General features: G+C 43.8%; 3 protein-coding genes and 1 non-coding gene across 7 annotated transcripts; 2 read left to right on the top strand and 2 right to left on the bottom strand.

Moving 5' to 3' along the window:
• Positions 1-26,323: 26,323 nt before the first annotated feature.
• On the bottom strand, positions 26,324-29,500 carry LOC124707628 (PWWP domain-containing protein 2-like). The gene is made up of 3 exons (XM_047239300.1): positions 29,068-29,500; positions 26,962-28,461; positions 26,324-26,874 (listed from the first exon to the last, which is right to left on the bottom strand). The coding sequence occupies exons 1-3, from the start codon at positions 29,456-29,458 to the stop codon at positions 26,768-26,770; spliced, it is 1,998 nt and encodes a 665-aa protein (XP_047095256.1). The 5' UTR covers positions 29,459-29,500; the 3' UTR covers positions 26,324-26,767.
• An 806-nt stretch (positions 29,501-30,306) lies between these two features.
• On the top strand, positions 30,307-32,611 carry LOC124705833 (protein IQ-DOMAIN 3-like). Its single transcript, XM_047237526.1, has 5 exons — positions 30,307-30,415; positions 30,530-30,877; positions 31,056-31,271; positions 31,338-31,457; positions 31,546-32,611. The coding sequence occupies exons 1-5, from the start codon at positions 30,329-30,331 to the stop codon at positions 32,353-32,355; spliced, it is 1,581 nt and encodes a 526-aa protein (XP_047093482.1). The 5' UTR covers positions 30,307-30,328; the 3' UTR covers positions 32,356-32,611.
• A 3,442-nt stretch (positions 32,612-36,053) lies between these two features.
• LOC124707627 lies at positions 36,054-47,790 on the bottom strand. 4 transcript variants are annotated; one of them, XR_007004942.1, is made up of 5 exons: positions 47,615-47,790; positions 46,934-47,075; positions 45,308-45,826; positions 44,252-44,341; positions 36,054-36,409 (listed from the first exon to the last, which is right to left on the bottom strand). XR_007004942.1 is itself a non-coding variant. In XM_047239298.1 (3 exons), the coding sequence occupies exons 1-3, from the start codon at positions 47,772-47,774 to the stop codon at positions 45,799-45,801; spliced, it is 330 nt and encodes a 109-aa protein (XP_047095254.1). In that variant the 5' UTR covers positions 47,775-47,790; the 3' UTR covers positions 45,023-45,798. The 4 variants fall into 4 exon arrangements, 2 of the variants coding, with proteins under 2 accessions (XP_047095254.1, XP_047095255.1); XR_007004941.1 differs by lacking the exons at positions 36,054-36,409; positions 44,252-44,341 and having other exon boundaries at positions 45,023-45,497; positions 45,712-45,826; XM_047239298.1 differs by lacking the exons at positions 36,054-36,409; positions 44,252-44,341 and having other exon boundaries at positions 45,023-45,826.
• A 4,191-nt stretch (positions 47,791-51,981) lies between these two features.
• On the top strand, positions 51,982-52,070 carry LOC124650784. Its single transcript, XR_006987198.1, has one exon. It is a non-coding gene; the product is annotated as a small nucleolar RNA U31b (small nucleolar RNA).
• Positions 52,071-72,089: the final 20,019 nt, after the last annotated feature.

The raw sequence follows: 72,089 nt of genomic DNA, 5'->3' as shown, positions 1-72,089 counted from the left end.
CGGTGCCTGGCTGCAGGAGTCGAACTCCGAAGATTTGCCGGAGTGGCATACTTAGCCGCAATGCTTGCTTCTCAAGCTCCGAGCCAACCGCAGGAGTTGGGCTCGGAGGTTTATCGGGGTGGCATACTTAGCTAGCCACGTCTCGCTTCTCAAGATCTGTTCCCGAAGTTCCTCCTCGCTGTTCCGAAGTCCCTCGCTGTTGCGAGTCCGGTTTGTGAGTGCCCGATCCATCGCGGTCCGGCACGTATGTGCACGTATATCCGTGAGGGATCTCCTTAGGCGCCTCATGCAAGAACTGGTAATCACTAGGGTCACCACCGATCTTGTAGACGACGTATGCCGGTGAAATCGGCACTTACGGTGCTCGCCACCGCGAATGGCGGCGGTGGTCGGGACCGGAGTGGCATCTCTCCTTGGTGAGTCCCTAGAGCTGGTCCCGGCGGAGAGTACCGATGCCTCATGATTTCCTGGATCACCCGAAGAGCGACACGCTCCAAAGTGTTCACCAGGCTCTCAGAATGGCGGTGCAGCGAATGAGCTACCATGAAGTTAATCTCTTGACGCAGGGACCTGGTGCGTTCTTCTGACGGGGCGGACAGGTCCACTCCATCGAGCGCGCCTTCAGGTGAGAACCCCTTCCACCTGATGCCGTGTGAGCGGGTTCTCTCGGAAAGAGCCGATGAGGTCGGCTTCGAGGATCGCTTTGACCTCGTCATACTTCTTCTTGAGCTCCTCGGTGAGATCCTCGTACGTGATCGGAGTGCCTTCCGCCATCTCGGATGTAGATGGCGATGCGGTTGATGTCGAAGACTGTCCCACCGGGCGTGCCGAAATGTGTTGTGGTCGGAAACCCACCGGCGAGCAGCGACGGGCAACACAAGAGAGCCGGGAGGCTCCCAGGATCTGCGGCCGGCCCCGGTCCCTCGAGCGATGGCCCGCAAAGACTCCGGCACGCACGTCCGATGCTCGGTGCAAGGGCGTGCCACCCGACCTATACCCGGTCGAAAGGTGTTGGATTTGCCTCGCTTAGTTTCCTCGCATGGCATACACGTAAACATTAAATACGAGCCTCGATCGGCTCTCAGGTTGTCCTGTGAATCGGCTCAAGGAGCCGATCCACCCATGATCCGTACGAGGCGTACGGTCAGATGGTGGTCCTGCTTGATCAAAATAAAGCTAAAACAACCTACTACGATTTAGGGTTTTCACCACATAATCGGAACATCCTACGCGTGATTGAGCCTGGCGGCCACGCACGGTGATCGTAAACCGACCCTAGACAAGGCCTAAAAACCAACATGAGGTTGATCCCGGAACATCTTGCCTAGGGCTAGCAAACTACACCCTACGCGCCACTGGATCCTTCAACCCGTTTGTAAGGCCTAACTATGCAGATATTAAACTAATCCTTGAAGAACAAGGAGCAATCATAACGGATCGGATCTACTAAATAATGATCAAGCGGGGTGTAACAACCCAAAATTTTCAAAACAAACAAAATGAATTTCCCTAGTTCCAAAATTTGGAACCAACAAAAACTTTTATTAAAATAAGATTGATACATATAGATCTGGTTTAAATCTTGTGTTTTGCCATGATGAGTGTTATTATGCTTATGTGCTAAACCCTAAAACCCTAATGTGATCAAGTGAAGGTCACCAACCCAATAAAATAAAAGAGAAAGAAATCAAATAAGAAAAAGGCATATGTGCTTATGGCTATATTTACAAAACCTTACCCTAAGCTCTTCTACTTTGCTTAGAGGTTTGGAAAACCTTCATACACCTTACCTAGTACCTATCAAACCAATTCCAAGTGGTTTCCAAAGAAATTAAAAAGAAACTAAAAATGCCATAGAGGCATATGAGAGTAAAATAGCAAATTTGGGAAATTAAGAATATTGACCCTAGTACTTGTGGTAAATGAATGGATCACTTCTATATACCAATTCAACACTCAAACAACATCAATGGGGTCAAGTCTAGTCAAACTTAAAATCAAATTAAACATATGCATAGGAGCATATGTGCCACATAGCCATTTCACCAAAGCCCTTCTACCTTGACCAAATGATGTGAAACCATCTCCAAACCTAATATAACACTAAATTGACCCTAACCCATGTCCAAGTGAAGCAAGAGGAACAATTTACAAAAATAATAAAATTTGAACCTCACCTCTTATGTGTTATGGCCAATTTTGCAAATCTTTGATCAAGACCTTTTGGAATGGAATCAATGGTTTGAAAATGTTTCTAAACTAATAAGAATCACATTAGAGTCAACAAAAGTCAACTCAAATGGGGAAAAATCAAATAGAGAGAAAATCCCCAAAATTCTCTCACATACACTAAGCCAAATTTGCAAATCTTCACCAAAGGCCACCATTGCTTGATCTATGGTTTGTAAAAATCTTATATATGATAAACAAACACAATTGCATCAAAGAAACCAAAATCAAATCCAAGCAAATCTCAAAATCAACTTACATGTGATAATGGTCATGTGAACCATTTATAAAATCTTACCCACTTTGCACCCCTGGCTTTGACTTTTCCCAAACTAACCTTGACCAACTCTTGTCATGTAATCCAAGTGTCAAGGTGAACAACTTTCATGTTGACCACCATACCTAATGTTGACCAGGTTGACCAGAATGCATTTGACAAGTGGAGACTTTGAAACTATTTGAAGATGACCCCCATTTTGAATCCTTGCAAACCTTCACCAAAATGAGCACCACCACCACCAATCTACTTCAAATATTATATGAATGCAATCCACCAAAGGAATTTCCAAAATTGGAAAATAATTTTCTTTCGGCCATATCAACAAACACCTTGTGGGCAGCATCTAAACTAGAGCCCATGCTGCAATTTTGGTTGGACCAAGTCCAAGCCTGAGCCCTCTCTGCACCCCTGGACCCCCCTCTCACCTCACTACATCTTTTCACCACTTGCCACCACCTCTGTTGCTCGACATTGACCAAAGCTGGCCATGCCGTGGCATGGCAATGCCACCCTCATGCCACCCTCATCTCTGGCCATTTCTGGACTGCTCCACCATGTCTGGCCACTCCCTCTCACCTCCCTGAACCAGCCCGTGCCCTCCCTTGGTCACCACGATGTCTGCACGCGCCAGCATCGACGTGGCCAGACGCGCCCAGACGTGCACACGCACGCGCCAGTGCACGCCCGGCGAGCGCCCGGACACGCCGGAGCGTGACGACGCCCACCGCCTCGCGTCACCTCTGCTCCCTCTCTCACCGCCGGCCGACGCCTCACCTCACCCTCGCATCGCCCGGACACACCCACTAGCCCGCGGGAACGCCGCGGACGACGACCGCGTCCACGCCCTTCCGCCATGACCTGCAAGCTCCCATCAAGCTCACCGCCGCCGTAGTGCATCGTTTTCACCGCCATCACGCGCGTCACCTTCGCCGCAGCACCAAGCAACACGCCGCGCCCATGTCTTGCCCCTTGGCGCCCACGGACCGACGCCGACGTCGACGACTGCCGCTCCGCTCCACGGCCACCTCCCGCTGCTATAAAAGGAGGACGCCTCCACTCAATCCGAGCACACCACTCGCCTCCCCTCATCCTCACAGCTCTCCTCGTCCCCCCAATTTCACCGATTCACCACCACACTGTCCCAATTGCAAGATCATCGCCGCCGCCAGTACACGGAGCCCGCCGGCGAAGGAGGCCGCCCCAGGACGCGACGCTGCTACCAGGCGCATCCTCATCCACTCCAACGTTGCCGCGCACCCCTCCGACGACCGCCGGAGCTCCGACGAGCTCGCCGACCCCCTACCTCCGCCGCGCTCGCCCCTGCTTCTCGCCGTCGACGACGACAACCTCCAGCCGTTAGATCATCGCCTGATCCAACGCTCCTCCCTCCCCGTACCGGTTCGGTGAGTTAATCCCGCTGACGCGTGGCCCCCGCCGCCAGACGGCCTGCTCGCGCTGGACGCGAAGTGGGCCGGCCCAAACCCTTTTTCTCTCTGCAGCCCAGCTAGTTTCCCGCGCGAGCCCACCAGTTTGAATTCAAATTTCCAGAATAGAGATATATTACAAACTGGTGTCAACTTCAAAATTGCATAGTTTCAATTCTACTTGGCCAAATTTTACAAACCTTATCTTTTTGGAAAGCTTAGGATTTTATCTACACAATGCCACTGGATTGAACCCTACATCCATTATAGAATTAAAGTGAGAAAATAAACAAGGCAGGGACTTTTCTGCCTTAGAATAATTATTAAAAATCAACCCTTTTAAATTTTGAAGTGATTCCACCTCTCAAAATTTACATTTCAAATACTCTAATTGATTATGTAAAAATATGATATGGGTACTGTATAGGATCATGGTTAGAATCAAATAATGGCTATGTAGCCATTACTAGCCCATTTAAATTATTTCCAAAAATTAAGATTTTAAATCTATGAGGTGTAGCACCTCATTTAAATCATCTTCTCAAGTTGTATGAAGTAGTGTGATGACCCTGGTTGCTTGGTCTCATTTTTTTGCTCACTTAAGAATATTAAATGTTTGCCATAGTAGCATTTAAATTGTTCCAACAAATTATTAAATCTTATGGGAGTGTTTCTCTCATTTAAATATTGTCATGAACAATTCAAAATGAGGTAGAGACTCTGGTCATTTAGGTCTCACATGAATTGTTGATGGTATTAAATCTTTACCATGTTAAGATTAAAAGGTATGAGGTGTTCCCCTCATTTAAATCATTTTCTCAAATGATAAGTGTGAAGAGGTTGACTTTGGTCAACCTAGGTCACATATTATGCATCAGAGAAATTAAATCTTAATAAGATAATGAGAGGAAATTATTTTCTCTAAGTAATTAAAAGTAACACCTTATTTAGTATGAGAGGAAATTATTTTTCCTAAAATAAGAAAACAACACCTTTACCCACTTAATAGTAATGAGTAATGCTAGTTTACTTGTGTAACTTATATGAGGTGTTTCACTTCATTTAAATCTTGTCCCAAGAACTTTCATATGAAGTTTGAACCCCTGGTCAAATACTCTCACATGAAATACTTGGAGATTTTAAATCATAATAGGCCTTATTAAATGGTATGAGGTATCCCTACCTCATTTAAATCATTTTCTCAAATGATGATGATGAATGGTTGACTTAGGTCAACATAAATTCATGTGTGATGGTTTGAGAAATTAAATCTTAAAGAAGATTCAATGAGAGGAAATTATTCCTCAAGAACTATATGGAAACTATCATTTACATATAAAATGAGAGGAAATTATTCTTCCTCAAAGCAAGACCACCAATGCACCAAATTGTATTAATTGTGTGAATATAATAGTTTGTGTGAATATATGTGATGTTTAGAATAGCCAATGAATTGTTTGGTGATTGTATCCTCGTATTCGTTTATAGACGCTAGTACCGAGGACTATCAAGAGGAGGAGGTTTTCTACCAAGAAGAAGGAGAAGAAGATCACTGTGATCATTTCCCCAACCAAGGCAAGCTAACACCTTTGCAAGCAAATATTGTTGCAAGCAAATATTCTTGCAAAGTGCAAAGCTCTACTAGAGCAAGTCACATTCACCAATTTACTATATGCTTCATTATCCCATCCCAAGTTTTATTCTTACAAGCTTTTACTTTGATTATTATAACTTGCTCTTATAGTTAACTTTGGTCTAGCGATAGAGTACTACAAGAGTATCAAACTTAGCCTAGAAAGCTATAAGCTAGATAGCACCCCTCATGACTAGTGGCTAGTGCTAACAAATAAAATTGACTACTCTAGATGGGAACTTGTGAAATGAAATGACTTTGAAAACCTTGGAATGATGAGTCATTCTATTGAAAGATTTTGAAGGTGAATATGACTTGTGAATGACTTGGTGAATTTTACCAAAACTGATGGTTGGGTTCGGATGCGATACCATTCCAATTTTACAAGTACCCCCACAATACCTGAATCTGGATAAGGCTTAGCCGGAAACTTATGTATTTTAGTATGGGTTCCCTCTGAACAAGCGTCATCGGGGTTAGGCCAAGGGCTGCCTCCAACCAAATATGAAATGATGTGATATGACGTGAATATGAGGTGAATGTCCGGCCCAAGCCTCGTGCAGTTCCCAGGCTGACGGTTTGTCTTCACTCGGGAGGCCAAGCTCATGGGGAGAGGTGCCTATACTAGAGTATGTAAATGAAAGGTTAGGATTGGTAGTTCGCGTACTGCGTACGATAAATCAGGGCCAGTTACCCCTGACGAACTATTGCAATTGTTGTGGCACAAGTGTACGACCTCTGCAGAGTTAAACCTATTCGAATAGCCGCGTCCACGGTTATGGACGGTTGGAAAGGCCATATTGTTCCGTCATCAGACCATTTTCAAAAATGTGACATGTGAAGGGTGACTTGTGACTTGAACTTGAAAGGTGAATGGTGAATTTTGAAATGAATCACAACAGAGTTGTGGGAATGACACTAATGTTCCCACTTGAGTTAGTTAGCAAAATGAAGAGGTTTTTACTAAATGTTTGTGAACTAAAATTGGCTTTATGCAAATAAACTTAGAGCTTAGCACCCCCTTCCTGTAGTTGATAGTGCTTACATTAGTATTAGTTTGCGAGTACCTTAAAGTACTCATGGCTTTGTCCCCGGCTATTCAAATGGCCGAGACTATGAAGAGGAGTACCGGAACCCGGAAGAAGGACAAGCAGGACGTCTACGACAACTAGGATCACTCCGACGTCAACGCTGTTCTGTGGAATAGATGGACTACTACTACGCTACTTTGCTTCCGCTATGTGTTTTGTAATTGATCAATAGATCATCTACTACTCGTAATGAGACCGGATCATGTGATCCTTTGTTGTAAGACAATTACGATGTTGTAATGAATGATGTTCTGTGATATCAATCTATTATGTCTCGCAAAAACAATATTCCTGGGATTGCGATGAATGGCATAATAGGCATCTGGACTTAAAAATCCGGGTGTTGACACGGGGTGCCGCCCTTACACCCAAGATAGGTGTAAGGGCGGCTAGACGTCTAAAGGTTGCACGGACGAAAGCATATGATACGATGAAACAATGCTAACCCCAACACATCTATGATAACTACGTTGCTCGCCATGAACAAGGCTTCAGCACGAGCAACGCATGAACGACGAATAAACGCGTACTACCTAGATCGCAAGATGCGATCTAGGCAGCATGATGCTTACCCGGAAGAAACCCTCGAGACAAGGGAGTTGGCGATGCGCCTAGATTGGTTTGTGGTGAACGTGATTGTTGTTTATTTCATAAACCCTAGATACATATTTATAGTCCGTAGACTTTCTAACGTGGGAATAATCCCAACCGTGCACGAGCCAAATTCTATCTAACCGACACGTATCCTACTATATTACAGATACACGGGCAAACTAGCCCAAACTTTGCATATAAGGCCGATTTATGTATTTCTTCCATGTATATTCTTCAAGCCCATCTCAATCGCGGCCCACCTCTGATCCGGTCAAATTCTGGTGATAACAATAGCTAACTTCATAATCTACAAGAGATCACAATCATAACCTACGCCAAGTACTACATGATGCACACACTGTCCACTTTACATCATGAAGGAGGAATAGACTAGTTTAATAACATCACTAGAGTAGCACATAGTAATAGTGATACAAAGCTCATGATCACATAAAGATCACATGGGAGAGAGAGATGAACCACATAGCTACCGGTACAGCCCTTAGCCTCGGGGAGAACTACTCCCTCCTCATCATAGGAGACACGAGCGTCGATGAAGATGGCGGTGGTGTCGATGGAGATGCCTTCCGGGGGCACTTCCCCGTCCCGGCGGCGTGCCGGAATAGAGACTTTTGTCCCCCGAATCTTGGCTTCGCGATGGCGGCGGCTCTGGAACTTTTCTCGTATCGTGGCTTATGTTTTTAGGGTTTTCGCGACGGAGAGGTTTTATAGGCGGAAGGGCAGCCTCGGAGGGGTCCTGGGGGACCCACACCATAGGGGGGGCGCCCCCCCCTTGGCTGCGCCGCCATGTGGGGTGGGGCCCCCTTGGCTCCCCTCTGGCCCCTCTTCGGTGCTCTGGAACCTTCCGTGAAATATAAGATCGTGGGCTCTTGTTTCGTCCAATTCCGAGAATATTTCCTGTGTAGGATTTCTGAAACCAAAAATAGCAGAAAATAGGAATTGGCGCTTCGGCATCTTGTTAATAGGTTAGTGCCGAAAAATGCATCAAAACGATATAAAGTATGAATAAAACATGTAGGTATTGTCATAAAACTAGCATGAAACATAAGAAATTATAGATACGTTGGAGACGTATCAAGCATCCCCAAGCTTTTTTCCTACTCGCCCTCGAGTAGGTAAACGATAACAAGGATAATTTCTTAAGTGACATGCTACCAACATGATCTTGATCAATACTATTGTAAAGCATATGAGATGAATGAAGTGATTCAAAGCAATGGTAAAGATAATGACTAAACAACTGATCATATAGCAAAGACTTTTCATGAATAGTACTTTCAAGACAAGCATCAATAAGTCTTGCATAAGAGTTAACTCATAAAGCAATAGATTCTTAGTAGAAGGTTTTGAAGCAACACAAAGGATGATTAAGTTTCAGCAATTGCTTTCAACTTGTAACATGTATATCTCATGGATAGTTGTCATCATAAAGCAATATAACAAGTGCAATAGGTAAACATGTAAGAATCAATGCACACAGTTGACACAAGTGTTTGCTTCTAAGATAGAAAGAAATAGGTAAACTGACTCAACATAAAGTAAAAGAATGGGTCCTTCGGAGAGGGAAGCATGGATTACTATTTTTGTGCTAGAGCTTTTCATTTTGGAAACATAGAAACAATTTTGTCAACGGTAGTAATAATTCATATGTGTTATGCATAATACATCCTATAAGTTGCAAGCCTCATGCATAGAATACCAATAGTCCTCGCACCTTGTCCTAATTAGCTTGGATTTACATGGATTATCATTGCATAACATATGTTTCAACCAAGTGTCACAAAGGGGTACCTCTATGTCGCCTGTACAAAGGTCCAAGGAGATAGATCGCATTTGATTTCTCGTTTTTGATAAATCTCAACTTAGGACATCCATACTGGGACAACATAGAAAACAGATAATGGACTCCTCTTTAATGCATAAGCATTCAACAACAGATAATATACTCATAAGGGATTGAGGATTAATGTCCAAATTGAAACTTCCACCATGATTCATGGCTTTAGTTAGCGGCCCAATGTTCTTCTCTAACAATATGCATACTCAAACCATTTGATCATGATAAATCACCCTTACTTCAGACAAGACGAACATGCATAGCAACTCACATGATATTCAACAAAGGTGTAATAGTTGATGGCGTCCCCGTAAACATGGTTACCGCTCAACAAGCAACTTATAAGAAATAAGATACATAAGTAACATATTCAATACCACAATAGTTTTTAAGGTTATTTTCCCATGAGCTATATATTGCAAAGACAAGGAATGAAATTTTAAAGGTAGCACTCAAGTAATTTACTTTGGAATGGTAGAGAAATACCAAATAGTAGGTAGGTATGGTGGACACAAATGGCATAGTTTTTGGCTCAAGGATTTGGATGCATGAGAAGAGTTCCCTCTCAGTACAAGGCTTTGGCTAGCAAGGTTGTTTGAAGCAAACACAAGTATGAACCGGTACAACAAAACTTACATAAGAACATATTGCAAGCATTATAAGACTCTACACCGTCTCCTTGTTGTTCAAACACTTCACCGTAAAATATCTAGACTTTAGAGAGACCAATCATGCAAACCAAATTTCAACAAGCTCTATGGTAGTTCTTCATTAATGGGTACAAAGTACATGATGCAAGAGCTTAAACATGATCTATTTGAGCACAAAAATTGCCAAGTATCAAATTATTCAAGACAATATACCAATTACCACATGAAGCATTTTCTGTTTCCAAGCAAATAACAATGAACGAAGCAAGCTTCAACCTTCGCCATGAACATTAAAAGTAAAGCTAAGAACACCAGTGTTCATATGAAACAACTGGAGCGTGTCTCTCTCCCAAACAAATAATGCTAGGATCCGATTTTTATTCAAACACAAACAAAAATAAAAACATACGGACGCTCCAAGTAAAGCACATAAGATGTGACGGAATAAAAATATAGTTTCACTAGAGGTGACCTGATAAGTTGTTGATGAAGAAGGGGATGCCTTGGGCATCCCCAAGCTTAGATGCTTGAGTTTTCTTGAAATATGCAGGGATGAACCATGGGGGCATCCCCAAGCTTAGACTTTTCACTCTTCTTGATCATATTGTATCATCCTCCTCTCTTGACCCTTGAAAACTTCTTCCACACCAAACTCAAAACAAACTCATTAGAGGGTTAGTGCATAATCAAAAATTCACATATTCAGAGGTGACACAATCATTCTTAACACTTCTGGACATTGCACAAAGCTACTGAAATTTAATGGAACAAAGAAATACATTCAACATAGCAAAAGAGGCAATGCGAGATAAAAGGCAGAATCTGTCAAAACAGAACAGCCCGTAAAGACGAATTTTTTTGAGGCACTTAAGTTGCTCAGATGAAAAAGCTCAAATTGAATGAAAGTTGCGTACATATCTGAGGATCACACACGTAAATTGGCAGATTTTTCTGAGTTACCTACAGAGAGGCCTACTCAAATTCGTGACAGCAAGAAATATGTTTCTACGCAGTAATCCAAATCTAGTATCAACCTTACTATCAAAGACTTTACTTTGCACAACAATGCAATAAAATAAAGATAGGGAGAGGTTGCTACAGTAGTAACAACTTCCAAGACACAACAAAACAGTAGCAAAATAAAAACATGGGTTATCTCCCAAGAAGTGCTTTCTTTATAGCCATTTAAGATGGGCTCAGCAATTTTAATGATGCACTCGCGAGAAATAAGAGTTGAAGCAAAGAGAGCATCAAAAAGCAAGTATGAAACAAATTTAAGCCTAACCCACTTCCTATGAAAAGGAATCTTGTAAATAAACAAGTCATGTAAGCATAATGCAATAAGCGTAGAAAAGCAACACAAGCGCAACTTCAAGATTCTCAACATAAAGAGGGAAAACTTAATATTATTAAGATGCATATAGCCATGTTTCCCTCTCTCATAATAACTTTCAGTGGCATCATGAACAAATACAACAATATAACTATCACATAAAGCATTCTTATTCACATGCATAAAAGTATCATTACTCTCCACATAAGCATAATCAATTTTATTAGTAATAGTGGGAGTTAAACTATCACAACCATCATTGTAATCATCATAAATTGCAGGCATGGTATAATCATAATAAACTTTATCCTCCATAGTAGGTGGCACCAAAATACCACTATCATTATGATCATCATAAATGGGAGGCAAAGTATCATCAAAGAAAATTTTCTCCTCAAAACTTGGGGGACTAAAAATATCACAACCAGCTTCCCCAAGCTTAAATTCTTCCATATAGCATTAGCAATAATAGTGTTCAAAGAGTTCATGCTAATAACATTGCTACAACTATTTTGCAAACAAAGTTCCATGGGTTTTTTAATTCTCTCTTCAAACACATCATGTCCTAATTCAATATAAAGTTCATAAAGATCTCTAATTTTTTGTTGTTTTCAATTAAGCCTAACTAGTGAAAATAAAAACAAGAAACAAAAAGATGCAATTGCAGGATCTAAAGGAAATAGCTTCGAGCACTCACACACCGGCAACAATGCTAGGAAATAGCTTAGTAGTCGGAGGATGTGAATACCTTTTACCTTACCTCCCCGGCAACGGCGCCGTAAAATAGCTTGATGTCTACGCACACTTCTATTCCCGTAGACAGGTGTTGGGCCTCCAAGAGCGAGGTTTGTAGAACAAGCAGCAAGTTTCCCTTAAGTGAATCACCCAAGGTTTATCGAACTCAGGGAGGAAGAGGTCAAAGATATCCCTCTCAAGCAACCCTGCAATTACGATACAAGAAGTCTCTTGTGTCCCCAACACACCTAATACAGTTGTCAGATGTATAGGTACACTAGTTCGGCGAAGAGATAGTAAGATGCAAGTGATATGGATGAATATGAGTGGTAATAGAAATCTGGAATAAAGATGGCAGCAAGTAAACATGCAGTAGAACAGTAAATAAACGGAGTTTCGATATTCGGAAACAAGGCCTAGGGATCATACTTTTACTAGTGGACACTCTCAACATTGATCACATAACTGAATAAATAAATGCTACACTCTCTTGTTGGATAACAAACACCATTCATTGTGTAGGGCTACAAAAGCACACCTCAAGCCGGAGTTAACAAGCTCCACAACTTCATAAAGGAAACACACACGATGCGCACACCGTCACCGTCACACCGTGGAGAGTGAATCCGGAGTTCATATTAAAGTAACCTCTAGAGTGTATAATAGTGCTACTCGGATAACTCTTCTAATGGAATCACTAATCGTGTAGTGGCTACAAAAGCTCCGCTCGCAGTTCATCAAGTACTTGACAAACACCACTCATAGGGATATCCACGTCAAATCATAAATCCAAGATAATATATTTATCATAGTGATAGCTAACTTCATAATCTACAAGAGATCACAATCATAACCTACGCCAAGTACTACATGATGCACACACTATCCACTTTACATCATGAAGGAGGAATAGACTACTTTAATAACATCACTAGAGTATCTCATAGTAATAGTGATACAAAGCTCATGATCACATAAAGATCACATGGGAGAGAGATGAACCACATAGCTACCAGTACATGTAGGATAACGTTGCATGGAAAACAAAAAATTTCCTACCGCGAACACGCAATCCAAGCCAAGATGCAATCTAGAAGATGGTAGCAACGAGGGGGTATCGAGTCTCACCCTTGAAGAGATTCCAAAGCCTACAAGATGAGGCTCTTGTTGCTGCGGTAGACGTTCACTTGCCGCTTGCAAAAGCGCGTAGAAGATCTTGATCACGATCGCTTCCCGCGCCACGAACGGGCAGCACCTCCGTACTCGGTCACACGTTCGGTTGTTGATGAAGACGACGTCCACCTCCCCGTTCCAGCGGGCAGCGGAAGTAGTAGCTCCTCTTGAATCCGACAAGCACGACGGCGTGGTGTCGGTGGTGGTGGAGAAATCCGGCGGAGCTTCGCTTAAGCGTGCGGGATGTGGTGGAGGAGAGAGACCGCTAGGGTTTGGGGAGAGAGGGGGTTGGGCGCCGGCCCTCTAAGGGGTGCGGCCAAGGCTGAGGCTTGAAGTGATCAGCCCCCTCTCCTATGCCCCTCATTATATAGGTGGAAGCACCAAGAGTTCTAGTCCAAGTCTTCGAATAAGACCCCAACACTAAAACCTCCCATATGTGGGAAACCTACTCAAGGAGGGAGTCCTACCCAAGGTGGGACTCCCACCTTTGCTTGAGGTGGGTTGGCCGGCCACCCTAGGGGAGTCCACCTTGGACTCCTCCCCTTTAGGGTTGGCTGGTCATGCAAGGTGGAGTCCCTCCGGGACTCTACTTTCCATGGTGATTTCTTCCGGACTTTTCTAGAACCTTCTAGAACCTGCCATAAATGCACCGGATCATTTCCAAACTTGGAATATGACTTCCTATATATGAATCTTATTCTCCGGACCATTCCGGAACTCCTCGTGATGTCCGGGATCTCATCCGGGACTCCGAACAAATATTCGAACTTCATTCCATATTCAAGTTCTACCATTTCAACATCCAACTTTAAGTGTGTCACCCTACGATTCGTGAACTATGCGGACATGGTTGAGTACTCACTCCGACCAATAACCAATAGCGGGATCTGGAGATCCATAATGGCTCCCACATATTCAACGATGACTTTAGTGATCGAATGAACCATTCACATACGATACCAATTCCCTTTGTCACGCGATATTTTACTTGTCCGAGGTTTGATCTTCGGTATCACTCTATACCTTGTTCATCCTCGTCTCCCGACAAGTACTCTTTACTCGTACCGTGGTATGTGGTCTCTTATGAACTTATTCATATGCTTGCAAGACATTAGACGACATTCCACCGAGAGGGCCCAGAGTATATCTATCCGTCATCGGGATGGACAAATCCCACTGTTGATCCATATGCCTCAACTCATACTTTCCGGATACTTAATCCCACCTTTATAACCACCCATTTACGCAGTGGCGTTTGATGTAATCAAAGTACCTTTCCGGTATAAGTGATTTACATGATCTCATGGTCATAAGGACTAGGTAACTATGTATCAAAAGCTTATAGCAAATAACTTAATGACGAGATCTTATGCTACGCTTAATTGGGTGTGTCCATTACATCATTCATACAATGATATAACCTTGTTATTAATAACATCCAATGTTCATGATTATGAAACTAATCATTCATTAATCAACAAGCTAGTTAAGAGGCATACTAGGGACTCTTTGTTTGTCTACATATCACACATGTACTAATGTTTCGGTTAATACAATTATAGCATGATATATAAACATTTATCATAAACATAAAGATATAAATAATAACCACTTTATTATTGCCTCTAGGGCATATCTCCTTCGATCTCCCACTTGCACTAGAGTCAATAATCTAGTTTACATTTGTAAAGATATAACACCTTGGCCTTATGGTGCTTTATCATGTATTGCTCACGGGAGAGGTTTTTAGTCAACGGATCTGACACGCTCAGAAACGTATGTATTTTGTATTCATTTGCGTCTCAACGCATCACTCATTTCCAAATGAGTCGGCATTAAATATGTTTGATCTTCGGTGGAACCTTAATTCCGCTGTCTCGAAATATGTCACTAATATTGTCACACACAATATAGCTTCAAAGTTCCGACTCGTCGGAAGCTGCACCAAGTTCTCAAAAAACCTCTTGACTTAACATCCTTTGTCATTGTCAAAATAATGACATACTCTTGCCTTCTTTTGTAGAATCCGTCACAATATTTAGAACTCTTCTAAATCTAGCATAGACAACTTCTAGCTCATTGTGCTACCTTTTAAACAACACTTAGTCTAATTTGAGATTGAAATTATATTTTATATGTGACAAAACCAATATCGGTGTAACACCTTACAGCGATTTGTTTGTCATTTCTTCATACAAAAATATATATATATCCTTAGTTCTTCTAAAGTACTCAAGGATATTCTTACTCGTCGTCCAATGATCATCATATGAATCATTCTGGTATATGCTCATAACACTTTATAGCACATGATATCCGATTGTGTACATATTATTCGTGATCTATAATCACTCATGTGTTTTTACTCATTGATTGTCAGATACACTCAAGTCTTGTTAAACCTTCACATGACAAGAACATTTTCTTAATATTTCTATATTGAACTACTTCAATATCCATCATATGTACTTTGACTTAAACTTATTTATGTGTTTCAATCTATCTTTATAGATCTTGACACTAAATTTGTTTCAGTCCATATCCTTTCATTGAAGTTAATTCTCAATGAAACCTTTTTAATCAAGTATATAATTACATCATTTATAACCAACTATATGTCACCTACATAAAGTATTATAAATGTGTCTTAGCGCTCCCACTTAATTTCTTGCAAATGCAAGCCTCTTCATCGTCTCCGATGAAATCAAAAACTCTTTGACTATTTCATCCGGTGAAGATTCCAACTCCGCAATACTTACTTCATCCAATTGAAGTTCGTATACCTATCTAGTATTCCACGGACCAGCAAAACTCTTGGTTGTATCTTGTATACACCTTTAATACATACTTTGATAAGTAATGTATTTTGCCATCCTACTAGCATATCTCATAAAAGAAATATGTAGTGATTACTAGAATAATCAACATAGACTATAAGCATTGCTACGGAAGATCTAATCTTATCGTAGTCAACTCTTTGAACTTTGTCGTAAACAATTTTTCAACAAGTCGAGCTTCTTCAAAGATATTTCATCTAAGTCTATAGATCCATTTACTTTCAAAAATTATTCATCTATTATGGATTTCATGGTGCATGGCCATTTTAACGGAGTCAGGGCCCATCATAACTTCTTTGCTTGTAGTTGGTTTATCATTGTTCAAAATCAATCCTTTGTCCACAAATCATTTATTTGATCACAAAGTAAACCATACCTACAAGGTTCAATATGTACTTCGATATCCATGGCTAAAATACTTTGTAGTCATAGGAGCCATGATCGTCGTGGCCGCTTCCGGAACCAATTCCGATGCTGCGCTACTCTGATCATTATGCTCAGGTTCATAAACCTTATCAAGTTCTATTGTACTCCCACTCAAAAACTTTGCTAGAAACAATTTCTTGGAAATAAGAAACATTGACAAACACTTTTGTCTTTGTCTCCATTGTGGGAAGAATTCCCAATCAATTCTCTGGGATAACCAACAAAGACATTCATCCGATTTTGGTTGTAAACTTATTTACTTATGCTACGCATACCAAAATTTAAGAAAAGACTATTAGGGTTTATACCCATGTCATAACTCGTATGATGTCATTTCAACGGATCATGATGATGCTCTATTCAGTGTAAAGCGGTAGTCTCTAAAGCATAAGTCACAAAAATATAATGGCATTAATATTTTATCTCATCATTGACCCAACTAGGTTTGGATACATCTCTCGGATACTTCATCATTACTATGATACTCCAAGAAATGTGAGTTGTAGAACAATTTCATAACTCTCTTAGATGTTCGCTAAAACTAGTAGTTCAAATATTTCCACTATGATCCAATCATAGATATTTGACTTTTGTATTACGATGATTTCTACTTCATGCTGAAATTTATTTGAATCCATTCAAATGTTTCAAACTTCTTCCTTATCGAATATATCCACATATATATACTCAATTCATTGTTTGAAGTTTTCATGAAGTATAAGAATCTTCCGCACACAACTATGCCCAGTGATCCATATACATCATCATGTATGTTTCCACTAAGTTAGTTGCCCGTTCAAAACTTGGCCTATGAACGGTATTTTAGTCATTCTCTTTTAGAAAAGATTTGCAAGCGCCAAACGATTCAAAAAATCAAATGACTCCAAAAATCCATTTGCATGGAGTTTCTTCATGCGTTCCTTTCCAACATGACCTAAATGGCGGTTCCACAAATAAGTGGAATTCAAATCATTTGCCTTATAGCATTTTAGCGTCAGTGTTATGTATGTGTGTTTCACCATTAAGATTTATAATAACTTATCCATCGTACATGGAGTAATGTCATAATTTAAACAACTCATTGTTTTCATTTGACCAGAGCAAAATAACAATTATTAAGTTCTTTATTATAAATTCTAAGGGTTAGATAGAATGCCAACGATGAACATAATAACACTTTATTTTTGTTCCTAGGCGTGCATTCCTATCATATTCCTTGTCGATCACTTAGGCCATTGTTTTCTTGTATTGCGTTGTTTTGTATGACACTTCATACCAACCAATATAGTACTAATACCCAAGAATTTCTTAGTGTGACTTAACTAGGAATACAACCATAACATGTATATCATTTATATACACCCGAGCTAGACTTTCTAGTCTTTTCTTTTCTTTTTGCCAAAATATCTTTTGCAGCTTCTCTTTTAGCTTTCCTCATTATTCAGAAAAACACTTCAACATCAATAACTTCTAGGTTTGTTGGTCTAATACCAATAACCTTGAGGTTCTTATTTTGAAGTTAATCATCATATGACAAGTGTTCCAGATTTCACTATTAGTAACTTTGTAATACGATGAACAATTTCACTCATAATTTTATCCATTAATTCATGACAACTTTCGGAGACCATGTCTGTACATGCTAGGCTCATAAAGTTTAAACCTTGGTATTTGCATGTGCAAATCTAGCTTGCACCCGTTGTATGCACACGTAGAATCTATCACACCCGATCATCACGTGATGCTTCGAAACGACGAGTCTTAGCAACGGTGCATATTAAGGATGGTCACTTCATGGATATGCGAATATCGTTAGTGCCCCAATAGTTGGAGGATTGTGACGCCTTGCGTCTTCAACCTTCATACATTCCCATAAAACTTATGAGTTCATGTAGTCTCACCAAATTATATTCTATCATCTTGCAATAAGGTCTTAGATATCACATATATCTCATACCTTGATTATTTCGAAAACTAAATTTTCAGCTCCTTACTTTTCAAACAGATTTGAACTTCAAGTTTCACGGAGACAAGATAACTTTAGGTACTAATTGAAACCATATCTCTTTGAATCAACAATGTGAGTTTTACTAAAAGTTTGCAATAGGACTTAATCAATTCTTGATTCTTTAACAATACGGTACCAATCCGTAAAGTTTCTTGTCGATTTTAACGATATTTCTATCTCAATTACAAGACTAGCGCATGGTAGAAAACGGATGCCAATACTACAAAATTAATTCAAAATACTACTCGGACTATGTTTATGATAATTAGTTCATGTTTTAATCTAATTACTAATGAACTCCCACTTAATACAACATCCCCCATAGTTGTTAAGTGGTACACGATCCAAATCCACTACACCAAAACCGATCATCACGTGAGATGATGTAGCTTCAATAGTGAACATCAAAATGTTGATCATATCATCCATATGACTCGTGTTCAACCTTTCGGTTTCCGTTGTCCCGAGGCCATGTCCGTACATGCTAGGCTCGTCAAGCAAACCCAAGTATTCCGCGTGTGCAACATGGCTTACACCCGTTGTATGTGAACGTTGAGTCTATCACATCCGATCATCACGAGATGCTTCGAAACGACGAACTGTACAACGGTGCATACTTAGGGGAGAACACTTTATTATCTTGATATTAATGTGAGGGATCATCTTATAATGCTACCGTCACGATCTAAGCAAAATAAGATGCATAAAAGGATTAACATCACATGCAGTTCATATGTGATATGATATGGCCCTTTTGTCTTTGCGCCTTCGATCTTCATCTCTAAAGCACGGACATGATCTCCATCATCAACGGGCATGATCTCCATCATCGTCGGCGTAGCGTCAAGGTTCATGGCGCCGTCTTCATGGTTGTTCACCTCATGTAGTAACTATTACAACTACTTTGAAATACTACTCAACATGAAATTAAAGACAACCATAAGGCTCCTGCCGGTTGCCACAATACAATAATGATCATCTCATACATATTCATCATCACATTATGGCCATATCACATCACCAAACCCTGCAAAAACAAGTTAGACGTCTCTAATTTGGTTTGCATATTTTACGTGGTTTAGGGTTTTCGAGAGAGATCTAATCTACCTACGAACATGAACCACAACGGTGATACTAGTGTTGTCAATAGAAGAGTAAGTTGAATCTTCACTATAGTAGGAGAGACAGACACCCGCAAAGCCTCTTATGCAATACAAGTTGCATGTCGAACGAGGAACAAGTCTCATGAACGCGGTCATGTAAAGTTAGTCCAGGCCGCTTCATCCCACTATGCCACAAAGATACAAAGTACTCAAACTAAAGATAACAAGAGCATCAACGCCCACAAAACCATTGTGTTCTACTCGTGCAACCATCTATGCATAGACACGGCTCTGATACCACTGTAGGATAACGTTGCATGGAAAACAAAAACTTTCCTACCGCGAACACACAATCCAAGCCAAGATGCAATCTAGAAGATGGTAGCAACGAGGGGGTATCGAGTCTCACCCTTGAAGAGATTCCAAAGCCTACAAGATGAGGCTCTTGTTGCTGCGGTAGACGTTCACTTGCCGCTTGCAAAAGCGCGTAGAAGATCTTGATCACGATCGCTTCCGACGCCACGAACGGGCAGCACCTCCGTACTCGGTCACACGTTCGGTTGTTGATGAAGACGACGTCCACCTCCCCGTTCCAGCGGGCAGCGGAAGTAGTAGCTCCTCTTGAATCCGACAGCACGACGGCGTGGTGTCGGTGGTGGTGGAGAAATCCGGCGGAGCTTCGCTTAAGCGTGCGGGATGTGGTGGAGGAGAGAGACCGCTAGGGTTTGGGGAGAGAGGGGGTTGGGCGCCGGCCCTCTAAGGGGTGCGGCCAAGGCTGAGGCTTGAAGTGATCAGCCCCTCTCCTATGCCCCTCATTATATAGGTGGAAGCACCAAGAGTTCTAGTCCAAGTCTTCGAATAAGACCCCAACACTAAAACCTCCCATATGTGGGAAACCTACTCAAGGAGGGAGTCCTACCCAAGGTGGGACTCCCACCTTTCCTTGAGGTGGGTTGGCCGGCCACCCTAGGGGAGTCCACCTTGGACTCCTCCCCTTTAGGGTTGGCTGGTCATGCAAGGTGGAGTCCCTCCGGGACTCTACTTTCCATGGTGATTTCTTCCGGACTTTTCTAGAACCTTCTAGAACCTGCCATAAATGCACCGGATCATTTCCAAACTTGGAATATGACTTCCTATATATGAATCTTATTCTCCGGACCATTCCGGAACTCCTCGTGATGTCCGGGATCTCATCCGGGACTCCGAACAAATATTCGAACTCCATTCCATATTCAAGTTCTACCATTTCAACATCCAACTTTAAGTGTGTCACCCTACGGTTCGTGAACTATGCGGACATGGTTGAGTACTCACTCCGACCAATAACCAATAGCGGGATCTGGAGATCCATAATGGCTCCCACATATTCAACGATGACTTTAGTGATCGAATGAACCATTCACATACGATACCAATTCCCTTTGTCACGCGATATTTTACTTGTCCGAGGTTTGATCTTCGATATCACTCTATACCTTGTTCATCCTCGTCTCCTGACAAGTACTCTTTACTCGTACCGTGGTATGTGGTCTCTTATGAACTTATTCATATGCTTGCAAGACATTAGACGACATTCCACCGAGAGGGCCCAGAGTATATCTATCCTTCATCGGGATGGACAAATCCCACTTGTTGATCCATATGCCTCAACTCATACTTTCCGGATACTTAATCCCACCTTTATAACCACCCATTTACGCAGATGGCGTTTGATGTAATCAAAGTACCTTTCCGGTATAAGTGATTTACATGATCTCATGGTCATAAGGACTAGGTAACTATGTATCAAAAGCTTATAGCAAATAACTTAATGACGAGATCTTATGCTACGCTTAATTGGGTGTGTCCATTACATCATTCATACAATGATATAACCTTGTTATTAATAACATCCAATGTTCATGATTATGAAACTAATCATTCATTAATCAACAAGCTAGTTAAGAGGCATACTAGGGACTCTTTGTTTGTCTACATATCACACATGTACTAATGTTTCGGTTAATACAATTATAGCATGATATATAAACATTTATCATAAACATAAAGATATAAATAATAACCACTTTATTATTGCCTCTAGGGCATATCTCCTTCAGTACAGCCCTTAGCCTCGGGGGAGAACTACTCCCTCCTCATCATAGGAGACAGCAGCATTGATGAAGATGGCGGTGGTGTCGATGGAGATGCCTTCCGGGGGCACTTCCCCGTCCCGGCGGCGTGCCGGAACAGAGACTTCTGTCCCCCGAATCTTGGCTTCGCGATGGCGGCGGCTCTGGAACTTTTCTCGTATCGTGGCTTATGTTTTTAGGGTTTTCGCGACGGAGAGGTTTTATAGGCGGAAGGGCAGACTCGGAGGGGTCCTGGGGGACCCACACCATAGGGGGGCACCCCCCCTTGGCCGTGCCGCCATGTGGGGTGGGGCCCCCTTGGCTCCCCTCTGGCCCCTCTTCGGTGCTCTGGAACCTTCAGTGAAATATAAGATCGTGGGCTTTCGTTTCGTCCAATTCCGAGAATATTTCCTGTGTAGGATTTCTAAACCAAAAACAGCAGAAAACAGAACTGGCGCTTCGGCATCTTGTTAATAGGTTAGCGCCGGAAAATGCATCAAAACGATATAAAGTATGAATAAAACATGTAGGTATTGTCATAAAACTAGCATGGAACATAAGAAATTATACATACGTTGGAGACGTATCATGGAGGAAAAGCATACCATAAGGAAAGGGGCTATTCCATCATGGGATAGGCTCGGAGAAGTAGGTTAGCATTCGTGGCGTTGGGAAATCCTTCGTGGGATCCCCACCTCTCCAAACGTGACGTACCTTCTTGCAAAGGAAGGGAACACGGGAATACATCTTCGTCTCCGCGTGCGTCCGTTATTTCTATACCCGAGTTTACTTTCACTTGTGATAGCCATCAAAGTTGAAGTATTTATTATATCTTGCTACCACTTGTTGTTCATATATATATATTGTGCCTATCTTGCTTAGCTCTAATTTGTTGTTGCACTTAGTTGAGCCTAGCATATTTAGGATTTGTGCTTGTAAAATAAACGTTAGTTTAATTCGGCATTCTTACAAGCCAAATCCGCAAGAGTTTTTTAAAACGCCTATACCCCCCCCCCCCCTTCTAGGCGACATCTCATCCTTTTAGCGTGTGTTGCAGAGATTTGGATTTCGGATTGATAACTCCAGAAATGGTTGACAAGATGTTGAGTGTTGCATTTTGCTACTTGGGAGGAAGGGCCGTGTATTATGTGGCCTCGGGGCCGTTGTGTGGCTTCGTTTGTATTGGGTTTTCTTATTAACTGGCAAGTTCTTTTCTTCTTAATAAAAAAGATGGAACTACTGCTAGCAGATCTAAAACTATATTCATATTTTTATTGTGGGAGATTGTATTTTTTATGTAGCTTACAAAATGCAGAATGGTGGATGTGAACGACCATGATCTTATATGTTTGCCATCACTGACATGTTGGCCCCGCATTAGGTTGGCCATAGCATCGTTGCAGGGGTGGAGTGTATGGGCAGAGATCTTTTCCTCCTAGGCACTAGTGCTCCTGCTGTTAAAAAAAACAAAAAAACATACTTATGTGTTTCAAAAAAAATCATGGTGTAGCTAATTAATTATCCCATAGACATTCCAAATTTCACTTTTAAATTCAAAATATTCCGAGCTATACAAAAATGACAAACGAGGTGTGGATTTGGTTATGCATATTTCAAATCTTCAAATTTCAGCAGATTTTGTCTTTTTTGTGTAGCCTAAAATCTAAAGAATTTCATATCAAAATATTACACGTTTGTAGGTTACGTCATTTAATATGTCCTGATTTATTTTTAGAATTTTTTGAAACAGGCCAGCAGCATGACAGGGATTAGCATGTGTATGTCGTTTTTTACTTACAACCTAATTTCATACCAGTAGCTTGTAATTCAACGCCTGTGAGAACACCTGAATTTAATTGCTTGGGTTTTGTCTATTTACACCCAAACTGACTAAAATTAAAATAATCATCATGATCCTTCTTATGTGCTAACTCTTTGTTTCAATGACTGCGTGTTTGCTACAACAAAATGATCTTACCATTTAATCATATATGGTAAAGTATAAAAAATCAACTAGCCATAGTGCTCGATGGATAATGCTGAATTATGTTCTCTTTTGGTGATTCGGTCCAGTGGCATTTTTTTCCTTTTCTTACCATCCAAATAAAACCAGTAACTAATAATGGTGTCATCCAATAGGCTAGCAAATTGACGCTTGGTTATCCTACTGCTAATTAGGCAACCACACGACCTGTTCCCATGACAATACTACTTCTTTCACAATATATTTAGTTGCTCTTCTGGCACGAACTCATCTGTTGCTTAGTTTGCATAACACTATAGAGAAATATGTTGAGATAGCATAGGGGGTGATATCAAGGGCCATGTTGATGCACCACAAGTACTAGACATGCGGCTGGGAGCTCGGAACCATAGGTTTTACGAAATCAAGAGAGGCGAAAACACACATTTGCAGGCTTTATATATCCATCTTCCTCTGCTAATCTTATATCCAGTTCAATATTTAGTGAATTTTGGCATTATTAAGCGCTATGATTCATTGCCTGAGTGAGATTGGGTGTGATTTTCCAGGACAAACCATAACTACAGACCTAGCGTGTTAGAGAGGCACTAACTGAAATCCGATATAATTTTCTTTTAGAGTTTAGGAGTTGTGAAGTTGCAAGGTTCATTGAGACAATCATGATTTAGGTTGAGAGGTATGTGGGCAAGTGTTAGTTGTTAACTATGTATATGATTTATCATACACAGATACACAACAGTCCAGTCTGCAATTGAATTTAGAGTTTTCTTGAGAAAAAAAGGTCTTCAGAATATTCGTCCAACTAGCTTTGTTGTTTTTACTGTAATCATTCCTATTATAGGTTTGGGTGTCCTTTTTTGGGAAATATTCTAAGTTCTGTGAAAATATATGAAGTGTGTTTCTTTCACTGCAGACTGGTTTTATTTTTCTTCAGCAATTGTCAGCATTGTGGCAACCAAGGCATCATAGGAGGTAAGTATATTTTGTGAAAATTATGATGGACACTTTCGTTTCGTTTCTGAATGTAGTGATACATTTTCAGCCAAGAAAAGATTTTGAAAAAAGGATGTCAGGATAGTGCTAACTCGCTACACTTCCATTTTCCTTTTGAACATAGTAGCGTTGCTTCACATGCTAACTTGCCGCTACAAGCGCATTACGAGCCTGTGAATTCATCTTCCTTTGTTGCTTGTCTGTCCGCTTCCGGCTGCGTCACAGTATCCGGATAGGTGTGCCCGGAAGGCCGGAACCCAGCGTCAGACCGAAGTTGCTTGTGCATGTACCGACGGTACGGCTCAGGGAAGAGTTTTGTGTCATTGACGAAGAGAACAAATGTTGGTGGAGAAACAGCAGCCTGCAGGAAAAGAACAAGGTTCCTTAAGCTCAAAAGAGAGTTGCCAAAAGAAATGCTCAGAAGGATGAAAGTGATGTAAGGCAGTTTTCAGATAAAACTGTTCAGACTGAAAGCAGTGAGGATCGTCCCTTTCCAAAGAGGGGAAAGTATCTACACAGATACCTTACTAGCTGGCTCATCGAAATGTAAAATTATACCGGAGTAATTGGTTAGTATGAAACCAACAATCCCCTCTCTAAATTATCTTCAAATACTTCAGCACGACTTGGGTATTATTAGCATAAAAACTATCTTTGAACAACTGATAAAGGGCGTGGACTTTAATTATGGTAAAAAAACAAGTTGAAATTCTTTTCACGACCAATCTAACTTTAATAAGGGAATAGCAAATGCGTAAATGGGGAATACGGTTGTGATTATGGCTTCAGTTTATTCGAAAGGTTATCTTATAAACACTATAACTTCATAAGTAACTTACAGAAAAAGTCCATGGGTTACCTGTGTTTTGTAATAAACACGGCCTCTTTTGCCACCTCTTGTTCGTGGTAGTGCTTTGAATGATACAGCTTCTCTAACCACTTGGTTAAGAATAAAGGGTGTGCCTATGTCTCAGTTGACTGAGATTTTCTTAAGTCTCAGTCAACTCAGAAAAGTGCAACTACAATTCAAAGAAAAGTGCAACTCGGTTCAGTTACACATTTCTGTCAGAAAAGTGCAATTGCACTTTTTTAACAGAAAAATGCAACTGAAAGTATATTTTTGCAAGTGACTTAGACTTAAGAAAATCTCAGTTGACTGAGACATAGCAAAACCGAAGAATAAATGTGCCAAGTCTTCTAGACCATTCCTTTTCAACAAAGAAGCAGCAGAAATAATCCTGACAGCAACTATATATGGCATCTTAGAGAAAATATTCTATATGCAGTGCCGATGTCCGGAACACAAGTACAGGACTAACAGAGGTATGGGCGACCTGTTAATATTAACGGCGAAAGTGGAAATCTAGCAAGTTTTGTCTGCCCATTAAGCATAAAAAAACTTGGAGAACAGAAGCTGATAGAGTCAACACAAGTTCGATATGTCCGGCTAGCAAGAAAGATACAACACCATGACAAGCAACATACAACTTTGCTTAACAGTGAAAAAGATATGTATACCAAGGGTTTTGAGAACAGATAGAACGGAATTGTAATGCCATCAACTGCAAATATACCCAGTAACCGACTACCCCAGCAGTTGGCATTACAGTTCTATGAGTCTACAAGATTCATGTTGTAGGAAAGCTGAAGAATGAAACAAAACATGGAAACAGTGTTCTCAAAGAGAACAAATTGGAAATGGCTGGCCACTGCATAAATTAATCATTGCAGAGGTATAACATAAATTATTAATTATAATAATCATTGGTTGGATGGTAAGTTGCTAATTCATATTAATCACAAAGAATGCAGGTATAAATGAACAGGGGGCGAATTTGGAACCCAACTATATGTCATAGGTGATGGCTTACAGTACATGGCAGTAAAATGGCAAGAGAAACATCAGTTAAAATTAGGATTTCCAACAAACGCATGCACATGGCAAAACCAACACCAGCTCTGCCAGACAATTAGATCTAGATAAAATTTATACATAAGACAAAGATGCCAAATGCCCTAGTTACCGAAAAATAACATTATATGTTGTACTATAAAAGTCAACTACTATTCCCTGGACAGAACGCATCAGCCGGATGAGGGAACCTATTGCCATCGAATAGACAAGCTGAATATCGACATATGCTCTGTAATTTCAAGAAGCTTAAGCCCACATGTCCACGAGATGCTTTAGTTGTGACATCACTCAGAATCACGTCAGCCACAGCCTGATTTGCTACATGTCCAGAGAACATCAAATGACTGTTTGCTTCTGACTTCAGCTTGTAAAGAACACTGGGTAGTGCTTTCATGTTGTTTGACCATCCTCAACGTGGTGTTCATCTGACGCTTTGTCGGCTTTGTTGATAACGTCAACTTGCGCAGAATCCAGCGAAACTCCAGACAACCTGGGAGCTATAAGAAAACACATAAACAATACTGTAAGCAACTAAACATTTATACCTCACTTGATTTTACAAAGAAATTAGAAAGGTTGTTTACCAGGAATCTTTAGGCCGCTATCTTCAGGGCATAACTTAGGATAATTCAGCTCAGCTGTGCTTAGGGAAAATGGCATTTCCACAAGCCGAAAACTGCGGAGTGAAGGTCCAAAAGAGCCAAATTTGCCAGCAACAGTAAAAGCCCTTTCAGCATCAACACGTTTCTTGAAGACAACTTTTACAGTCTTTGTGTTCCCCTGAACTTCAGTCTCGGTTTCTTTTAATGGTCCACACTGACTGAACATCCTAATAAGATCCATTTCTGAAGGAAGATCAGTTGACCCGTCAAAGCTCAAAACAAGTGCAGTGGGTTTTACCTCGTGGACCATCTTCTCATCAACATGGATAATTGATCTTTTTACCACATGTATCTTTCTGTTATGACCCAACGTTTCAGGCTGAGTATTATGTATAGGGGGAGAAAGATCTGACGAAGGCGCACATACCCGCCATGTTGGTCTCCGCCTACGTACCGGCCTTGTTTTGCCACTTGCTCCTTTGAGGCTAGGAGTTGGGCTACCGTGTAAACTCAGTCCCAACCAGTAGGCATCCTGCATATGGTCATTTGGTTCTAACTTAGGACAAGGCAAAGTGTTGGGGTTCACACCATTGTGCCTCTTCACGCGTCTCTTTTTGGCGGACTTCTTCCCAGAGATGTCAAATTCACCACACTCTGTTTCAGCAGTGCTGTTGGGATAATTCTGCGGCTTCACAATGGGCTCTTTCTCCATCAACTCTTCAGGCTTTCGCTTACGAGGTCTTCCCCTACCTCTTTTGGGCTTAACATGATTAGGTTGCACTTCAGTGGTGACACTTTGCCCCAGCATGACGTTCTTGATGGATAGACTGTCGATGTCATTCTCTCCCCATCCACTGGCAGATTGAAATGATGCAATTTCAGGGCACCCTTTAGACCGATAGAATGACATAAGCTGAGAGCAAGCTATGACTAAATCCTGCAGATCACCTCCTTGGCCAGGGGACAGAGCCAGCGACGTAACATAATGAAGAAGGCTATCTGGACTGAAACTTTTTAGCATCTGAGCTTTGTTAACCATAGAGCAAGTAACTCCAGCCTTGAGCCCAGAGTTCTCAACCATATAAGACATGCCATTGTCAGAGAACTCTTCTGGGAGACAAGAGCAACTCGTCGCTGACAATATCCGCCTTGAGAGCTCTTGAAGAGCATGGTTGACTGCAATGGTGAAGGCATCATCAGAGTTGCCCTGCTTCTCCATCTGTGAAAAGTTGGGCATGAAAGGCTTCAACTGGGAGTCATCACACCACGCGAAAGAACTGTCGCCAAAAAATGCTACCAGGTGGTTGCCCTTCTTCTGATGCTTCAGTGCCAACTCAGATGCATGTGAGGGGTCAAAAATTTCACCAGGCCACCAAGGATGGCCTTCTAACTGAGCCCAGACAAGATCAGTAACTCGGAAGCCATCTTCGGAATCACGTGGAGGGAGATGGAATCTAGCACGCTGTCCATCTTCGCTCTCACCTGAAAAATCATAAACACGGATATAGTCAGTGATGCCATTGTAAGTCGAAAAGGAAAGGCTGTGGGTATCAATATGTGATATAACAGATTGAACAGATTCGAGGGCAGAGTGTGCACGAAAAATTCAGAGAGTTTTGCTGTGTCGGAAATCAGGTCCACGTACTCAACATATCTCGCCGGCATTTTGTTTTCTCACAGTACATTTTTACAACATAATCGATTAACTGAAATCGACTGAGCATAAACAGGGAAGGACGACTTTTGATCCTACATGCATATAGCCATATATCCAAAAAATAAATTGCAAAATGTAAAAAAAAATCGGGTTTTTGGGCATGAATATCTCCACGTTTTATGTGCTCGCTTAAAGTTTAGTAAAAAAATGATATTTTTCGTGGCTTTGAAGACAATAAAAGGCTTGTTTTAACACCGAATTTTATCTTTCTTGCACTGTCCATATATATAAAAAAAATTCTTGAGACGACTTCGTGAGCACATGGGATGTGGAATTATATGCCCAATTTTTTTAAAAAAAATATTTTGACACTTTAGAATCTGTTTAAAAATATAATTTAAATAAAGAGAGCATATGCAACAATGCTTTACCTGCTTCATCATGTTGAGGAGACGCCGCAGAATCTGATTTTTCCACGGTCTCGACAGCAATAGTCTGCGCCTGCGCCATGTTACTGCCGGCCTCACCCTGCAATCCACCAGACTCCACCATCGTCACATCAACATCTTCCACAGCAGCCAAACTCCCCTGCACCATGTTACTGCCGGCCTCGTCCTGCAATCCAGCAGACTCCACCATCGTCGCATCAAAATCTTCCACCGCAGCAGCGAGACTCCCCTGCACCATGTTACTGCCGGCCTCGCCCTGCAATCCAGCAGACTCCACCATCGTCGCATCAACATCTTCCGCCGCAGCGAAACTCCCCTGCACCACCATCACCTCCTCATCCGCCACCGGGTCCCCGTCCGCGGAATCCACCATCGCCAGCTTGTCCGGATTAACCCCTCCAGGCCCTACCTCTACTCCGGGAGCCCAGATCATCGCTACCCACCCGAAACCCTCTGCCTGACGAAGAATCTGCGGAATTGGAGCAAAGGGATTAGCGCAATACTCCTACCTCGTCGAAACCCCCCAATCGATCTTGCCGCTGCCAGGGCGAGGGCCAGATAGATACCTTAGGGCCGAGCCAGCGGGAGCGGCGAGCGGGCGGGCGGAGAGCCGGGGCCGGAGAGCGCACCTGGGGGCGGCGAGCCGGGGCCGGAGAGCGCGGTTGGGGAGCGGCGAGGGTTCCGTCAGATGCTTTGGCCTCTGCGCGCGCGGGCGTTTTGGCCTGCTGATATCGGTGAGGTCGGGAGCGGTGGCGGAGTCGGAAGAGGGCAGAAGTGGCCGAAAGCCCGGGCTATGTGGGCCGGATTAATGGGCCGGAGTATCTTTGGGCCCTTGGATTGATTTGTTGGATGATAGGGTTTGGTTAGGCGGGCCTAGCGGGGATGTGTCCGCGTTTATCACGGCGTGGTGGTACTGAAATGTAGGGACAGGAACAGACGCCCACCATCCAGTGGGGCCGAGCGGGAAGTGGACGGGCCATGGCGGTTCGCCGTCGTTGAGAAGATCGGTGCTATTGTCCAACGCCGGCGAGGCCGGCAGAAGAAGCTCTTTGAAAGAGGTGATCTCTTGTTTTCACATTTTCGGTTTGCTCGACCTTTACAATGTCGATCGATGTTCAGGGAAGATGATTACAGTTTTGCTGTCACGAAGAACATTCGAATTTTTTCATGCTGTTGTTGTTGGTGATATCTTGAGTTTTTATGATCGTGTGACATCGATAGGCGAGGAAGATAGAGGGGGGAGATGGGGAAGAAGGTGAGGTGGTTTGATGCCGTGCAGAGGATCCTGAGCACGTCGTCGGAGTCTGATCGTGAGGAGAAGGAAGAAAAGGTAAAAGATGTATAAAAGCATTTGTTCCAGATCATTCGTAAGAGAACTTGCTTCTCGTAGTAATCAAAATCCAGTCGATGTAAATTGACCATACACGTATATTTCCGATCAAAGAAGGCCGAGAGACCGACGAGCAAACTGAACTTCAAGAAGTTATGGCAGTTCGGCAAGTCCAGTTCGTCCAACTCCTCGTCCTCCGCCGCGCCGGAGACCGCTCCGGCGGCACATCCGCAGCCTCCCCCGCCGTCCCCGTCGCGGCCTGATCGGCAGAAGGCTGTGGAGGTCACAGAGGCCAAATTCGCCGGCACGGCGACGGCGAGCGAGCAAAACGATGGCAGATACCAGGTGCGGACGGCAGAGGCAGTCGTCTGTGCTACGTCCACCGTCACGCCAAGAGCGCTCGACCGTTCAGAGGAGGAGGTCGCCGCCGTCAGGATTCAGACGGCTTGCAGGGGCTATCTGGTACTGCACACAAGAGAAATATTGTTCTATTGCTAGTCATCCCCAAACATTATGTTTGGCTAATCTGAATGATTAACCTGAACTTGAACAGTACATGAGGAACAGAAAGAAGATTTGCATGATCGACTTTCGACCTATGTGAAACTTAAAGTCCTTAAAATATTTTGATCACTTGCAGGCAAGGAGAGAGTACCGGCGGGCAAGAGCACAGGCTCGGCTGATGTCGCTGCTGGAGGGGATCGCCGTCAGGCGCCAGACAGAGGAGGCACTGTACTGTATGCAGACGATGACGAGGGTTCAAACCCAGATATACTCGAGAAGGGCCAAGACTGAGGAGGACAAGAAAGCTCTCAGGAGACAGATCCAGCTTAAGCAAGGGCTTGACAAAACGAAGGTGCGAAACACCATTTGTTCATGCTAGTATGTGTGCTGTCTGAGTCTGACCAGTGTTTGTTGACAGACTGGTGAAGGCTGGGATCATAGCCACCAGTCCAAGGAGCAGATGGAAGCCACGCTTGCGATGAAGCAAGAAGCTGCGTCGAGGCGGCAAAAGGCGCTCTCGTACGCGTTCTCTCGTCAGGTACTGACATGATAATCTCCATTGTAATGCATCAGACGTGTAGCTCGTTCATGTTCTTTGCTGAACACTTTCTTGTACATGCGTCCAGTGGCGGAACAGAAACCCTGCTTCGTCTTCTTCGGGACGAGCTGCGCTGACGCAGTCGTCGAATCCGCCAATGTACATGGACCCCGGCTGCCCCAACTGGGGCTGGAGCTGGTCGGAGCGCTGGATTGCGGCGGCCAGGCCGTGGGAGTGCCAGACCGCGCCGCAGCCGGACAAGGACAAGGACCGCGCCCCTGCTACGCCCAAGACCCCCGGCCGGGCCGCGAAGCCGAGGGTGTCCATCTCCATCCAGATACCCACCACGCCGACAGGCAGATCTCCCAGGCTGCCCTCGCCATCGACCCCGACGCGGCCGCGATCGCCGTCGGTGCTGGGTAAGACGATCACGCCGCCGGCGCGGTTGCCGAGCCCGAGGGGAAGCCCGCTCCACAGGTCGGCGACCCTGCTGTCGGAGCGCCCACGGAGCAGCCAAGAGCACCTGGGGAGCGGCGGGATGGAGGCGGCGCTGCGGCGGACGACCAGCATGCGGTCGGGGGAGACGCCGAGGAGGATAAGCGTGAGAGCAAGGGACGCCGACACGGGCGACACTGGCGGCGCGCCGGTGACGCCCAGCTACATGCAGCAGACCAAGTCCGTCAAGGCAAAGGCCCGGTGCGCAAGCCCCATAGCGGCCGACAGGGCCGAGCTCACAGTGAGGGTGCGTCCCGTGTCCTCGCCGTCGGTGCAGAGGCGCATGCCGCTGGAGTTCGCGGAGAAACCGGGCGCGTCGTCGTCGCCGAGGACGCCCAGCAACAGCAAGGCGAAGCCGGAGGTCAGGGCGAAGCGGCCTCCCAGTCCCAGGTTTTTGGTTTAGCTAGCTGAGCTATGTAGTATACCCAGAGTGACACCGTCACAGTGTTGTTCGAGTTTTCGCCTAGTTCGTAGTCTAGTGTTTTGGGTAATTCTCCGAAATTCGATTTTGTAATTTGGAGTCATTTGATCGATCTATGTTTTGAGTTCGCGTCCTACAACTATCTCTTTAGCCATTTCAGCTGATCCATCTATTCCAAAACATAAGGTGAATAATTACATGTGTGCAAAAGTATATAGGTTGGTCATGAAAGAATAAAGGTCGCCTTGTCTTGCAAAATATATTTTATGTCATGTATTGTTTCACGCGGGGCGGAGCTGGAAACAGCCCATGGCTGGTGCTAAACCTGGCTTAGTGGTGCTAAGTACCAAATATTTTCATAATATAGCCTTGAAATATTATGAATGCTTGTTGGAATGCAGCTGCTAGGCCGGTGCTACACCACCGGCGGACGGCAGCACCAGGCCTAGCTCCGCCCCTGGTTTCACCCATTTTTTAGGCATGGTGTAAATGTCAAAATTATGCACTGCTGGTTGTCAAAACCTGAACATATATTATACTACCTCAGTCTTATAAATGATTTCTCAGATTTGTCTAAATTCAATATATCTTAGTGTCTAGATATATTTAAATTTAAACAAAATGGATGGAGTGAGCTTTTTCGTCAAGAGTGAGCTATTAATAGAAACATCATTGCCAAGAGTGTCATGATATTTTAGATTTGTCTAAATTCAATGTATTCAATCTTGTATTACTCATATTAAAAGAAGTCAGAACTCTCGTAGCCATTTCATAGCAAATTATGCTAGAACTAGTGTTAGAGAAGGGCAATGAAGCTAGCCTATGGTCCAGAAGGTTTACTAAACACGCGTGAGATACATTGAAATTCCCGGTTTTGAGTAATACAATTCATTGGCAAAACAACAACAAAAAATGTACGTAGGTTTGAGATCTTAGCATTCACACCATGTCATGCTTTTCTTCTCGTTGTAGAGTTTTACTAGGAGGAAATAGCTTATAGACATAAAAAAAAAGTAGCAACACACCTTTAAAATGTCAGGACCGACAACGTACTAAGCTCTAGTACACTGCTAGTAGTTACCTATCAGCAACGTTGCTAGGGTGTAATACACCACTGATTCTATGGGGTCCAGTGAGCCAGCCCAACCCAACAAAAGGGTGGTGTGGCCCACTATGCTATGCCACCAATATTCATCATACCGGTGTAGCCTAGTGGTCCCGCTGCCGATTTTTCCGCGCGGGTAACCCAAGAAAAAACCAAACCGGCATCCCAACCGCATAACCTCAGGAACAAGTGTCTAGGTGAATCAGGAGACAGGTTTGGCGCTACCATCGTATGTGGTGTATGTATGCATGCAAAATATTATTTAATAGTAAAAGTACCAAAAGTGCATGCAATGCAAAGTTATAATCAAGTCTAGAAGTGTCACAATTATGCTTTGGAGGTGTGGGGGACCATGGGCCCTCATTGACGGAAGGGTTTTCATTCTTTGTTTAGGTTGTTTTCTATTTTCTTGGTAGAGGGAGCATATTAACCCGGGAGCCAAATTGAATTTTCGGTTTTCCAATGTCTTTTTTAGTTGTTCAGGAGGTGGATATATCCTAAAGTCATAATAATGTGCTTTCTACCTTATCCTCATTCCGGTGGTGGATCTAGCAACGACGGAGAGTACGTGCAGTCGTGTGAGAGCAAGATGAGCACTGGGCCCGAGAAAATTGAATGCCCAATCTTGCATTACTCTTATAAAAAGTCAGAATTCGGGTGGCCATTTTCATAGCAAATAGCGTTGGAACCAGTGATACAAGGGCAGTGTGGTTAGCCTATGGTCTAGAAGGCTTACTGAACACGTGTGAATCCTGGTTTTGAGTAATCATTCAAAAAAAAAATAGTTGTGCCAAGGTTTAACTTCTTCGAGTTCACACCTTGTCAAGCTTGTCTTCTCGTTGCAGATTTTTGAGGGGAGGTGGTAGTTTAACTTAGTTTATAGGCATAACCCATCGTGGATTCTTTTGGAAGAAAGAGGGCCGGGTGAGAGGTTTTCGAATACATTAAAGAATAGATCATGGTTTATGTGTGTTAACTGCATTAAATAACCGGATAAACACATCGGGTGATTAGCCAAGCAGTGGCAGAGCGTGGGCAAAAAACAAGAGGGGACGAATTCCATAGGAAACACAAACTATTGGTGGCAGAGCGTGGGCACTAAAAATGGTCAAGTCACAGAACAAATAACTGGATAATTGGTGGCAGTGTCATGATGGGATATGTTTTATTATTAGTACATTTTTAGGGTGTATTTTTCAATAAAATGATGACATTTTTTAATGAAAAATAAGAGATTTACTCCCTCCGTTTGCAAATAAATGTCGCAGATTTGTCTACATTCACACGTCTAGAACTCTAGATTCATGTGTATCTACAAAAATCTGCAGACACTTGTGTCCAAACGGAGGAATTATAATTTTGGTGCTCCAAAGATAAGAACATTGCTAATGACCAAAAGACATGCTCTTCGTTCCATTTTAGACTTGAAACCAGCAATTGCATCTTCATACCTAATCAAATAAATATGACAGGTTTGTTTGGCTGCTGCTATTCTTTGATAAAATTTGCATCGATACATCTAAATTTCAAAATTGCCTAATCTGAGCAGGGGCATCAAGCCATCAAGTGTATCCCAATCCTTATGAAATAACCAGAACCGAATTTACTAATCTGGATAGGGGCAGGGCATTGGCCGGTAGTGTGCAGTGGCCCAACATATCGGGGCGGAGCAGTAGCAGCACGGTAACTTGGCCGAGCAGTCACATAGGAGTAGATGGACCAAGCGCGTCTTGCCGCGCCATTTATTGCTATTGTCATTTAAATATTATTTTCACGTTTATGCATATTGGATTTTACGTCGATCTTTTGTTAGGAGGTGATACAAAGAACTTTTTGGTGTGAACTGGAGTTGGAGGTGCTACAAAGAACTTTTTGGTGTGAACTGGAGTTCTCCCATTCAACAGGAATGCCGCATACAGTACCTGGGTCTAGACCGTTGTCCGGCTCCATGGATTTTGTTGTCGAAGGGTTAGCCAAGCTCCGGAGTTGCATCGCGAAGTACAGAATCAGATTTGGGAGGCAGACATGATGACTTGGAGAGAGCAGAGGGTTGCCGTACAAGCTCTAATATCCTGATCATTAATCGCGAGATCAAGACAACTGTTATCCCATTTTACTCCAGTATGTACTATTCGGGCTCTCCAAAAGAAGGGCTCAAAACTACTTTCATGTATCACAATATATCAATGGTTGCAATATGATATCTAAAAACAGGAATGGGCGGTAACAAATATTAATATAAAATCCATTTAGTAGAAAATTATGGTGTGAAAACACTACCAAAGTATATGAGCTCATAAACACTATCATAGTTTGAGCTCACGAGCTTACAAACGAATGCTCTATTTATAGGCTGGTAAAAGGACATAGTTATATAATTATTATACAAGTTCTTCAGTCATATTTTCTCCTTCTGAAAGATTGTAGAAACCATATCAAGTTCAGAGAAACTTGCAAATGTTACATAAAAAGATAAAGAGGGCCAATCAATTCAATTTACGAATTACTCACTGCTCAGTAGGTTGCATAAAAAATATGTTGTAACCTTTCTAATTAGCATTAAGAGTAACACAGTAAAAAAGTATCTGTTCTGGCATAAAAGATAGTCTAAAAAAGCATGTTTGCATTTACAACGGGTACATCAGTATTACCAAACCAATCGTTATTAACCATATACCAAAAGTAAACCACAGTTGGTCATGTCCTTGAGCTAAAACAACAGAGAAAACAATTGTTATTCATTTGCTACCAGATGACTGCAAAGACGTCAATTTGACCCCTGATTAGCGTTTGATGTATAGGTGGAAGGCCTCCATATATACCAGATAACGATGATTTGATAAGCAGCAAGAGGCCTCTGTGCCTGGTGCATGTAATTATATAAGGTCTACACGCGCAGACCTCAGAGCCCCTCGCACCCTTGTTGTTCACCTGCGGGGAGAGGAAAACACCTTTAGAAGGCTTGCACTAGTTGAGCGCAATAGAGGAACATCTTCTAAGATGATCTCAATACAGTAAAAAAATCGATTTTTCATTTCATTTTATTTGGCCAATAAAAACAGGTATCAGCTATACATGGATTTGCACTGATCTATGTAATGTGCTCCAAACCACATTTCCAAGGTATCTGAAACAAATTATAGAAAAATAGGAAACAAAATTACAGGTTATTGTATAAAGAACTAACGCATAAGCGATTCTGTGACATGTAATATGTGGGTGAACCATGAGCTCAAAATGGTATTATCGCATAACTTAATTACCTCACACATGCTATTCTGAAACAGCTAAGAACAGTTCACATGCTATTCTGAAACAACTAAGGCATGATACTTCACATTTCCCTCTACTCTTGAAGAAATCATCAATAGAATAAGAGTAGATTAATAGGACAAAAGTAGGCCTGATTTCTCAAAGAGCTCTATTCTGAAAACATCTTAAAAGGATTGTATATTTTTCTGCATATAAAAGGATTGCAAGAACAACACATAATGCTCAAAGTATACCACATCATTTCCTGCACAACAAACACATACCTCCTCCTACCACACCCACGACGCACATGGAAGAAACCAGCAAAAGCTAAAACTAAATACGACATGCGGGCTCAATCGACATATTCAGGTCAACCACAGTACGTAAACACTGTATTCGGATGACTCATCAACAAACCAAATATCGGAGTGGGGGATCAAAACATATTCAACCAATAAAATCCTCACCTTGCATCTGTAAATGTACACAACATGGGCTCCAAAACCAGATAGTATCGCAGTAATAAAATGAGACATTATAGGCACAAACATCCCACAAGCTAACCATAACAAAATTTTAGTGTTTAAAACTTTAAAATGAACATAATAATTTAAATACATCGTTGAAACCAGTGGCTACAGATGCACATAGTATATGCAGAGGGTTTGATCTAACTTCACATATTGATCAGAAATTTCAGCTGAATTAAAATTGTCTAAGCACAAAGGCCATAACTATACATGGAGAGCAAGAAACAAATATAGCTAAGAAAAGTATTTCAGGGCACGCAAAACTGTAGTATTTAATGAGTTCAGACGATATTTTCTTATAGCTAGCTTGCTGAAATGCACGACAATTATATACTACCAGCATAAATATTATGTAGATTTTACATATCCCAATTTGTGGATCATCTGCTCTCATCATTTTGTAAAGTGGTGGCCTGTTCTGACTTGAGAAAGCTATAGTTCTTACCGGACAGGAGTATTCTCCGATTCTCTGGTGAAAGACGCCAGCTTGAGGTCAGAAGAGATACAAAGGCAAGCCATGGAAAATGTAGTAAAAATGATCAGGATACTAAATACTTGATTGTCCTAAGGGTGTACACAAAGTTGAGGTTTTTGTTACTATCCTTCATATCCAAGGAACCATTAGGTAAGCAACTCTAGCAAAAAAAATTAATAAGGTACATCCTTTTAATGTATGGATACTGATTACTTGATTTCTTGACAATTACTAGGAAGCAATGGCGCGGCGACACGCCGCGCCCGTGAAGATGTATTTGTGGGGTGTAATCGATATGAGTATATTCTTTTTACAGCATCGATTGAAAATCAGATATAGACCATCTATCAAAAAACTTAAGATAAAATCTAGAGGCTCGGCCAATATAAGAGAGAAGGTAGAAAGACAACAAACAAAACATTTTATTCCGTAAGTCGGCCCAAGAATGATCACACACGGATCTAGTTGACTAACTGCCGTCGTTGGTGGGCTAGGTCGTATTAGCTACTTTGGTTCGAATATGACTTGCAAATTCTGAAAGTATCCTGCAGAAAATCCTATATGTTGGTTGACGAAAATCCTATATGTTGGTTGACGCAGCGCCTTTAGGGATCTGTTTTTGCTTTAAAATTGGGAATATGGGCCTAGATTGTTTTTTTGTTGTGGGTTTTATATTGTGGTTTTTGTCATTTTTTGCTGTGCTTTCTGTTGTGTTTTCTGTTTTTTTTTTATTTTATCAAAAATGTAATAACTTGGAAAATGTTTAAATTTGAAAGCTGTTCACTTTTGAAAAATGTTGAAATTTTAAAAAAATGTTTCAAATTTTGAAAGTGTACGAATTTATTATTATTAATTTTTTAAAAAAATGTTTGGTTTTTTAAGTTGTGCAGATTTTGAATATATTTAGGTTTTATTTTGGTTGGGCGAAAAAAAACGAATGGAACCAGCAAAGAACCTAACTGGGCCGGCCCATGTAACAGCCGTCAGGCGGCGCGGCCAAAAGGGTGAAATGATTGTGAGAACTAAAGAAAGGAATGGTGATGCTTTTTTGTAAAGAAAGGAATGGTGAAATGTGAATGCAAAGACTGTAGAGAAGAAGAGTCAAAGCTCTGCTGTAGGCTTCTACCTACGTTGTGAAGAGCAAAATCCCTGATTCGTGAGCATGTGCAACGATGGGGCGCTGCCGCCGGTCGGGATCGAACATCCTGGTCCTCCGCCGTTGCTGCCGTTTCCTCGGCCTCCAGCACGGCCGCCCGCTGGTCCCTTCTTGCTCCGCTACCCAACCCTCTTCCGCCTCTTCCAAGCCCCCACATCCAGCCTCCTCTCGCCCTCCCTCTCCACTCTCTCCGTCGGGCTCACCCCAACTGCCCACGCGCTCGCCGCCCTGCCCGGGGCAGACTTCAGGCCCACTCTCACCGCCAAGGTCCACCGCCTCCTGATGACAACCCGGCGCAGCCTCCTGGTGTCCAAGGTCGCCCACATCGCTCCGACCTCGGCCTTGCCATGGACTTACGCGCCACGCTCTGCCCCCGCCACCCGGACCTTTTCGCACTCGGGCACGCCTTCCACGGTCACGCGCTTCATCTGGTCGACCCGCCGCCGCCTCCCGCGACGCTTCCTCAGGAATTGGTCGAATTGCATTCTTCTTAGCATCTACAATAGCCAGAAGTATTAGTACTTGGGAACTTTGATACTGAAGATGAAGGTATTTTCTTGTACTTGTGACTCTGGCCCATTAAATTGTAGGAACTTTCACCTTTGGATGTCTAACTTCTAGCCTAGCTTGTTCCGGCCTGATTAAGAAACATAAATATGAAACCTGTATATAAGATATGACATCACCACAAGCATGCATGTTTCTTGTTACAGTCTGGTTGCTCACAATGTTGTCCTCTGGTAATTTTCTCATTTTCCTTCCTTACAGCCATGCTTCTTCTCGCTCTACATCCTCGTGTCAATGAGTCCGTGGACGAAGAGGTGGTGAGCGTCGGGAAGCGCAAGTAGAAGGGAAAGAGCCCGGTTTTGCTGGCATGTATGGCGATGGGGCATCGGTGCCGGTTGGGATTCAGCACTTTGGCGTCGCTGGTTCTGTCAGTGAGATCATGGACAAAGAAGAGCTAAGTAGCAGCAAACGTACGCAAGCTAGTCTGCTGTGAACTGGTATGTTCCTCTCCCCTAAGCTAGTAGAAACAAAATCCTTTACATGTGCCAGCTGATTGCATCAATTAGCTTTAAATTCCCTTTCCTGATCTGAAGAAAGTAGTCGTGATATTCTGAATGTCATTTTCAGCTTTATTGATATACTGAGTTTTATTCGCTGTGTTCATGCGATTAGGATAAAATTGGAAAAAATCTAACCAAACTTACAGAAAGCATGTCCTTTTATTAAGTACTCTCTTTATTCCTGTTAAATCGACGCTAGCTCGCGGCAGTGTCCCATTGAATAGCTAATTAGCTCGCGTCAATTAAAACGGAATGGAGGGAGTACTAAGTAAGCTTCAGCGCGGCGGGCAGCCGCGCCCGTGGTGGCCCTTTTTATATGATTGTTTAAAAATGCACTAAATATTCAAATCTGACCATTTGTTCTGAATGTTGCAAATATTTGTTGCTAATTATGCTTTCCTTGGTACTAAATGTAGGACATTAGTACCTGAATGACGGAAGCAAAATATGTCTGTAGTTTTAAGATAGAAGTAAAACAAACACTGACTATAGCACAACCAGACACATATACTTCTAATATACACTCATGTACCTATGCCTGAATGTGGCAACCAAATTACAAAGGTTGAATTAATTTGAATGTGGTAGTATGCTTCAGTAAAATTTACGCAGGGTGGACAATTGGTAATACCTTATATGATGAGTACAGAACTTGCACTGTTGTATACGAAACTGGGCCACTTATTTCATATGCTGGCCCTCTTTTCTTCTGTTAGGTCACTTCAAGAGACTATGCTTGAACCTCCAAGATAAGATTGCATCGATAGGTCCAGTGCAACCTAGCTATGTTGTTACTCTTGCATAAAACGACTGAAGAAAACGTCCCATGAAGTCATTGTCCCCCAGTTTACCACCTGCAATGTCTGGTTGGAATTACTGGATCAATAACCAACCAAAGGACTTGGAAGAAGATAAATATCACAGATTCGGAAGTCTCAGATTAGATATATAAAAGTCAGATGATGGCATGTTAGACAACAGGCTATAACCACTGAATTATGCAACAATTTGTGTACTCCATGATGAGAACAAAGTGCCGAACCTAATTGTACATTCATACATAAAAAAGTTGAAATATGTAAATATGTTTTTAGCTTCATGCTAACATGGTGCTCTCTAGGCTTCCGCTGTCTTGTATTTTTTTTTCTAAGAAATGTCATCAGTATTAGTGAAATAGAAGTAGAAGCAAGCCAGCTAGAAAAGCGTGTTTTGGTTAAAATGATGGCCTAAATTATTCTGTGGCTCTATTTCAAACAGATCTATGAAGAATACAGAGCACATCTTGGTTTAAGATAAACAACATATCAGGTGAAAGTTCCACAATTTTAAGTAACTCTGGACAACATACTCTTGCAAGTATCGCAATTTAGAAGCCAAAAAAGTGGAGCGCTAACCATATGATATATCCACACTTCATTGTTCTATAATGAAATAGAAGATGTTTTTGATATATCTTTCATTTAGATAATATACATATACAAATGTGAAACACCACATAGAACTGTGAAAGAAAGAGAGTCCTCTGAAACAAATATGACCTACTTTACATGCAGCTCCTATGCACCGCCACTACAGGCAAGTCTATTATTGACACTAAAGCAGGAGTATGCATCTATAGCGGTACATGCAGCTCTTATGCACCACCACTACAGGCAGGTGAATTATTGGCACGAAATCAGGAGTAGGCATCTATAGCGGTGTCAGTTTGACAGTTCCTCTAGGAAACCTACTCCATTGTACATAAAACTTATTTCAGACTACCACGTAAAGTGCTGGCAGATGTAGCTAACCATTAGGTATCAACAGTCATCTGTACAAATACTGTAATTACGCCTTCTTTAGAAGAAGGCTGATGAAGACCTTATGCATAGAAGTTTGCTGTGTGCTCCCCTCATACAGTAATAATTTCCATTCCATCCTGCTGAAGTAGTGCACTGTATACCAAATACCATACATTGCATCCTTTAAGTGAATGCATTGGTTCTTGATTCATCTTTGACTGGAAAATAAAACATAGAGATTTTATGTTCATCTCAATTAATTACCTTGATATTTTTGAACCAGGATCATGCATACATCAACAGGAAAAACCAAAATGTCGTTTTAAAGTTCACAGCCAACATCAGTTAGCCTTCTAAACGCATGTCGTATATCTATTGCAAAAAAAAATTCAGCTCATGTTACAATACCAAGAAGGCAAAAGGAGCGCTGGAAAGGTACCTTTATGCATGTTGTGATAGCACTTTCATAATTCAGGGAAAAATACTTTGATAATTATGCATGAGGGCTTGAACCTTGGCTTACACACATAACCCATAAGATGAGTAGCATCCACCTCAATAAGTTTTTCTGCATCTCCTAGACCTTCAAGAAGAGCTCCCGGGAAGATATGACATTGGGCTCTGCTTCTATTAGTTAAAAAATATTATCAAAATGAATGTTCTTTCATTAAGATGGTCAGAACTAATAGGAAAGTAAGACACCATTAATGAACATCAACAGCTTGGTATAGTGGAGAAAATATTATTGCATTCTAAACATGTAAGTAAGCACCATCGGCAACATAGTCATGACTCTCTTTTGTAGACAGATTCCCTTTATCCATGTATGCATAAACACAAACAGATGCAAGGCACATGCGCACACAGAACAATCTGTAGGAAAAAAAATAGAGCAATAGGTAGGAATAAATAGCTGCAATGCCTGGCTGGAACCCATGGTCACTTATCACCCTGTGTTTTATCAAGCAGTCCTGCTGCTAGCTGCAAGGAGAAGGTGCATTGGCAAACAAACTCCATGGCCATGAGATGGGAGCACTTGAATGACCCAAGGAAATTAGGGTTCCTCGCCTGCAAAATAAACTGACCATCCAGCCAGCTCACAGCAGCACGGCACCCGCGCACCCGCGGACACTGAGGATCTATACGTCCTCGTGGCCGGCCGACGGAGAGGATGAAGCCGGACCTCTTCTGCCTCCACCTTTGGAACAATACAGAGGCCGTGTAGTGGCGCAAGAAGATGTTGCCCGTGGCGTGTGTTGGATACCTCCAGACGGTGCCTTCCATGGGAGTGAGCTCCATGGCGACGCCACCGAGCACAAGTTCGAGGCGTGGTGGAGAGGGTGAGAACAAATCGTACTCCCGTACATCAGCTCTATGTGAGATCATCTCCTCCACCTGAGACAGTGGATTGACCATGGGGATGGCCGCATAAGGAGGCGCAATGCCTGGGGAAGGAGAGGAGGGGGCCAATGTCCTCTGCCTTCTCAGGAAGGGGGAGAACGCCGAGATCTTCCTCCATGCCGTCAACGCATCAGGAAAGAGAGGACAGGGTGCTCCGGCAACAACTCCCTCCATAGGCAGATGGGGAGGGAGAGGAGGGCACCGCCACACAGGCGGCGGCAACGGAAGGAAGATGAGAGAAGAAGAGAGAGGTGGGGGATCGTGCGCACCGCTTTGACCACAGCCGTCTTGACCGAACGATCCAGAAGAAAGTCATCCAGAATAATAATAGGAAAGAGTGGAGGGAGGGCAACAACCGGTTACCGGTTGCCCCTCTGGCACCCCAAAAAAAATGACGCAACACCACTTACCAAGCAAACGTGGAGTGAAAAAGAAAAAAAAGGTTACGTGTCAGGTAATGGGTGGAAGGAGGAATGGATAAATATGCTATGAACAGTGCATGAATCAATAACAGCGTTCTAAAATAGCCAGCCTTTATATAGGGTATAATGCCTGTGTTTGCTTTAGCAAGCACATGATTTGAAACAAAATGCATTCCAACAAAATTTCTGAAATCGAAACAGTTAGTTCATTATCCTATGATGAGAGCATTCACACGTCCCAATGGACATCATAATCTATGGAAGCATGTTTGAATATTACTTTCAAATAAAATAATTACATGCTCATAAAACATAGGATGGCATAGATGCTGGTTTAACCGTCAGGATATTCCTATTCTGTTCAACTGCAAGCTCCTAGCTGTGGTGAGTAAGGAATTAATTTGTACAGTCAAATATTTAATTCAAAGGTTTTACATAAATAGTATCAAAGCCGTTGTCACCTTAAGAGTTTCTTGATGCAGGGGCTGGGGTTTTTCCCCTTTACGAAAAAAGCTTAGAATTTCCTGTAGATCAATTTAATCAAGTTGATTGGGATGAATTATCCCTTCAAGCTTTTCATATAGAGCTGAAAGTGAGGAATGCTTATGCATGCGTGGCAGAAAAAACACAAAAAGATAGGAAAATCATTAGTTAATACAATGTCTAAGTGGATTTCAATACAATACCTTTTACTATTTCCTTGGAAGTGACCGCCTGAAAGAACAGCCGCCACCCAAATCCGCACGCACCGCCGCAACTCTCAGTGAATCCCTCCGCTGCAACAAAAGAACAGGGAAGGCAGAGGAAGACCGAAGCCCCTGTCAAAAGCATCTCAAAACCGACCTCGCGAGCATTCTCCCGGCTAACACGTCATGTACATGCGACCCTAGACGCTGAAACACAGTGACACGCAAGCGCACGAGGTGGGGCCCGCGAGAAGGACTTGCAGAGCACCCAACCCTGGGAGCTTAGTGCTATTTAGGGATTTGCAGTTTTGTAACCAATTAGCAGTTTCAGCTAGATCAAGGTGGTTAAGGGAGTGTGATAAACTGAGAGAAGGGAAGCAAGGTTTCAGGCGGCCGCAATTACGTATCCTAACAGACATAAATGCATTATTATGTGCAACTAACTAAATGTCGAACAATTAGGCCTTGACACTAAAGATTCAGTTCACTTGAAGATAACAGTATTACACAAAAACTGCTCTGTTCTAGTATGTTCTTTCTATGCTCAGTTAAATTTATGGATAACAAAATATCTAACCTAGATATACATGCATTTTACAGTATTTGCTCGTCACTATAACATGAACTTGAAAGAATTCTACTATAAAGACTTCAGTGATTGCGGAAGTTTCACCATGTGAAGACAGTCGGTACAATAAGCTAGGTGCCACGATGCATAAAATGATTTTCTTTGTAATCCATACACAGCTATGCAATCACAGACAGTGACGATCTGAAGGAAGCAAAATGGCCTGCACTTCTTGTATATCGAAAGTCAATGGCAACATATAAAAAGATACTGTATGAACGAAACTTCAGATAAAAGAGAAAACGATGTATAAAAAATAAGGTTTATTTCAATCATTGTTCAGAAAAGCATAACTAAGCATCTGTTTAAGTGCTGAGCGAACCCTAAGCAACTACTTAAGAGTTTAGCGCTTTTTTAACAAATGATTTGCATTAGCACATTGTGCATTATCAGGACGCTTCCAGCCATAGGGCACAAAAATCACTCACCTACAAAAACTTGTCCAAATTTAGAAAGTCAAAAGACCATGTCTGCACATAGCATTAAAACCTCCAGCAGAGCCGGTCTGAATCTTTTCCAATGGCACACCGCTGAGCACGCCAAATCTCCCCACCGTCTGGGATCAAACTTGTACACATGTATGTCAAGTGACTCAATTGCAACTACTTCAGGCCCTTCCTGCACAAACCATAGGCATAGTTCTTGTGTGCATCAAATCAGATACGAAAATAAACCATGTCGATCTGAAGAAATAAGTTTATAGAAAAGAGGAAGGATGCACTAATTAAGTTATACCCAGCAAAGCAACACAAATGTCATAATGAATATCATATAACCCTAGAGACTTTGTTCTTGCTCTCTTAGTTATGGTACCGGAAAAATAGATGCTTACTGCTTTCCTGTGTAGAGTTCGTACTTCAGCAGAGCAAGCAATATTGTAATGTAGTACAGCTAGCCAAGCATAATTCACGGAAGGCTTTTAAAATAACTTGATTTGGAATTCAACCCTAATAAAGTTATGGATAGATAGTCAACAAAAGTTGTAAGAATTTTACAGATAGTCAACAAAAGTTGTAAGCATTTTACAAACAGGCCAATAGAAACCTTATGCAATGAAACACCTAAATTCTTATATTCCTCGAGTTTATGTTTAGCTGATGCGTTTTCTTAGAATGTGTTAACTGGAACAAAACAAGCTTGTGCCTAGGGAGTCATCTACTAACTCTCAAAGAAGTGTAATCCACCTCTTTTAAATGGAAAATAAATAAATCAACAATGACTAACCATAAGAACATATTTCACCTCAGTTACATATAAATCAAACTTCCAATTTAGACCATTTTTTCAGGTCTAGAAGGACTCCAGTAAGAGCATATTATGTATACTTAAATTAAAAGAGCCTGATCTTCCATCAGATTATATGGGGAAAAAGTAAGGCTTTAAAATTCAGAACAGAATTAAGAGTCATGGAAACAAACTTATCAAGTCTACCCATTGACTCCATTTCTATAACAGGAGTATAAACCTGATACATGGCTTGGGTTTTGAACTGTTGTTTCCATACTTAACGTAAACCTACCAAGGAAAGCGGGATAAAAGTTCGGATTCAGGTTAACCAATATCTACTCTCCACCTGCAATAATACTACATACGGACTAAAATCTCAGATACATTATCAATATGATTTTCGTACTATGCAATACGATATTTATTTGGTGCTAAATATTCATGAACAAAATGAGTCTTCCTTGTACATATGTTAAGTATTACTATGATAAGAATACCTTATCAAAGTTAAAAGTGAGAGACTAAAAAAGAAAGCAATTCTGCAAAACAAAATATACATAATTGACGTCAGTAAATCAGTTCATAGATGAAATAACGGTATTGAACTACAGTCCCTTGAATTAGAAAATTTCTTTGGTTCTTGGCATGAAAAGTCCAAAGTATCTCACATCTCCTCTCTTTTTTGTTTGCGCTTCGGCCCCACCAGCAAGGTATAACAACTGACATGGCAATGGACTACACGTAGGCATGGCTACGTACAACCACCACACTAAGACTACAATAACTACCTTCTGAATAATGTTAAAGGCCACAAACAAATCTGAAACCTGAGGTTGAAACCCTTCTCGCCTATCTTGTAGTATTCGTACTTGGAGGTCATTCCTTTGGAGTACAGATGTATGTTGATCAGGTTATGTTCTGAATATGAGACCGCAGAGCGTTCTGGACCGAGCAGCAAACACAATACACCTGCAAGATGCCGCATCAGCAAATCCAGATCTCACAACTACTAAAAAATTTCAGTTCTTCTTAACTACTGAAAACATCATCAAGTGGGTCGAGGTCCTAATATGTAGCTCAAAGAACCAAATATTTGTACATTGTCACAATCGCGCTAAACAATTGAGAAGAAAATAAAAAGGGCAATTATAACTTGATGGAATATTGTTGACCACATGTTGGGCTTCAATCGGGCAAAGAGTAGAGGGCCATGGATTAATACATATAAATAAGCTATCATTACAGTGCACAATTCTAGGTTTGGTGAAACTACTGGACAGGTATACCTCAAATCAAATTAGACCAGATTAATTATTCCTGTGATGTTGCATTGACACAAATATGAACTCAAACTCTAGACAGACAAAATCACGCTCAATCCATGCAAAGAAAAATATTGAGATCCATCTATCTAACCACTAACATCTTGTAATCTTGTTCGTGTTTGCCTATATAATAATACCAAGAAAAACAAAGATGGAAAGGGGAGAAGGTAGAGGAGACCATACCTCTGGCTGGTGCGACCTGGAGTCGGGGCGCATGCCGGCAACATCTAATTGTTGATGGATGGCCCGAAACTTCAATGGGGGCAGGACGCGGCGCCCTCGACCTCGCGACCTCCATGGCGGCGCTGCCGAACTCGCCCACAACCAGGAGGTCAGGCCGCATGTGTGGGGGATTGGGGGTGGAGGGGGTTGGGGAGGGGAGCAGCGACCTACTCCCTCTAGCGTGTTGCCGGCGGTCCAGAGGGACTGTGGGGGAGGGGAGGGGTGAGGACGGGCGAACTGGAGGAGGTTGGCGACTTGGCGTGAAGACTGCTGGTGGAGGCGATTGTTTCTTAGTGTGAATTGTGAAACCAGGGTCGGTCGTGCAAGGTTTTCATTCCTCAAACGTCGGTTACTATTGGGTCGCTGACTGTGGATCCAACATCGTGGAGCAACCACAGGCCGCCGGAACCCTGGGAGCTTAGAGCATCCCAAACCGTTCCCCAAACCGCGCCGGATTGAGCGTTTGGGGGACGTGTTTCGTTCGTGCCGCGTTTGGGGGACGTCGCTCCCCAGTCGCGTCCCCCAAACAAAATTTCGCAAATTTTAAACTTAACTAGATTCGATTAGATTCGTCCAAACTTACATAGATTCGAACGAAATTTGACTAACTTTAAAACTAAACCTAATCTAGAACCACTTGCGGCGGCGGAGGCGTCGTAGTACTGCTCGGAAGTTGTACATCTCGTCGGTGACGACCTCCCGCTAACGCGCTCGTCGACGGGCTCGTCCACGGGCTCGTCCTTCACCAAGCCGCTTGGTCACCGCCTCGCCGTCGTCGGTGAGGTCCACCGGCGGCTTGCCGGAGTCGCGGATGGACATGGCGATCGCCGCGTCCGAGTCGCCCTCCGGGCGTCCTTGTCGTCCATGGACGCCAAGAACGCCGCCCGCGGCCACGGGCGATCATCGGGGTCGTCGGCTGGCGCGATGAGCCGCTGCCGCCGCTCGTACTCCGCCGGCGGCCGCCGCCTGCGATGCTTCCTCCGGCTCCTCCTTCACCTCCGGCCGGGATGAGAGAGGACGCCGCCGCGCCTCCCTTGCTCGCCGCCCGCCGCCGCTACCGCCACGCCTCGTGTTGACGGGCGTCGCCGGCTCCTCCTTGACCTCCCGTTTGGGGACGGTGTAGGGCGCCGACCGGTACGACGAGGACGGCGTCGATCGCGCCGGTCCCGAGGAAGAAGAGTGCGAGGAGGACGAGTACGTCGTCCTCCTCGGCTGCCATTGAGGAGACGGCGGCGGCGGCGACGGCATCTCCGGCCTTGGAGCGCCGTTGCGGAGGCCGCGGATGACGTTCTCGAGGTGCGCCCGGAACGCCCCGAACGAGGCGCGGCCTTCCCTGTTCCAGGCTGTTGGGGCCGCCGACGAGGTTGTCGGTGCTCGTGCATCTCGACGTCGTACTTCGCCCGGAAGTACGTCGTCCACAGGCGTCGTTGTCGTTGACCGCCCACGTCGGATCCAACCGCTCCTCGGCGGTGAGTTGAGCCCAACGGGCCTTGATGGCGTCCCTCCATTGGTCCGTCTTCGGCTTCGGCGGCGGCGGAACGCCAATGCCGTTCACGGCCATCTTCCAGCCCGCCGCCGCTTGGCGGCCGCATGTCCGGCGGGGCCGGATACCGGGCGTGGTACGGCGCCCACGCCTCCGCCACGGTGAGGCTGCCGCGTCCGAAGCCGTTCGCCGCGCCGATCTTGCGGGAGGACGAGCTCGACATTTTTGAGCGGCGAGGAGAGGATGCGGGAGGGAGGCGGCGGCGACGAGAAGGATTATGAGCGGCGATAAGCTGCAGGACGTCTTAAAACGGCGGCGGCGGCGGGTGGTTGCACGCAATAACTCCGGCGCGGACGGCCACGCGGCCATACACGACGAGACGCGTCCCTGCGTCGCCTCGGGAAAACGGGGACGCCATTAACGTCGCTTGACCAAAGGTAGGCGACGGGGTTTTAGCCTTCCGTGCCGGCGACGGGTCGGGCCCGCGTCGGTTGGCCTCGCTTTTCGTTGTGTCCGGCGTCCCCGGAGCGTCCCCTGTGGGACGGGGACGGGCTCGGGGCGCCGGACACCGTATCGAGCCGCGCCGGACAAAAATGGGCTTTAGGGGACGCGGTTGGAACTCTTTTTTTGTCCGGCGCGCCCTAAATCCCTTTGGGGGACGGTTTGGGGGATGCGACTGGAGATGCTCTTAGAGCTCTTCCAAGATGGCCAAGAAAAAAGGCCTAGCGGTCAGCCATCAGGTCATGGATGCAGACTGAACCAGCAGGCCTCCTCCTTTAATCGCTGCAGACTGGACGAGCTAAGCTAGTAATTTTCTGATAGGCTGAATCATGTGTAGAGATTATACCTAGTAAAGAGAAATTTGCACTTTGGAAGGGGGGGTCGTGGCCCAGTTTCGCCTCCACGGCCCTCTGCCCATGTAGCCAAGCATGGTTAATTTGTGTTATGTTTTTTCAGAAGATTCTCTTTTGTTAATATACCGTTTCTCAACGTAAGCATGAAAATACTTTAATTTGATGATGAATTTTGACCTTTCACAAATACTTTTGAGGATATCCAGTCATATTCAGGGGGTAGCTTCGTGTAGAAATAATTGACAGATAAGTTTCCATCTTTTGTGACCCATTGATCCCATAGGGATCAAGTGAGATTCAGTGCAACCTAACATAAACTGCATTAAAAAATAAGATAGTACTACCTTCATTTCAAAGTTTAAGGTTTATATTATGTTTAGAAAATCAAACTATGTCAAGTTTAACCAAATTTTTATTAAAAATCATTAATATGTAAAATACAAAATCAATATCATTAGATAGATAATGAAATATATTTTTATATGGTATCTACAAAATATCATATTTGTTTATAGAATTTTATTAAAACTTTAGTCAAACTTTACTTGGTTTAACTTTTCAAAAAATATAAGGTTTAATCTTTAGAATGGAGGTAGTATTTCAAAAAAAATCTCAAGTCACGAATATTCATGCGAGCATACGCGCTATGTATATGCATACTCCATGGCCGGGTGGCTCTACTATTTTATTTTAGACGACAACAAGAAACCCCCGCTTATAAAATGCTCTCAAACTTCATTGAATTAGCAAGGTGGGACATTTGCCACAAACTAGGTTGAGTCACCTACACACAACGTATGAGCCATAGAATTGGATCTTAGTTAATTAGGCAACTGTTCAACATACCCCTGTCGGATGTAGAGTCGTCACGTTGCTCGGTTCTTCTTGCGCCTTTTCTTGCTGATGTTCCTAGAGCATCCGCTAGAGGCGTCGCTCGCGGATGAGTTGGCACCCATTATGGCCATATTGATGAGGGTGGTAGAGAAGGAGCTCGGGTGGGTGGGTGGGTGCAACGCGAAGTAGGCTTGCGCCTATGCTGTGAGGGAAGCTGTGAGGGAAGCGCGTGCAGCAACCGGCGTCTGGCGAGCGAGGCGTTGTTCCTCGAGAAGAAGAAACGATCGCAGCTCAACGAAGGAAGGCAGGTGACCGCGGATCATGTGGGGAACGACATGTCACGTCTGGACTGGAACCTAGGTGGATAGTGTATAAACTAAAACGGACAGTTTTGCTAGTATCTAAAATGAGGCCCTCCATTTAAGGTGGCCTTACATACTCTAAATAAATTGATACCTACAGAACTTTTTATGTTGCGTAATCGAACCGTGAGATTTATTCACTCTAGTGCATCAAGAGGCTTTAGATGCGGGTGTAGCCTAGCGTTGGCCGTTGATAAACTAAATCCACATGGAATCGTGCTCGAGTCTGACTGGGCTTGGAAGCTCGAAGGATGTAAATAGCAAAAAGGGAAGATATAGGCCGAAACAAACGGTCTGGGCCTCCAGATCGGCCCATACGTACGGGCGTCACGGCTTCTAAAACCGCTCGGCTGGCCTTTATAAGCGCACGAGACGTCTCAGACCTCTCACGCTAAACCCTAACCTCGCCGCGCCGCGCCGCGCCGCCTTCATGGTGGTCCTCTCTGTCTTTCGCCTCTCTTCGTAGTTCTTCGCCGGAAACTTTCTGCGTGTTTTCCGTTATTTGTTGTTGGTTGCGTTTAACGATCTTCGTCCGTGCGTGTGTATTTCGGCGCCTCTTCTTTCGGCTGCAAGAGCAATCCACTCTTGGCGGCCTTGTTCTGGAGGCGCAGAGCGAGCGCCGCGCTGCAGGGGGCGAGCTGTATTATCCCGGCTGCTATCGCCGGCCGGGGTCTTCTCCCCTGCAGCACGCACATTTTTTTTCCTGCAAAACGCAGTCTCATCTTTACTGCATCGAAGAAACGATTTGGTTTTGTCAGAATAAAGCAGATTTGGATCTGCTATGAGGTATCCAGGGAGCATGATGACATGGATTTTTGTCGCCCCAGTCTTAGGATCTGGTTCGCCGGACCTGTGCTGATTGACATTGTTATCTAAACTGACTCCATGGCCTTGCATTAGCCTGCTGGGTGATCCTTCTCTGCTTTTTTGAAAGTTTTCTTCAGTTGTTCTAGTTGTTCATTAAACAACTGGGTTTGTTCTCTTAAGGAATACGTTATTTTAAGATGTTATTCGCATACGATTATCTGAACAAATAAAAGTCCACGATACGGGATAGTAGTTGTGAAAACAAAAATGTTTTTGAAAATAATAATGTGCTCTATGCAGATTTCGTTGATTTGCAATCGGTTAGCACAACTGTCGGACTTTGTCAATAATGAAACGTGATTCATTGCCCAGGCGCGCAATCATGGAGAGCCGCTCCTTTGGCGGAGCTAGGATTAGTCGAACAAATAAGCACTAAATTTTTTTGGGGCAAAAAATCACATGTAATCAACAAAAAATGTCCAAACTGATGCATTGATCATATTTCACCGAGTAGAAGTACAAACTGACTAAAAAAAAATTGATACAAAAGTTCTACATTTTGAGGAGATATTATCATACCAGTAAGTTGAATCCATGCTAGGAAGTCAAAATCCACGAGGAAGATGACCTCTACAGTGTAGGCATGAAAACGAAGCATAATCTTCTTGTCATCAATTTGTGCAAATATCTCTTTCTCAACATAGCAAATCATCAAATCATTGAGCCAATCATCCCCTATCTTGTTTCGAAGATCTGATTTTATAATCTTCATGGCCGAGAAAACCCTCTCTGCTGATGCTGTTGCCACATGCAATATCAAAGCTAGTGTAATAAGGCGGTAGACCAATGAAAATATCAAATGATATCTTTTCTGAACCAACTTGAGAGCAAGATCACTCAAACTATCACAAGCACTGAAATTTTCCGATGCTTTCTTCCAATTTGTAAACCCCGACTTTGTGAAAACATCCGATCCAAAGTGGTTACCATTGTTTGAAGATTTGAAAAGAAAACAATGAAAACAAAATGCAGCATTCTTCTCCACACTATACTCTAACCAATCATACTTGATATACCCTCTTGCGTGCTTCTTCTTCTGCTGCCTCAGCGGCCTCCCCTTCTTCGATCCAGGCAGCCAGGTCAGCCTCGTCGCTGGAGTCCATCGAAGACGGCCGCCGGAACAGCGGACAGCCGGCCGTGGAGACTCGAGAGGGACGGCGGTCAGGGACGACCGGAGAGGGGCGGGGGGCGAGCAGAGCAGTGAACAGACGGCCGTGGAGCCTGGAGACTGCAGAGGGGCGGCGGTCAGGGACGACCGGACGGGCAGCCGTGGGCTGCGGTCGGAAACAGGGCGCCGGGATCGAGCGACGGCGCCGGCGTGCGGCGTGCTGGAGCGAGCGAGGGCGCCGGAATCGAGCGACGGCGCCGGCGTGCGGCGTGCTGGAGCGAGCGAGGGCGCCGGAATCGAGAGATGGCGCCGGCGTGCTGGAGCGAGCGATGGCGACGGCCTGCGGGAGCGAGGCGGCGCGTTGGGTATTAGGTCGGGCCGTCGGGCGTCTCCGTGCGTGCAGCGTGCGGGACAGGGTCGGCCAGCGAATTAGCGATGGGATTTTTTTCCCCCAAAAACTGAGCCGGGTCGGCTGCCCACGCTCGACTTGGCTCCGCCAATGGTCACGCGTGAGGCTGTGACGGGACCTGCTCCTCAGAAGTTAAACTTGCGAAAATTGTAAAATCACCAGCTCCATTTTTTGAGATAAAAAATAACCAGCTCCTCTTGATATCCGTGAACTCGTGGAATTTTCCCGTTCCCCTCCTCCATGCGTTGATTTCGATAACCCTTTTTTCGAAAGTTCAGCATGATTTCAACTGATTTTAAAAAGTATTCAAAATCTAAGCCGTTTTAGTAGCATCTTTCTTTGTGGTGCTATTCTCTTCACCATAGCTTCGCCAACATCGGCGCTGGACATGTGGCAGTGAGGCGGGGTCCATGATTTCTAACCTCAACTCGCTTTACAAAGTGTGGGTTGCGTTCATCCCTTCCACCTACCACTCACCCCTCAGACCTTGACCAAGAAGGAACCAGTGCACGCCCACCTCTCTCTCCCCTCTCAAATCCTTCCCGATTAGCCTTGGTTCAATTTCTTGGTCGGGGTCTGAGGGGTAGGTGGAGGGGATGGGGGTGGCCCACGCAACTTAACATATTTCAAATGGTAGTGCCCTTGTCAGTTGAACTTCAAAAGGGTAACTCCTTTGATAAGGGAGTTCAGGTCACGAATCGTGGGCCTTGTCTCTCCTCACTGGCACATGTTCAGCGTTGTTGTTGGCGGTGCTACAATGAAGAGGGTAGATGTGGTGACCCAGCATACCACTGCATAGTGTAGTATGCAAGTCTGATATAACACCAATGAAACACCGTTCCACTAGTATTATATCGCTCAGAGTGGTGCAACAGAAACATATGTGGGTCCAAGGTATGTCTATAGAATTACAACATTGACTCTGTTACATAAGATCATCACAGCCTCCTACTTTACAATGAGGTAAAACTGCAAATAAACTCCAGAAGAACGACTCGTAGTCTAGTCTTAACACGAACTCTTGTTGTAGAGTATTTAACTAGCTATAGAGGCTATGAATAGATTCTAGCTAAAAAGGAGCTATTGTTTAGGAAGCTAGTTCCCTTCTATGGCTAGTCTAGGTTTTCTCCTTGTTGGATGTAGTATTTGACTCTTCTGACAGGGTCTTGTCTCTTGAAGTAGTTGTTGACTCCTCGACCTTCGAGTTGCACTGTAGATACTCATTCGATGCCTCCATATCTAAGCAGGGGATTTAAGAGTGGGATGAGTACGAGCGTACTCAACAAGTTCATTATAGGAAAGAGGTGTTTAATGCACTAGCTACAGCATTAGACCAGAAAGTCTAATACCAATGCAGGTTTTCATAACCATTTCTTCAAAAGGTTGCTTTTATTCGGAAGAACTATGTCCGTCGGCCTTCACCGGTTTACTAGAACTTCATGGAGCTCCTTTCCGGCCGCGTTCGCAGTTCCATATCCCGGAACAGGGAGTGACAGTCACGGTTCTTTACACTCTGCAGAGGTGTGTTGCTTTACCCATAAGAGATCTTAACCTTGGTGCCAACCAAGCTGCAGGCTTGTCCACACTTCCTATGGTGTGAGGCCCGGTATAAGGTCTAGCCAATCATGTTCCTCCGCTACCTCGAACACCCACCCGTTGCCGCAAACTCCCGACCCCGGGTCCACGCCGGCCCCATTATTCCCATAGATTTCGGGGTGGACTCCGACCACGACGTCAATGCAGGGCTCTACCATACATTCCTACGCCGGCAGTTGCAACCCATCATAGACCCCATTACCGTTGGGACTTCTACGGGTTCCCACCCCTGCATCATGTCTCGCAAGATCATGTGCACCCGGTAATGAGCATCCCTTGATGAACGAGAGGTGGAAACACTTTTGACTACTCCGTCCCACTCCGGATCTTATGGTTAACACGGGTATTACGGCACAAGAATCACTAGCGACATTTGTTGTTTAATCCTAGATGGATATAAACCCTTGCAATGGAACCTCCACCATATCAACACAATCCATGGTTCCATTGCCCACCACGTAGTCATATTCATAGTTATGAAAGTAGTGGTTTTGGTTTTTATGCAATAGTGATAACCATAGTACTTTGCAAGTAATTTGATAGAAATAATCAAATGACATGAGCAAGTGATGAACTTGCCTTTCTTGACTGCAAGATTATGCGGGCAAGGTCTTCGATACGCAATAACTCCAAATTCTGAAATAGCATCATCGTCCGGTAAGGACGATGTTTAAAAGATTGGCAAGGATGCAATAATGCATAAGTATGAGATGCAATCGCTCTAAGCGTGACCTAACCCCGATGATTTAGGATCAGTGAGTTGTATGATTAGTTTAGGGTGTGTTGCACTTTTAGAGAGATTCACAAACAAGGTTCTTATTCAGGTTTGTGTTGTTTTAGAATCATAAGCAAGTGGTAAAATGAGTAGTAGCAATTATACACACCAAGGAATAGTATTTGTATAATAAGTAAAGAGCAGTTGTCAGTTTTAAGTCCTATAGTGCATGGTTGATGATTACTTATTATATAATTCAAAAGAATAACTTTTGAAGAACATTTTTTTAATAAAGAACAAGTATGATAATTAGGTTTGATGGGTTCTATGGATTCCTATGGTTCCAATTGGTTTCTGGAGTAAGAATGAGGTGGATCCCAACAATGTTGGATTCATCAGCTACTAAGTCTTGTATGGTTGAATTAAGCCTAAACATCTTGAGCAATTTGTTATAAATAGTTGCTATCAAGGTTGGTATACCTTGCTCGGTGATAGTCGGCTAGGGTTTATAGATCCTATTAAGCGAGGTTTGATGGCTACTCCCTATTTACTTCAAAAGAATAACTTTTGAAGAACATACTTCTTAAGTAATAAGAAGTATTACAATTAAGGTTGAGGTTGTCTAGGTTTTACTATTGAATCCACTAAAATAGGGCATAGTTGGCTCCTGGATATTATGGTTTATAAGTATCTAATACTTAGTAGGGTTTAGTGGAATATAGTTAGGTAATGCACTATATTTGGCATAGTTGTTATTGAAGTTCATCACAATGGTGTGATGCTAAGCATGGATAGTTAAAGATGATGGTTTTGGTATTAATAACTAGGGTTTGCACTTGGTTGACCCTACATTATCATCTAGGTTTTATTAGAATGAGTTCATGGTATATTAATTATAAGTACTATGGCTTCTATTATTTTATGGGAACAAGAACAAGTACTTAGTTGCTAATTGTGGGTCTATAATTCAAGAGGAATTAACATGATCACAAGTTATAACCTAGGGTTTAGGTTTATTAGCAATTTAGGGTTCACACATAAAATAATGGAGCTAGGGTTCCTAATGGAATTAAGGTTTCACAATTACTATTTGTTCTTAGGTTAATAACTTCATTATAAGGTTGAAGTTATTAATCACTTTATAATAAACATAAGGTTGGATTTAGCATTTTATTATTTTTAAAGAATTAATAATTAAGGTAATTATTATTTAGGGATTAAATCCTTCTAATAAGGATTTAATGAGTTATTAATAAAGGAAAATTAGTTTTATTGTTTCCTTTATTTACTTACTGGTTTTTTTTATTTTAGAACTTTTTCTTAATTTCTGAATTTTAGTTGCATTTGGAATTAAAAGAAAAGATTTAATTAATAGGTATTTAAATAACTAAATTTTTATTTCAAATAAAAATTTCATTTTATATTTTTATTGGATAGATTTCATTTTTAGGAACATTTTAATATCTCATTTGTATTTTTCTGAATTAAAATGGATTTTGTAAGTTAATGTGAAGTTTCAGCAATTTTCATAATTTGAAATAAGATGAAAAACTACTAAATGTACCCGGCCTAGAGCTACCTACAGGCACAGACAGGTGGGGCAGGGCCACGTTGGCTGCCACGTGGTGCCGACGTGGCAACCCTATGCCTCACCGGCGGCCAGTCGTGGACGGCGCCGGCGTTGGAGGGTTCCCGCGGACTCTTGTGTGTGCTCAATCGAGAGAGGACGACTAGACGAACCTAATCGTGGTGACGCCGCTCCATAATGGTCACCGGAGCGTGCTCGCCGGCGAGGTACTGCGGCGGCGGACACAGTTGATCGACGTGGCGGCACTAAGGGGCATAATCGAACGAGCTAGGCATGCTATGGGGCTCAGAAGCTCACCAGGACCACGACGCGCGTGACGGCGAGGCAAGGGGATGTCTGGTTCGCCGGAATCACCAGCTCCCGTCGTCGGAGAAGACGAGGTCGACGGCGGCGCTACGGGATGCTTGGCGTCGATTCCTCTTGCATACAGAGGAAGTTGAGGACGGTGATCACGATAGTATCCACGGCGAGGTCTGGGGATGCTCTGAACGGCGGCGATGCTCGAGGTCTGTGCGGCTAGGGTTTCGGCATTTTGGGGAAATCGAGCAGAGGAGGAAGAAAACAAGCTAGGGTTCGTCCTTGTGCTTTTATATGGTGCTAGGGCGTGCCTCGTCACGACGCCAAGCTCTGGGAGGTCGCCAGCGAGAGGGAGAAGGCGGTCACGGCGTAGCGCTGGCCTCCACGCGCGAGGAAGGGGATGAGGACGAGCTCCTCCCAGATCTTTTTAGGCGAAGGGGTAAGTGGGCTGGGCCAGGCCGTGGTTTGGGCCGTGCTGATGGACTGCTGGTGGGCTGCTCGGCCAGGTAAGGTCCATTTCTCTTTTCTTTTATTTCATTTTCTGTTTTGTATATTTTCTATTTTCCATTTCTCTTTTCAATTCTGTTTTATAATTCAGATTTGAATGCTTTTCTATTTTACAGTGTATTTGATAATTTGAATTTCATTAGGACTAAATAAAGGATCATTGTAACACTGAATTGTTTTTGAATGAGCATTTAATATATGTGAACCTTTATTGCAAATTTTAATTAAGCATGATTTATGCTCTCATTTTAATATCCATTTATCTGGTGAATCAAATCTGTTTGGAAATATTGAAGTTGATATTTTTAACTTAAAGTATTTCAGAGGTTGTATTAGGACTTGACTTCCATTTGGGGAATTGGTCACTTGCACATGATTTTATGTGAGCTCAAATGTATTAGTTTCTATCATAACCCCCCTTATTAAGGTTAATACTATCATTATATTTGAAAGTATCTAAGTAGGTATTGTTTCCATCATGGTTTATATTGTTACAAAGGTAAATGGTTGATCACCACACATGGTTTAATTATCAAGTATGTTCTATGTTTTAATTGTGATCACATAAGTGATGCACAAACTAAGATTGAGATGTAGTTTAGGGTTTTACTTGTGATCATCAATTAATTCACAAGTTAGGTTGTGATATGGGCATTGATTCTTTTTATAGTTAACTTTGGTTATATGGATGAATGGTTTCTCACCTTATAAGGTATAGGGTTTAACTCTATAGGTTTTCTTGTTTTCTTTAATTGAGGAATAAGTGAAATGTTGTTGACCGCCAAAACCCACCGTCGGGCAGCGACAGTCAGCACTAGTAGAGCCGGGAAGAGCCTAGAGCTGCGGCTGGCTGAGACCCCTCCGAGCGACGGCCCGCAATGCTCTTCTGGTCACACGCGGCGATGCGAAGTGCAAGGGCGTGCCACCTGACCTATACCTGGTCGGGAAGGTGATGGGGAATGCCTCGCTTAGTTCCCGCATGGCATACACGTAAACATTAAATACGAGCCTCGATCGGCTCTCGGGTTATCTCCGTGAATCGGCTCAAAGAGCCGATCCACCCATGATCCGTGCGGGGTGCACGAATACTTGGTGATCCCGCTTGATCAAGATAAAGCTAATGAGATCTACGACGATTTAGGGTTTTCACCGCATAATCGGATCATCCTACTCCGAGTTGGGCCTCGCGGCCACGCACGGTGCTCATAAGCCGATCCTAAACAAGGCCAAAGAACCAACAATGTAGTTGATCCACGGAACATCCTGTTTAGGACTTGCGAACGCCACCCTACATGCCACCGGATCCTCCCCCTTTGTAAGGCCTAACTATTGCGAGATATTAAACTAATCCTTGCGCAGCAAGGAGCAATCGTAACGGATCGGATCTACTAAACGATGAACAAGCAGGTGCCGCCCCCATGCCCGAGATAGGCATGAGGACGGCTAGATATGCAAGGGTTGCACTACGTAAGCATGTTTATACGAAGAACAATGCTAACCCTAACACATCTATGATAACTACGTTGCCCGCCATCAAAGACGCTTCGGTACGGGCAACGCATGAACAACGTGGAGCTTGAGTACGGGTTTCAATCGGGCAGCATGTCGCTTACCTGATTGAAACCCTCGAGACGAAGGAGTTGGCGATGCGCCGAGATTGGTTTGTTTTGGGGTGAACGTTGTGTTGTTGTTTATTCCATAAACCCTAGGTACATATTTATAGTCCAGGGGACTTTCTAATGCGGGCGTGCACTAAACCGTGCACGAGTAAGATTCTATCTCTAAACTAAAATACGATCTAACATGTTACAGATACATGGGCAATCAAGCCCAACTTGGTATAAAAGGCCGATCCACCAACTTCTTCTATATTTATTTCTTCACGTCCATCTCAATCGAGGCCCACCTCTGGCTTGGTCAAATTCTGGTGATAACACATGCCCCCCTGGTTTTGGAAATGACATTTCCAAAATCATCGTGCTCTTTTCCCGTCGGGTCATGTCGTGGTACCACCGTTGCAGTATCCTTTGTCTCCTCATATTTTGCAGTGAAGATTAGTGACATGGCACCAGCAACATGCGAGCAATCGGCTCTTCTTATGTTCCTCTTTGAACCATCGGCTCTTCATCGCAACAAACCCTCCTCTGTTAATGAAGAAGTATCCTCCAATCAATTGTTTTGCCGATGGTCAAAGTTACGCAGTCTCCAAAGAGAGCCGATGGCATTGCATCGGTCTCTATTATAAAATACGAGGAAAGTCGACCTAGCCGCCCTTCCAAACGGTAACCTCGCGACCTTCATCGGAAAAGGCGAACTCGGATCCCCAAATCGCCGCCCGAGCAGCTCCAACTCACAACCACTTACACGAGATCTCAGCCACGCCGCCCCGACTCCTTCAACGCATCCCATGGCGAAATCATCCAACACCGACACCACAGCCTTCCGGACCGAAGGTAATCCTTAACCCCCTTTCGCCGTTCGTCTTGACATGAGATTAATGGCAAACACCCGAATTAATGTTTCGCTCCGCCGCTAATTTAGGCTTCGGATATCCTTCGCCACACCCTTCTCTCGCGAATTCGATGTGCCTTGGTCCTCGTTCTTCCGAGAGTCCTCGCCTCGTTAATTTCGTGCGAAGCTAACGGAATCCCCTTTGTGAGCCAAAGCCTAGATCTAACTTCCCGGGCCGACCGCCTACGAGCCCGGCCTAATCCTCCCGAAGGTTGGGTGGCATGGTACAATAGAGTATCAAAATCCCACTATGCCACTTGGGAAACCATAGGGATAGCCGATGCCCCGTCATTATCATTATCTCCTCTTGAGAAGAACGAGAACATCTTGAAAACCATCGGCTACTTCTGGTCTGATGCATTGAACTGCTTTATGTTTGGCCATGGCCCCATGACACCAACTTTACTGGACGTGGCCATGATCACGGGGCTGGACATTGCATCCCCCAGCCCTTCCGCATTCCAACCGCCGAGAGTCCCTTTCACCCTTTCTTCCAAAAAGAGTGTACCACTGGGAGCCTACCTCAAACGTTATATGAAGACCAAAGGTCCTGTGACAGAGAGAGAACACACGGCCTTTCCGAATTTCCGGCTAGAACATTTCATCTTCCGTGGCCCATCCCTTGCCCCTACCAAGAATTATCTTTCCTCGGCCTATGAATTGGCTAAAGGCACCCACCTCGGCTCGGGCAAACCGTTTCTTGGAGAGGTTTATCGATCTCTTCAACCGATGTCCGTCAAACTCGTTCTCTCGAAAGACAGTTAAAACTGGCGGTCCCTGGTGGTTTATTCAATTATGGGCGCAGCTATACTTTCAGACCCAGATCCCTGACTTCCCACCTTTGTCCTCCTGCACCTTTCCGGACGTCAATGGCAAAGATATCCGATGCACCAGCTATGGCCAGGCTTTGTATGGCCTCCCGTGCAAGTAGGTTGATCCCCAAAGAAGCAGCGAGGGTGGTTCAAGATCTTCTTTCAAGGTTTAGACAACCCCCGTTCTTTCCTTATACCGAATCGGCAAACTTTGAAAATCCAGCCTCCTTCCGATTGGATAAATTCGCCGATGATGCCGCACTCGAAGATCTCGTATTCCATCATGATTCGTCCCCGCTTCCTTCCCCGTCGGTATGAGCACTTCAAACCGGATCATTAAACCCGGCTACGAGTGTTATCAACCAAGAGTAGTAGCCCGACAGCCTTGGTCTTGGGCAGGTGCCTCCACACTTCTTCCCGCACCATCTAACAGCCAGCGTAGCCGAACCGCCCGACATCATCACGTGCCAAAGGTGTTATACCTTCTTTGATGCTTTGGCCATCCCTATCCCCCACGACCTCCGTTTCTCCTTCACCACCGATGGTTTCGAGACTTGGTGGTCCATGTGGAAGACCCATGCCTTCGAAGGGCCTTAGGACCGCCGTTGAGGCAACTTGACGCCGAGTATGACATCCCCGCAGTACCGTGTACCGTCACCCGAAACATTTCTTACAGCTGCATTACGGCGATCGTCCGTGACCCCGACCCTTCCTCTTAACGAGCAACGAGATGGTCCGGCTCCCACACAAACCGACGGTTCCCCTTTCGCATTTCTTCCTCCAAGCACCGCGGGTTCTTTTCTGCCAGAGCTCGCCACCCCTGAAAAAGGTCATAATGCAGAGCCAGCCGATTTCACCAAAATCGGCACTCAAGAGTAAAGCCTCTTCAGGGCCGGTTGCCCCCCGAGCCTCGACTCAGGCGAGGACAGCAGTGAGGAAGGTGGCCGCCAGGAAGACCCTGAAGCGTAAAGCTCCGGCCCAAGCAAGCTTGCATGTAAGACGGTTCAGATCCTGCAGACGCTCGTCCGTTTCTCAATATTTCGCTCGCAACATGCTTTATGTCCTTTCCTGGCAGGCCTCCACCGAAGGAACTTCCAGCCGGGACCGAGGAAACCAGCGAGGGAGACTCGAGCTCGGTAACTCCGAGAGGTCCACCACCCATAGCCGCACGGCCTCACCAGCACCGGCTTTCGAGAAAAGGTTGATCACCGACCCTTCTGCCTCCCATGCCCCGGCCAGATCGGGGTCGCGCACGAAGCGCCGCTGCGTCAAGAGGGCTCGTAAGAACCCACAAGCCTCTTCATCAAGCCAGGAGGTCTCAAATGTAATTATCTTCTTGATCGCACTTCACGTTATCCCGCCGTCATTTGAATCGGCTAATCGCTTCCTCCTGCAGGCCACAGAACCGCTAGCGGAGACGTTGAGGAGGCGCCGAGGCCGTCCGCAACTCCGGATCTAGCTACCTCGACGACGGCGGCTGCCCAAGCGGCCGACCCACCCGAATCCACGTAAAAGCGGATTGTCACCGCGCCGGCCGTTCCTCCTTCTTTGGGAGAGGTATGCCTCCCTCCTTGGCTCCATCTACTCCCTCATTGCCTCGCTGAACTCACTTTGTTTACCCCATCGTGGTTGTGATCTCTCGAGCTTGCTTACGTTCGACCCCGAGTCCGTCGAACCCGCTTCTTCTAAGGCAAGTGGAGAGCCGAATCTCAAGCACGGTCCGCGGTCCACTCCAGTCGTCTCGTAGACTTGCTTTCTCGCCTCAACCGACACTCGATTGAAAACTCCGAGGAAGCCCAAGGCACCTTCGAGGACATCCGGCCCCATCTCCCTATGACCCGCAGTGGAGCTCTGCTCTGCCGTTACCTTGTCGGCCTTTAAGTCAAGGGTGCAAGCGGCTCGCCAAAGGGTTACCCTTCGCCACTCCCAACTTCCACCGAGAGCCGATATTGCTGAAAAGTGCCGACGGCTCAATGAGAAAAAGGTCTGTTTTGGACGCCAAGACGGACACTTCGCCACTCACGCCGAACTCGAGTCCTTACGCAAGGAGCTGGAGAATCTTGAAGAGAAGGTAAGGATAACCAAACAGCTCATCCAAGACAAGGAAGCACTTGTTGCCCGTTCTCAAGACGAAGCAAGAGGCCTCACAGCCGATCTGAGGACCGATCCGGCTCGAAATCCGTACCTCGAATAATCAGCCGGTGAAGGGTAAGGACGAAGATGACCAAGCTGAGATCGCTGAGGCAGATCGCATCCGTGTTGACGCTGTTCGCGCCCTTGACGTGTTTCTTCAACGGGGCCTCTAGAGACAAATTTCGTCGGACCGGGTCTTACTGTATTTGCTACATTTGTGCTTGCTAAGTTTTTTTTTTTTACTGGCCGATGATTTTCCATCGGTTTCTGACCTCTCCATACCCCTGTGTCTGTCTTCTGATCATGTGCCCCCCCCCTCGAGCCGAATCTGTCAGGTGACTACAGATATTGGCTTTGCATTACGCCACAGAACTGTACCCGTACGTCGGCTCCGTTGGGATTCGTGTAGCCGACGTGATCGCCTGATTAGATCGCCGTCGACCTCAAGCAGATCGTGTGGTGAAACTGAACTTGGCCGACTCGTTAGATCGAAGCGCTCCATAAAGGCTTCGTAATACCCCTCGTATAATCGCTAGAATCGGCTCCCATCTTGATCATAACCAGGACTTGGTGACCGCGTCGGAGCCGATTGCGTGGGCCGGCTCATTCTTCATTCTTGCCACAAGAGCACCTGCCCTCATCATTGCTTTCACCAGGGTGGTACCCAAGTTCTACCATGTTGACGCTGAACAAGTGTCCTGGTCGACCCTGGGAACGGATTCTGTGGAAAGAGCCGACGCACTTGGCTTCGAGGACCGCCTCGATTTCATCGTGTTTCTCGAGCTCGTCAGGCAGCCCCTCGTGGGTGACTGGCGTGCTGTCCGCCATCTCAGATGTAGATGGCGATGTGGTTGATGTAGACGATTGTCCCACCGGCGTGCTGCGAATGTGTTGACCGCCAAAACCCACCGTCGGGCAGCGACTGGTCAGCACTAGTAGAGCCGGGAAGAGCCTAGAGCCGCGGCTGGCCGAGACCCTCCGAGCGACGGCCCGCAATGCTCTTCCTCGGTCACACGCGGCGATGCGAAGTGCAGGGGCGTGCCACCCGACCTATACCTGGTCGTGAAGGTGATGGGGAATGCCTCGCTTAGTTCCTCGCATGGCATACACGTAAACATTAAATACGAGCCTCGATCGGCTCTCGAGTTATCTCCGTGAATCGGCTCAAAGAGCCGATCCACCCATGATCCGTGCGGGGTGCACGAATACTTGGTGATCCCGCTTGATCAAGATAAAGCTAATGAGATCTACGACGATTTAGGGTTTTCACCGCATAATCGGATCATCCTACTCCAGGTTGGGCCTCGCGGCCACGCACGGTGCTCATAAGCCGATCCTAAACAAGGCCAAAGAACCAACAATGTAGTTGATCCACGGAACATCCTCGTTTAGGACTTGCGAACGCCACCCTACATGCCACCGGATCCTCCCCCTTTGTAAGGCCTAACTATTGCGGATATTAAACTAATCCTTGCAGAGCAAGGAGCAATCGTAACGGATCGGATCTACTAAACGATGAACAAGCGGGTGCCGCCCCCATGCCCGAGATAGGCATGAGGACGGCTAGATATGCAAGGGTTGCACTACGTAAGCATGTTTATACGAAGAACAATGCTAACCCTAACACATCTATGATAACTACGTTGCCCGCCATCAAAGACGCTTCAAGACGGCAACGCATGAACAACGTGGAGCTTGTGCCGCCTAGATCGCAAGATGCGATCTAGGCAGCATGTCGCTTACCTGATTGAAACCCTCGAGACGAAGGAGTTGGCGATGCGCCGAGATTGGTTTGTTTTGGGGTGAACGTTGTGTTGTTGTTTATTCCATAAACCCTAGGTACATATTTATAGTCCAGGGGACTTTCTAATGCGGGCGTGCACTAAACCTTGCACGAGTAAGATTCTATCTCTAAACTAAAATACGATCTAACATGTTACAGATACATGGGCAATCAAGCCCAACTTGGTATAAAAGGCCGATCCACCAACTTCTTCTATATTTATTTCTTCACGTCCATCTCAATCGAGGCCCACCTCTGGCTTGGTCAAATTCTGGTGATAACAAATGTAGATAGGATTCTACTTATGATCACCAAGTGATTCACAAGTTAGGCTTGAGATATAATTTAGGTTTGCTTACTCATGATTTTTATATCATTTCATGTAGTGAATGATATTTATTTATCATATAGGATTTAACTTATGGCTTATTCTTCTATTTCTCCAAAGTATAGTCATGGCACTATCATGAGCAATTTGTTCTCAATGGCTTGTACTCCCAATTCTTAGAGTATATGATCATTACCCAATGGTGATGATCATGCATGGTATGGGCTTCCTTAAGTATCACTAAAAGTATTCAGATATGGTTATTCCAATTACCCCTCTCACTTCACAAGGTCTTGGATTATAATCTATGGTTCTACTCAAGGAGTGATGATGTGATTAACTAAATAGGTGGTTTGCCTAAGAATTCTACCTTGCTAGCTTCTGTAGCTTGTTCTTCAGAAATCCGATAAACCCGCATCTTGTGGCATGCCTCCACCTCCTAGCTCGCTTCATCTTGATCCTTACTATTTTATGGAGTTGCTCAATGTGTTGGTCTTCTTGCATCAATGTGCAGGATGATGAAATGGATGAAGTGTGAGGCTCCTTTTATAGGCTTGGGCATGCTCTAGTAACATGACACATGGGTGGATGACTCTTGCTTTAATTTGATGAGTAAGGTGCTTGGTTGTCATGCTCTCATCCATAGCAATCCTTTAGGCATGAGGTGGCATAGCTTAAGATGCAAGCAATGTAGATATTTTCATCCTATGTGGCATTGGTATTATCCTCTCATTGATTTATTTTTGGATAGACAAGTGGCTTTTGTTACTAAATATCTTGTGAATGATTTTATGCTTGTGGTTGAGTCACTATATCATATGTGATTGTATTTATATTATTATTGGGATCAAAATATCAAAGATAAGGATTATACCCCAATTTTGAATGGTGATGTTTGATTTCACCAAGGCATGATCATATGAGTTTCAAAATACACATAGTTTATTTTATTCAAATAGTTTGAACTATAATTCATAATGTAAACGAATTTAGTTTTGTGATATTTCACATATTTAATAAGTTATGATTGAATCAGAAGATGTGGCTTTTATGCACTTAGGTCCTTGGGTTTTGCTATATTTGGTAATTAGTTTTAAAGTGAATTCAATTGTACCTCAAGGTAGTTGCTTAACTTTTAAGTGTTAATAATTTAGAGTGTGCTTCTTATCTATACCTAATAATAAAGGAGCTAAGGTTTCTGCCAAAAAGTTTCGTCAACGCTTTTTTTTGGACCGTTTTGCCCTCCCACCAATTTACATATAACGCACCACTGGCCCGTACCGGTTCAGTTATTTTGTTCTGTCGTAGCCTCGTAGGTTTGTTTCGTCGCGGAAGCAGAGTCCGGTCGTTCTCCTCGTGGGCCTAGCCCAAATCGGACCTCTCGATGGCTTCGATAAAAGCCGCACGGAGCCACGGATGCACGCCTAAATCCTCCCCTTGCCGTCATGGTCTTCGACCAACTCTGCTCAGTTACGGCGTCGAAATTATTGCTCCCTCATCCGCCGGCGAAGGCCATGGACAACGCCGGCGGGAAACGAGGCGGGAGCAAGCGCCTGCCGGCTGCGGTAAAACGCGTGGAGGCAAGCTGCCTGGAGCTAGGACTGTCGTGGCTGTCGGCCGGGGCTACATGTAAGCAGCGGTGTGCATCCCAGCGATTCCCGTGAGGCATCGGAATAGCAAAACCTGGCGAGCAGGCGGGCAGCCGGTGGCAGGCCGTATTTGATGTGGCTCTCGGCGGGACAGGGCATAGGCTGGCTGGTTCGTAGCCGATAAATCAAGGACATCTGCTCTAGGACATGGCCAGATCTAAAAAGTGGAGGAAGTGCTTCAAATAGCAGAGGTCCATGGAATCCAATATGCTACGGACCATGTTGACGATCAGATTGATCCCTATAAGAATTGGCGTTCAAGGCTATGATGTCGACAGGCCGGACGCTGCGCTGGATGTGTTCGACGGAATGTACCAGCGGGACGTCGTGTCCTGGAACTCCTCCATAGTGCCGGAGCGCACGGACGGGTTGCAGCAGAGGATATCCGCCCGGACCATGCATCCTTATCGATCGTGCTGTCGGCCTGCGCGCGGCTCGAGGCTCTGGAGCTGGGACGGTGCGTCCATGGGCTCGACGTACAGCTCGTGGAGGAAGTGCTTCAAATAGCAGATGTCCATGGAATCCAATATGCTACGGACCATGTTGACGATCAGATTGATCCCTATAAGAATTGGCGTTGTTCAAGGCTATGATGTCGATCCTCTACTAGATGGCAGCCGTGTGTGGTCTGGTGTCTCTTTTTTTTTTACCGAAAGCCTGACTGTGATTATGCCAATCATCCCAATCCCCCATGTCCTTCCTCTCCAGAGCACTCAGCGCCGCCTCGCGTCCCCGACGCACTTGATCCCGACTCACTAGCCTAACTGCACGCACAAGACGAACGATGGGTCGTGGGGCTTGACCTCCGCCGCGACCGTGGTGCCGCAGCGTGCGGCTCCACGATTAGGATGGGTGAAGCGCAAGCCACACGAGGGCGCGTCGGTGCTTAGACGTGGGGTGCAGCTCTGGTGTGTCGGGGCGGAGGTTTGGGAGGAGCTTTGGTGGATCTTGTTCAAATCGAAGGCTCAGCGATTTCCTCAAGTACTAAGTAGTAGATACTAACCCGCAATCCAAAATGTAAGCCACACCCTGGCGTGACACCCTCACGGTCAGTGCCACGGCAGCCGTCATCCGATCTGACTCGCGGAGGTTCACTTCTACATCCACTTCGTGTCGTCTTGCTTGGTTGCCATGAACTATAATGGCGCCGGCCAGGTGCGAACATGGCAGAGTCGCTTTTCTCCTGTCGGAATCCACCTACAACACCGGATGTCAGGCCTCGCCTGCGCGGCCGTACTACAACAAGAACCACAATCGCAGCTGAGCCTCCATAACAAAAGAAATCCATCCCTTTTTTCTTGGAGCAGACTCGCTTTCTTGTAATCATCAAATTTAGTGGTTGTGGTGTCACGGCTCACGGTAAAACCAGCAAAGTATGGTTAACCGAGTGTTCAGAGCAAGCTAAACAATCACTTCTATGGTTTTGCTGCATTAACAATGTTGACGGTAAGTGTCGCAACTTTGACAAGGTACGGGTACAAAGTATTTAGATATATTTTAATACATATGTTTATATCTAGAACGGAGGAAGTACTTTAGTTGAAATTTGGAAATACAAACCAATCTATGCAGATTTCACTCCGTTAATGGTTGCACTCTAGACAATCCAAGCAGGTATTAACAAGAACACTTAATCTCTTAGAAAGTTTTTTACAAAGTATGTTATTCGGATTTAGAATTAATTATGTTCTTTCATAAATATGAGAAAATATGACCTCTTTTATCGATGGTGGTATAAAGAAGAAGTGTGTTCAGTTTTTCTTTCCCGGTGCAACGCACGGGCACTTTTGCTAGTCTCTTTAATGGTTATATACCTCTCCCATCTCTGGGGTTTAATGATAAGCTTTTGTTGGTGTTAAGTTCAAGAGTTTAGTTCAAGAAATACCATGAGGTTCATGGTGGGAACATGGATTTGTTTAAGACATGGAAAAGGATAAGTCAAGAATAGTTTCTCCAATTATTGTTACTTGATTTCCAATTAAATGGATGTTCATATGTTATGGCAAGGAATATCATGTTGTGATCTTTAATAAGATCAAGTAGTTGATCCTTGATTAATAAGTTCTTGTGTTGATTTTAATTCCATTTGATCTAACCCCTTAGATCAACTTATCTCTACCCAAAACAAGGTTTTAGCAAAGTCACATTGAGGTTTAAAGCACTGGACTTGATGAGCTACTTCAATTCCACCAAGGTCAAGTGAAACTTCAGCTTACGTGACTGTTTTACTTTAAAGCGCGAAAATTCCCTGCATTTTCTATGCATGAATGCAATGCACATATCTGTTTCCTCTATTTTTGTAACCCCATTACCTGGGATATTACAGTCTCTACCCCTTAAACTAAACTTCGTCCTCGAAGTTTGATCTCTCTCACGTTTCCGGAGTGTGGTTCTGACTTATGCAGACTACGACTTTTCTCGAACTCTGTATTGATCGTACTGGATATAATTGAATATATCCCTTGTCCAGATTCTTCCTGGAATCCATTATGGTTTGTCTCTGAACATTTGTTTCCTACTCCAGTTCTATGATTTCTATCTAGAATCTAATAATACTTGTCTCTGAACCATGGCTTCTAACTTTAATTATTTGATTTCTTTCAACTCTATAAGCTTGTTTCCTTTCTCATTGAAGATTCAATGATTGGGACTTCTTCTTGTCCTGACAGTCTTAATTGGGGACTATTTGGATAACATTCTCCTATTTGTTAAAATAGGTCTTTGTTTTCCCTTACCACCAAAACTGCAATAATGGTACTAAGTAAGGTACTTAACATGGAATGGTCGTGATGGTTTATTTTCCTAAGAATGGATTAGATTCATTTAATCTATCCAATCATGGTTTATAGTTGATACCTATAACTATGTTGGGTTATTTAGGTTCCATGAAAGGAATCTTTCAAATAGACTTTAGTTTTGGTATAGTTAAACTCCTTCAGTCTTTGACCTTCTTGAGCTATATTTGGTCTCCGGTATTTCCTTCATCCAACTTCATTAACCTTAGCTGACTTGAGCTATCGTACTCCTGAGTAAATATTACTCACTTTCTCAAGTTATAGTCCACTTCTTACTTCCTCGAGGTATAAACCTCGGCTCCTGGTCTGATATACTTCTGAAAGTAGTGTCAAACAATCCTATGAAAATAAGATCGAACTTCCTCTCAGTTCAGACCTTCTTCTTCTATCTTGCTCAAAGTATTGAGTCATTGTGCATACAACTCAATCTTTACTCTACCCCTTAGAGTTTTCTTATGATCTTCAACTCCTTTTATTCCAACCATTGGATTGATGGTTAGAATATTAGTCTAGGTGTAGCTTGTGGTTTATATTCTTCTAATGTCTTGTGAAGAATCCTTGTGGTGTATCCACTCAATTGTGGACATCCAATGTGAATCCTTCGACTAAATGATAATAGGTCATTGTTATTTGGCTAACAAAATTTTATTTGTTCACAACTTCTTGATACAAATAATTAAATCGTGGACTATTTGTAACACCAACTGATACCAGCTGTGATTATTATACTAACGGTGGCTATTTGATATCTAAAAATGGATTCTATTATAGGTTCTGATCAACTGGACGAGACATCTTCTGCTTTGTCTCGCAGTATTGATCCTATACCAATTGTGGTCTTCTGATATCAACTATGGTCTTCTTATATCTGCTATGGTTTCATATGTTATCTTCCTTCCTTTAGGGTATATTTTGCAAGAAAACCACTAGCTGACACTATGAATATAGTATACTAAGTGATTTCCCATGCATTCCCTCTTCCATAATGACTATGGTTCTACTTCTACTACTCCACAGTCATCATATTTCTCACATTCATGCTTCCTATGTACTAAAGTACTCCTCTGTTGAGGTAAAGCATGAGTTTAGGTTGGTACTTCCTTCTGAATTTTGTGGTTGTTTTCCACAAATTTACTCCTTTCTTCTGGTGGAGCTTCATCTTGTCTTTAAGATCTTCAGAATTTGTCACTTCCTCACACGGATACTATTACCCTCTAGATCTATAGCATCAAGTGAGAACTTGATATTGCAACATGCATTTGCATATCAAAGTCAAACTTCATGTATGGATCTAGTCAAACAATGAAAATCCATTAAAATCCAAGAAGACTCAGCTTTGTGCTTATAATACACATCATCATAAGCCTAAATATAATAGTTGAGTATGACATCTCTAAACATCAGGCTGAGATGTGTAGTATAAAACACCACATAATATAGGTTTATATCGTGATACTTAGCACGAATATAGGGAATTCTACTATTTGTCTCAACTTTTACCTTAACTGCACATTTGCAATGAGATAAACTTGAGACAAAATGGTTTGGGATGGTTAAGGTTAACCTAATTTTCTTTGGAAGTACTACTTAACTTAGTATTATCCCATATATAAGTGCTATTGAGGACTATTTTGTATGATACCTCTAGTTCTAATATGGTTACTCTGAATACATATCTATTAAGATATAACTCCTATACTTCCAAGTGTTTCTATTATAAGCATATGGTCATGATGTGCTTAGCACACTTCCATATTTTTGGTACACAGTTCTTGCACTATTGTTGAACAACTGGCTTCTTATTG

The sequence above is a fragment of the Lolium rigidum genome, chromosome 4 (genome assembly GCF_022539505.1).
Source record: "Lolium rigidum isolate FL_2022 chromosome 4, APGP_CSIRO_Lrig_0.1, whole genome shotgun sequence".
In the NCBI taxonomy this organism is placed as follows: domain Eukaryota; kingdom Viridiplantae; phylum Streptophyta; class Magnoliopsida; order Poales; family Poaceae; genus Lolium; species Lolium rigidum.
The sequence above is the reverse complement of the archived record's forward strand: the minus strand, read 5'-3'. Positions and strand labels throughout refer to the sequence as shown.

Bases quoted from the DNA above. Each gene is read 5' to 3' on its own strand.
- LOC124707628 (XM_047239300.1), bottom strand. From the start codon at position 29,458: ATGGTGGATTCCGCGGACGGGGACCCGGTGGCGGATGAGGAGGTGATG. The intron at 28,462-29,067 runs GTAAAGCATTGT...ATGATTTTTCAG, and splicing joins TCCTCAACATGATGAAGCAG to GTGAGAGCGAAGATGGACAG. The intron at 26,875-26,961 runs GTAAACAACCTT...GTTTTCTTATAG, and splicing joins TAGCGGCCTAAAGATTCCTG to CTCCCAGGTTGTCTGGAGTT.
- LOC124705833 (XM_047237526.1), top strand. From the start codon at position 30,329: ATGGGGAAGAAGGTGAGGTGGTTTGATGCCGTGCAGAGGATCCTGAGC. The intron at 30,416-30,529 runs GTAAAAGATGTA...TTCCGATCAAAG, and splicing joins GTGAGGAGAAGGAAGAAAAG to AAGGCCGAGAGACCGACGAG. The intron at 31,458-31,545 runs GTACTGACATGA...ACATGCGTCCAG, and splicing joins CGTACGCGTTCTCTCGTCAG to TGGCGGAACAGAAACCCTGC.
- LOC124707627 (XM_047239298.1), bottom strand. From the start codon at position 47,774: ATGCGGCCTGACCTCCTGGTTGTGGGCGAGTTCGGCAGCGCCGCCATG. The intron at 47,076-47,614 runs GTATGGTCTCCT...GGCATCTTGCAG, and splicing joins CCAGGTCGCACCAGCCAGAG to GTGTATTGTGTTTGCTGCTC. The intron at 45,827-46,933 runs GTTTCAGATTTG...TAACTTTATTAG, and splicing joins GAGAAGGGTTTCAACCTCAG to GGTTGAATTCCAAATCAAGT.